The 71,685-nt window shown below is 41.7% G+C and overlaps 3 protein-coding genes across 3 annotated transcripts; 2 read left to right on the top strand and 1 right to left on the bottom strand.

Moving 5' to 3' along the window:
* The first annotated feature begins 11,543 nt into the window (after positions 1–11,543).
* UVH6 (RAD3-like DNA-binding helicase protein) lies at positions 11,544–19,210 on the top strand. The gene is made up of 12 exons (XM_068646334.2): positions 11,544–12,318; positions 13,093–13,373; positions 13,694–13,776; positions 13,867–14,270; positions 14,405–14,598; positions 14,740–14,920; positions 15,024–15,148; positions 17,518–17,607; positions 17,737–17,815; positions 17,926–18,002; positions 18,254–18,362; positions 18,816–19,210. The coding sequence occupies exons 1-12, from the start codon at positions 11,785–11,787 to the stop codon at positions 18,933–18,935; spliced, it is 2,277 nt and encodes a 758-aa protein (XP_068502435.2). The 5' UTR covers positions 11,544–11,784; the 3' UTR covers positions 18,936–19,210.
* Positions 19,211–20,987: 1,777 nt separating this feature from the next.
* On the top strand, positions 20,988–23,894 carry LOC137837354 (sm-like protein LSM3A). The gene is made up of 3 exons (XM_068646335.2): positions 20,988–21,194; positions 22,761–22,856; positions 23,541–23,894. Exons 1-3 carry the CDS (start codon positions 21,078–21,080, stop codon positions 23,619–23,621), a joined length of 294 nt encoding a protein of 97 aa, XP_068502436.1. The 5' UTR covers positions 20,988–21,077; the 3' UTR covers positions 23,622–23,894.
* Positions 23,895–26,549: 2,655 nt separating this feature from the next.
* LOC137837355 (fructose-1,6-bisphosphatase, cytosolic) lies at positions 26,550–32,834 on the bottom strand. Its single transcript, XM_068646336.1, has 12 exons — positions 32,482–32,834; positions 32,321–32,368; positions 32,032–32,106; positions 31,546–31,607; positions 31,250–31,316; positions 30,627–30,740; positions 30,255–30,341; positions 29,180–29,250; positions 29,025–29,090; positions 27,922–28,008; positions 27,771–27,846; positions 26,550–26,866 (listed from the first exon to the last, which is right to left on the bottom strand). Exons 1-12 carry the CDS (start codon positions 32,638–32,640, stop codon positions 26,753–26,755), a joined length of 1,026 nt encoding a protein of 341 aa, XP_068502437.1. The 5' UTR covers positions 32,641–32,834; the 3' UTR covers positions 26,550–26,752.
* Between the last annotated feature and the right edge of the window lie 38,851 nt (positions 32,835–71,685).

Genomic DNA, 71,685 nt, shown 5'->3' on the forward strand with positions numbered 1-71,685 from the left:
GCTGAGGACCACGTTCACGAATGGGACCGTGGCTCGCACTGAAAAGATCAAGTACTTAGTGGTTAATGCCCCATTCGCCTACAACATACTGTTGGGAAGGCCGACGCTCAACAGGTTGGGAGCTGTACCGTCGACGAGGCACATGAAGTTGAAGTTGTCGTCGATGGAGAGGGTAGTGATCACCATTAAGTCAGACCAGAAGGAGGCTAGGCGCTGCTATGAGAACAGCCTCAAGCAGCAAAGGAGTGTGTGCCATGTTACCCCGACGCCACCGCCGGGTGTAGACGAGAGGCGATCGGAGGCCACAGGGCTGGTAAGAGGTACACAAAGAGATGTGGAGATGGAGGAAGCAGTGCTGGGGGGGCTCAGGGGTGGCCCAAGTAGAAGCTGAGAAAGAGAGCATGATCACGCCCCGCGAGTCAGGGATCGCAAGGGCGGTCATCGCCGGGGTGATTGAGAGGCATCTGGACGCGTTTGCGTGGTCAGCCTCAGACATGCCAGGTATTGACCCAGACTTTCTCTGCCATCGTCTTGCAATGGACCCTCAGGTCCGACCGGTGCGCCAGAGAAGGAGAAAGTTTAATGAGGAGAGGAGGCAGGTGATCCACGAAGAGACCCGCAAACTCTTGGCCGCGGGGCACATCAGAGAAATCCAGTACCCAAAGTGGCTGGCAAATGTGGTACTGGTGAAGAAGTCGAACATCAAATGGAGGATGTGCGTGGATTTCACAGATTTGAACAAGGCATGCCCCAAGGACTCCTTTTCCCTACCCAACATAGATGCCTTGGTGGATAGCGCGTCGGGGTGCAAGCTTCTGAGTTTCTTGGATGCATTCTCAGGCTATAACCAGATCAGGATGCATCAGATGGACGAGTGCAAGACCGCGTTCATGACTGAGCGGTCTTGTTACTGTTATAAGGTAATGTCATTCGGGCTGAAGAATGCGGGAGCCACCTATCAGAGGCTGATGGATAGAGTGCTCTCGCCGATGCTGGAAAGGAATGTGCAACATGTCACTGATCTGGAGGAATTGTTTACGACTATCGCCAAATACAGGTTGAAGCTCAACCCAGAGAAGTGTATTTTCGGCGTAGAAGCTGGGAAGTTCTTAGGCTTCCTCTTGATAGAGCAGGGAATTGAGGCGAACCCCGAGAAGTGCGCGGCGATCATGGCAATGAGGAGCCCAGCGTCGGTGAAGGAGGTGCAGCAGCTCACCGGTCGGTTGGCGGCATTGTCGCGATTCATGTCCGCCGGGGGAGAGAAGGGTCACCCTTACTTCCAATGTCTCAAACGGAACAGCAGGTTCGTTTGGATTAAGGAATGCGAGGAGGCTTTCGTCAAGCTAAAGGAGTATCTGGCAAGCCCACCAGTTTTGTGCAAGCCACAGGTGGGCACCCCTCTCCGCTTGTATTTTGCTGTGACGGAGAGGGCGGCCAGTTCAGTATTGGTCCAAGAGCAAAACCAAGTTCAGAGACCTATTTATTTCGTGAGTAAGGTGCTGCAAGGTCCTGAAGTAAGGTATCAGGCCCTGGAGAAGGCGGCTCTGGCGGTGGTGTTTTCAGCGAGGAGGCTCCGCCACTACTTTCACAGTTTCACGGTGGTGGTGATGACCGATCTGCCTATCCAGAAGGTGCTGAAGAAGCTAGATGTAGCTGGGAGAATGGTGAAGTGGGTTGTGGAGCTGTCTGAGTTTGATATCCGGTACGAGCCCCGAGGACCGATCAAGGGGCAGGTGTTCGCGGACTTCGTCGTCGAGTTGTCATCAGGCGTGTGACACCTTCGGAGGGTCTAGACTTTCGTTGGGTCCTATCAGTGGATGGTTCTTCCAATCAGCAAGGGAGTGGTGATGGGGTAATCCTAGAAGGCCCAAACGGAGTGCTGATCGAGCAGTCTCTGCGTTTCGCCTTCAAGGCTAGCAACAACCAGGCGGAGTACGAAGCCTTGATTGTTGGAATGTTGTTGGCAAGAGAGATAGGAGCAAGGAGTTTGATGGCCAAAAGCGACTCTTTGTTGGTCACTGGGCAGGTAACAGAAGAGTTCCAGGCCAAAGACCCTCAGATGGCTGCATATCTCGAGTATGTGCGCACCCTGAAGACGTCCTTTGCAGAGTTCGAGTTGGTCCATGTGCCGAGAGAGCAGAATGCCAGAGCTGACTTGCTTGCCAAGCTAGCCAGCTCAGGCAAGGGGGGAAGGCAGAGGACCGTCATCCAAGAGACCTTGAAGGTGCCTCGCGCGTTCGTGACGGACAACCAGGTACTTCAAGTGTACAAGTCAAGGGAGCGTATAGCGATCGGTCATCGGTCTCTAACTCAAGAAACCTTGAGAGCACCTAAGGTGAGAGCGCGACCGGTGAGGACTGATGAGGTGATGGAAGTTTGCGCTGTTGGAAAGGCTGATACGTGGATAACGTCGTACCAGCGGTACTTGGCAGATGGGGTGCTTCCGTTGGACCCGACAGAGGGAAAGAGAGTAAAGAGAAGCTCAAGTAAGTTCACTCTTATTGATGGGGATCTCTTTAGGTTTGGATTCACCCATCCGGTGTTGGTGTGCGTGCACGGGGAGCAGTGCACAAGAATTATGTCAGAACTCCACGAGGGAGTGTGCGGGAGCCACGTTGGTGGTCGCGCCTTGGCAAGCAGAGTCCTCCATGCGGGGTACTACTGGTCAACGCTGAAGGAAGATTGTGTGGGGTATGCTCAGCGTTGCAAGCAGTGCCAGCAACACGCAGATTGGCACAAGGCGCCCCCTGAAGAGCTAAGGTCAATTCACAGCCCATGGTCGTTCCACACCTGGGGAATTGACATCTTGGGACCCTTCCCCTTGGCAGTAAGGCAGATGAAGTTTCTGATCGTCGCCATTGAGTATTTCACAAAGTGGGTAGAGGCAGAGCCGGTCGCATAGATCACCGCACACAAGGTTCAACAGTTCGTGTGGAAGAACATTGTGTGTCGTTTCGGAGTGCCCAAGCGTTTGGTTTCTGACAATGAAACTCAGTTTACGAGTCATCAACTGAAGAACCTATGTGAAGAGATGAAGATACAGCAGGTGTTTGCCTCGGTGGAGCACCCACAAACGAATGGGCAGGTAGAGTCGGCCAACCGAGTGCTGCTCAGAGGGCTGAAGAGAAGGTTAGAGAAGGCCAAGAGGACGTGGGCAGAGGAGGTTCCCAGGATCGTGTGGGCCTATCACACCACTCCACAATCTAGCACCCAAGAGACACCGTTCAGCTTGTTCTATGGGTCACATGCTATGATCCCTGTGGAGATACAAGAAAGCTCACCAAGGTTTCTGAACTTCGTTGCTGAGGAGTCCAATGAGGAGAGGAAGGTGAACCTAGACCTCTTGGATGAGGTGCGAGAAGAGGCTAGGGTCAGTGTCGAAGCTGTGAAAAGGAGGGTGGAGCGTAGGCACAACTCTAAGGTGAGGCCAAGGCAGTTTCAGGAAGGGAATCTGGTGATGAGAAAGGCACACCAGCACGAGATGGAGAATAAGCTGTCCCCCAAGTGGACTGGCCCGTTCAGAGTGGTGGAGACGTTGGAGAATGGTGCTTATCGGCTGGAGACTTTGGACGGGGGGGGGGCGATCCCCAGAACGTGGAACGCCACACACTTGAAGTTCTATTTTAGTTGAAATTGTAAAGTAGTCGCGCTTTCGCGCTAAACAGTTTGAACAGTTCAGGGGGCACTCTTTTCCCCAAAAGAGGGTTTTTAATGAGGCCACCCAATAAAAAAGAAGTTATCGGTATAAGAATTTGCAAAGTTTTAAAAGTTAAAATCCTCCCCGCCCCAAGCACGAGCGCAGGTAATCGGTTAGGCCTTCCTCGCCCCAGGCGCGAGCATGGCAACCGGTTTAAAGTCCTCCTCACCCCAGGTTTGAGTGCAGGCAACTAAGGTTCGAAAAGCCAGGGGTGCTAGTAAGCCCAAGAAGGGAAATGAAGGATTTCGAGAAACGCCTTTACCCAAGTGGCATAGCATCAATATTGGCGCAGTAGAACTCTTAGTCAAAACCCTTCTCACCCCAGGAGTGAGAAGGTGGAAAGTACGACCCAACGTGTTAAGGGTTGATGACCTTGGGGCAGGCAAGAGGGGTTATCGAGAAACACTCTTTTCCCCAAAACAAGGCATCATCCTTGGTCGATCGGCGTAGGAGTCCTCTATGCACTTAGCGCTGGAGTGACAAGCAATATAGAGAGATATAAGGTGGAAGCAGAGATATAAGGTGGAAGCAGAGATATAAGCGCGATGACTGATGAGTGGGTGGCTGTAGCATTCTGATCGGTTATCGGTGGTTAGAACATTGTTTAAGAGTTTTAGACAAGTTCTTACGCGATAGGCCTAAGCAAGCAAAGCATGCCAGATCAGTTATCAAGTGTTGTTAGTTGTGATCGAAGTCAGAAGTAGAGAATTCAAGTACAGTGAAGGTTCGTACCATGCTCGAGCAGGTTAGCAGTTAGTCGTGCATGACAAGAGATAAAGGATAAGAGATGCATAGCAAGAGAAACGGTAAGAGAAAAGTGGCATTTTATATATGCATAAAGAGTCTTTACAGTTTTATTGACAAAGGGATGTAAAAAAGATAGCAAGTGATCAAGGGCGAATGATCTTGTCGTCCACCACTTCGAAGTCGATAGCGAACTGAGAGTAGTCAGCCTCCGGGAAGACGCACTTAACTTGCTCGAGGGCCAAGTCGAATCCCTCAGCAAAGGTGTCAGCGGCCTCTTCCCAGAGCTTGGTCTTCTCAGCCTCGAGCTCGGCCTTGCCGGTCTCGAGCACGACCTTCTCAGTTGTAAGGGTGGCGATGGTTGATTCGGCTTCCTTAAGCTTGGACCCCTGATCATCGGCACGCCTCTCGTTTGCTGCGAGAGCCTCCGCCAGATTTGCGATCTGTAGGCGCAGGAAGGCATTCTCGGCGTCAAGCTGAATGGCCTTGCCCGCGGTCTCGACCAACTCAGCGTCAAGAGCGGTGACGGCGTCCCCCATCGTCATCTCTGTCTTGATGGTTTCTTGGACTTGCAAGGCGTGCCCCCTCTTAGCTTCCTCCACCATGTCCCTTAGCAGCCCGTTGGCGTTCTGCAGGGCCTCGTAGTCACTTTGTAGCGACTCTTTTTGGTCGTGCAGCTCGCCCATCTTTCTCTCCAGCTTCTCGATGCGGCGATGCTGGGTGGAGAACTCCTGAGAGAGCACCAGCTGGCGGGCCAGATGAAGGTCCACCTCGCTCCCGCTCCACTTGACTAGCTCGCGATTTTGGAGCAGTTGCCTGGTCAGCTGGATAACCCTTGTGAGCCCTTCAGTGCTAGAACCCGAGGCTCGGTGGGAACTCTCACCACCACCCTCGGTCGTGGCGGCGGAGACTTGAGGATGTGGTGAGGTTGAGGGGTGAGAGGTCCCCTCCGAGCGAGCAACCCCGCTCCCAGCAGTTTGAGATGGCAAGGTAAGGGGTTGGCTGGCTGGGGGCGGGGAAGGAAGAGGGGCTGGAGAAGGAGGGCGCGTGAGGGGTTGGAGAGGCATCCCCCTCAGCGCCCTCGGGCCATGGGGTGGAAGAGCCGCCCACCTCGGCTCCCCTTCTTTTTCTTTGGACTAGAGGAGACCCCGAGCTCTCCCCCTCGGTGGATGCGACGGTGGTGGGAGCCTTCACCAGCCGTTTCCTTTTCCTCTCACCTCTGGTCTCGGGGCCTTCAGCTGGCACGACCGAGAGAGGGGAGGCAGAGATGGGCTCGGAGGAGGCCTCGACGGTGACCTCGGTCCCCGAGGACGACCTAGCAGCTCGTCGGCTTTTGGCCAGCTCAATTAACTTTTGGCGTCGTTCTTTGCTGGAAGTCATATCTGCACCGGTTAGGCATGACAAAGGGTTAGTGCACAGAGAGCCAAGAAAGCAAACAAAGTGCAGAAAAGTCAAATCAAGTTCATCAGTTCAGTGGTAGCATGCAGAAAAGTGATTAACATGTGCAAGTGTGCAAGTATGGCAAACAAGCTGGGAGTGAAAACAACAGAGGCAGTTGCAGTTAAGCGCAAGGACACTATCATTCTCAGAGAAATAACAAGTTGAAGGGAAGAAGAGAATGCAAAACCAATGTATTTTTTAAGCGTCTCCGCGTCGAACTCGTGCTTGATGAGGGTGGAGAAGCCGAACTTAGCGCCCAAGCTCGAGAGTAGGCCACACAGCTCACGCTCGTAAGGCGCCATAGCCTCCAAGCCTCGGGGTTTTTTGAACTCTACCTTGGGAACCCAATAGAGTGGGAAGCCCTCAAGTAGAGTCGGGTTGTGCTCGTTGGAGGTGATCATGTAGAACCTACCCTTTCAGTCCTTGATGGATTGCTGGTATAGGCCCAAGATCACTCTCCCTGACACGCCGTTCAGGCTCACCCATGACCTATCGCCTGGGTTCTTGGCCCCGAAGAAGTGGAGGAAGACGTCGGTTGAAGGAGGGTGTCCGAAGTGGTTGCAGAGAATCTCGAACGCTCGGATGAAGGCCCAAGCGTTTGGATGGAGTTGACAGGGAGCCACGTTCAACTCGGTGAGGAGGTCCTTCTCAAAGAATGTGAAAGGGAGTCGGAGGCGCAACCTCTTGAAGATGGCGGAGTAAATGAAGGTGAAGGGCCCTCCGTTGGTGGCCCTATCATCCACGCATATTGGCATGTCTCGGGGGGGGGGGGGATGCACACGTCCAAGTGTGAGTCATCCTCCCTGTTAAGGGCGCACGAGGGTTCGTCTAAGTCGCTGCTCAGAAGGTTGGTGAGATGGTCGTCGAGGAGTTGCGTAGAGGTCTCAGCGAGCAAGTGGAAGGGAGCCCACTTGTACACCCGCGCGTAGCTATGTTGAGGAGGCGCCGCTTGGGGGTGGAGAACAAGAGGAGTGGAGAAGCGAAAACGACGAAGAAGAAGAAGCGAAAACACAGAAAAATGCAGAAGAAACCCTAGTACAGTGCAGGGAAAGGGAAAACAACCCACGACGAATGCACAGTACAGTTATTGGATGATGCAATCGGTAGAAAGCATTCAGTATGCCATAGATGAAGAAAAGGGGTACCTTTTGATGATTGCAAGTGGTTCCTGAAAGCTTGAGATTGAGGAAGATGAATCGCGCAGTGAAAGGCTTCGAAAGTTCAGAGAAGAGTGTTGGAGAAGGTAGGGGAACAGTGGAGGCGCGCAAGTTTTTGAATGTAGGAAGCGCAAATGAAATTTCATGCTAGTCGTTGATGCGTACACGTGTCGCAAGATTAAGGAAGGAATGCGTAACATCACTTAAAACACAACACGTGATGTGGCACGTGACGTGGCATCACTTGCCACGTGGCCGCTGATGACAACCACTTAGTCTCTTCGCTGAAAACAAATTTACAGCTCGAGACTGGGGGGCTTGTGATCCGGTCGGTCATCGATAGTCGGTGACATCAGCAACAGATAGCCACGTGGATCGTTCTTAGTGGAACACGTGGGACAGGGAAGCAGAGGAGTCATTGAGTAAGTCGCCCAGGGTGGTGATCGGTGATCAGGGGGCGGTGGTCAGAGAGGATGCGCGATCAGCGCCTAGATAAGCGCCTGGAAGCAGGAGGCATAGCGATATGGTGCACCGATCGGTTATCTGGTGTGGGCGATGATCATCGGGTTTTCGTGTTGCACGCAGTTAAGCTGGAAACGAAGGGTGATTCCCAGGGAGAGCGTTGCATACGAGCCTGGCGTGGCAGAGTATCAGAGAAAGGAGAAGTTATGTGCTTTGTAGTCTCGTGCACGAGAGTGGCCTAAGAGAGCTAGTAAGTCGATCGGTGATTGGTGTTCTCTTAACCCATAACGTGCATGGTGCAAAGCAGAGGTGATCGTTCACACAGTAGGTGATGCCTAGTGCGTGCGCTCAGCCAAGCCACACTTGGTATTCACACTAAGGTTGCACGAGCCACCTAGGGAAAGGAACGTGTTAAGTTACTCCATGCACGGATAACTTAGGCGTGCAACAAAGTATATAAAGAGCATTCCGCGCTCATGCAAAGGGGGGTAAGATTCATTCTTGCAAGTTACTAGTTTACACACACATAGAGTGCACACGAGTCTCGCAGAGATTCTTAGTTCTTTGGTGGTTTTGTAAGGCTGACTTGAGCGTCGGAGTGCAATCGGCCGCTAGAGGCGCCGTTTGGTGTGTTTCGCAGGTTTGCTTGGAGTTCTTGTGGAGTTCCTGGAGCGTTCTTGCACTTGTCGCGGTTGCGGAGGTGGAAGATAGAGTTTGACGTACCGAATCCTTCGACGTTCGAATCCCCTGCAAGATCAGTCACTATGGTGCATGCTTATTTGGTTGTAGCCGGAGTAGGCGTCCAAAAAACTTAGAACTTTATGACCGGCTGCTCCATCAACCAGCCCGTCGATGTTGGGTAAGGGGTATGAGTCTTTGGGGCACGCCTTGTTAAGGTCTTTGTAATCTACGCACATTCGCCATTTGCCGCTTGCCTTTTTGACCATCACTACATTGGCCAACCAGGTGGAGTATCGTGCTTCGACGATGAAGTTGGCCTTTAGGAGCTTTTCGACCTCAGTTCTAGCTGCCAGTCTCTTGTCCTCCCCATGGTTCCTCTTCTTCTGGGCCACTGGGCATGCTTCTTTGTATACAGAGAGGCGGTGGGTGATGATGTCCGGGTGAACGCCTGGTACATCGGTCGTCGTCCAGGCGAAGAGGTGTGCGTTCTTTTTGAGCGTTTGGTGGATGAACTCTGGGTCGGCGGCGGCCATTGCCGTGCCGATGTTCGTGTATCGCTCCCCCTCGCTAAGTGCTGCTCGACGCAGCTCATCCTTGGCCTCGAGTCTCGACTCGATTTCTCTTGGGTCCAGGTCTGCCATTGCGACGGCATTCCTAGGTTGTGGGGAATGTTTCCGAGGGCTTCTACCTCGGTCGACCATCTTCTGTTTGGGCGAGTGGCTGCGTGTGGGTTTTTGCCGTGTTGGCTCAACTCGCAGGCTTTCTGCATAGCACTCTCTGGCGACCTTTTGGTCTACGTGGATCGTCAAGATGTCGCCTGAGAGGGAGGGGAATTTTATCGACAAGTGAGGTGTTGAGACGATTGCCCCAAGCTTGTTGAGGGACGACCGCCCAAGGAGGATGTTGTAGGAAGTGTTTGCGTCTATGACCAAATACCTGATCCTGAGGGTTTTGCTTGCCCCTTCCAGGCCGAACGTTGTGTATAGTTCTATATAGCCTTTCGTGCCCACACGTTCTCCGGAGAAGCCGACCACGTGGTCGTTGTAGGGCATCATCTCTTCTACCGGAATCCTCATGGCTTTGAAGGTCTTCCAGTATAGGATATCGACCGAGCTTCCCTGGTCTACAAGGGCTTTCTTGATCGTAAAGTTGTCGATATCAACCGATATCACCATGGGGTCGTCCTGGGTAGGGTCTATCCCTTTAAAATCTTTATCCGTGAACGTGATCGGTGGCATCCTCGGTCGGACAGAGACGAGGTTTACCTGGTGGACGGCCCGTAGGTGCTTCTTACGTGCGCTATTGGAGCTGCCTCCCCCAGCGAACCCTCCGACGATGGTGTTGATGACCTCTCGGCCTCTACAGGTGTCGGTCTGTGGGGGGTTGTCTCTCCGTCCCCGTCGGTCTCCACGTCTGTCACCTTCTCGTGGTCCCGGGGGGATTCGGTCTCTCCTCCTGGGAGTTTCCTCTTTGCACGGGGAACGACGTGTTTCCCGGGTACTGCGCACAAAGCGTCTGAGATGTCCGGCTTGAATGAGCTCCTCTATCTTGTCTTTCAGAGCTTGGCATTCCTCGGTGGAGTGGCCGGTGTTCTTATGGTACCGACACCTTTTATTGCGGTCAACATTCTCTGGGCTGAGGGCCCTTCGTGGTGGTGGTATCAGCTCGGCGCTCAGGGCCTCTTGTAGTATTTTGCTCCTTTCGGTGTTCAGAGGTGTGTAGCGGGAAAAACGGGGTCCTCGGTTGTCTCTTCTTTGGTCTCGGCCAGTCCTGGATTTTCCTGGCCGCTCGGCGCCTGAGGTCGTCGAGACTGGTTGCAGGTTGCATACACAAGCTATCCGCGAACGGACCGGGGTGCAGGGCGGTCAACATGTGATGCATCACCACTTCAGAGCTGAGGTTACGAATGCTTATGACGGTTTTGCTGAATCGATCGATGAACGTTCTCAAGGATTCACCTTTCTCTTGACGAATGCCGACCAATGCTATAGATGTTAGGTGGTGGGGGCGGCTTGTTGCGAACTGGACGTCAAACTTCGCCATCAGGGTCTTGAAACAATCTATTGAGTTTGGGGGGAGCTTGGTGAACCAACTCAGAGCTCCTCCCTTTAGGGAAGTGGGGAAGACTCGGCACAAAACCGCATCGTCCATCGTGTACAAGCTCATATGAGTCGTATATGCATCTACATGTTCATCAGGGTCGGTCGTCCCATCATACCGATCCCTGTTGAAACCCTTCCACTTATCCGGCAAGGGAGTATCCACAACGTGGTCGGTGAAAGGATGGCGCCGCTCGGGGCCCATCATGCCGGTAGTGTTAGTCGTTTTGTTGGGGTGAGATTCCCCTTCCATCTCTAGAGTGAAGTCATTTTTCATTTCTTTCTCGGCCTGGAGGCCGACACCCGTGGCATAAGACTTGCCGGCCTAGTTGGTCACGGCGAGGGACGACACTCCTTCGACCAACTTCTTCATCCGTCTATTCTCTTCTTGGAGGTTTTTGATTTCCTCCTCGTTCCTCTTAGCGGCCTCTTCATGGGCCCTTTTCATCTTTGCCAACTCCTTCTGAAGGGCAATTATCATTGCCGTCTGATCTGCCTCGGACGTGCTTGCCATGCTACGGGTCGATACCATCTACTGTTGTGGTTTCTTCTGGCTCTCCTCGGTCCCACGGTGGGCGCCAATTGTTCTCGAACTGGTTTGGGGACTGGGAGAACTATTGACTTCGGGTGCTACTCAATCGGTCTTCATGTATCCAACGCTGCTTCTTCTAGCTCTCTCGCCGAATGGCTCCTCAGACAGGTGGGGTACCTGCAAATGGCACTCCAGCGCTCAAGTCAGTGGGGTATCGTATTCGGCTATCAGAATACTGTAGATAATGACGTACCTTTTTCCTTGGAATACGTGATATTTATATTACTTTGATGGATCCTTGTTGTTGGGCCGGATTAGGGAGTTTTTTAGTGATTAAGATTGGATTAGGTCATTCCTTAACCATGGGTTAGCCTTTGCTAATCGAGTCAACCTTTGACTTGAGCATCTTATGTCGGTTGGCCACATATGCCACGTGGTCGACCTCGTAGTTTAAGGTGGGGTCTGGTCGTGTGGGTTGACCGGGTCAATGGGACCGGTCGGTCATCCCAGTACAAAAACGTAAAATATTTTTTTTATTAACAAATATTGTTATGTTATTGAAATTCCAATATAATACTATAATTTAACTTTAATTTTTATAGGTTTTTTATAGTTTAAAAGCTTAAAAATTGATGTTTTAATTTAGTTTTTAATATCATAAAATTATGATAATAATTTTATATATTATAAGAATTTTATTAATATGAGTTGGAGATTTTAATTTTAAAATTAGTGGTCAGATTTAAAAAGCATAGCTCACTGCTATCACAGAGTTTCTTGTTCCACCTTCCATTTCTCTGAATTACAGAATCAGTTTAAGTACAAGACCAGAGAGAAAACAAAACCCTAAAACCTTCTTCTTTTTCATCTTCTTCATGTCCAATCCTTAGAAAACCCTAATCACCCTCTCTCTCCCTCCCACAAACACTCATTCCCTAAACGCACACGAATCGCCACAATTCAGAATCGATCATGAAGTTCGAGATAGATGACGTGACCGTGTACTTCCCCTATGACAACATCTACCCAGAGCAGTACTCCTACATGGTGGAGCTCAAGCGCGCCCTCGACGCCAAGGGTCACTGCCTCCTGGAAATGCCCACCGGCACCGGCAAAACCATCGCGCTTCTGTCACTCATCACAAGCTACGTCCTCTCCAAGCCCAATTCCCCGCTCAAGCTCCTATACTGCACGCGCACCGTCCACGAGATGGAGAAGACGCTTGCCGAGCTCCGCCTCCTCCACGAGTACCAGCTCCGCCACCTAGGTCCTGCCGCACGGATCCTCGCTCTCGGTTTGTCCTCCCGGAAGAATCTCTGCATCAATTCAAGAGTTCTCACGGCGGAGAATCGCGACTCCGTGGATGCTGGCTGCCGGAAGCTGACCGCCTCTTGGGTCCGGGCGCTTGCCGCCGAGAACCCCTCTGTGCCGTCGTGTGAGTTCTTCGAGCAGTATGAGAGAGCGGGGTCGTCTGCAGTTCTGCCTCCCGGGGTTTACACTCTGCAGGTTCGGGTTTTGGTTTGGGTGTTAGTTGCCTAATTGGGAAATGTTTTAAATTTATAGTGGTTTGGGTGGGGGAAAAGGGATTTGGGTCAAGGTTTTGAATTGTGACTACGGTTGTGATTTCACTGTGATACTTGGTATTGTGGAGAAATGTCGTCAATGCAGCTGCAATTGCTGTTGTGATGCGGTTGGGTGAGCCAAAAATCTTGATGTTATGGTAAAAATCGCTGTTGTGGACAGGATTATTGTTTTGAATTTTTCTTAAAAGGTTTGAGTTGATTAAAAATAATTTGGTTTTGGTTAGTTTTTGGTGTACGCTGGTTTGAAATGTTTGTTGTTTAAGTGTGTTTAACTGGAGAATTTCGATTTTGATTGGTTTTGGATGCTCTTTGATTTCGGATTGTTTGGATTTTTACTGTGATTGATTGCGAAGTTCGATTTTAATCAGTTTTAGATGATTCCTATTTTTGAAATATTTGATTTTCTTATTTTTAACTGGTTGATTATAAGAAATAAGTCAAATTTGGGAACTTTCTGATGTTCTTTTATTGATTTTGTGGTTGACTATAAATTTAATTCTATAGTTTTGAATGTTCAAATTCTTAGTGTCTGAATGGATAATATTTGATTTTGATCAATTTTGGGTATTTACTGATTTTGAAATGTTTCAATTTTACTGGGGATTGACTGGAAATTTTCCATTTTGATTGATTATGCTCTAGGAGTTTTACTAGAATTTCTGAAATGTTCAAAACTAAATATGTCTATTGATTGTAGGATCTGAGAGTGTTTGGGAAGGAGAAGGGGTGGTGTCCATACTATTTGGCACGCCATATGGTGCAGTTTGCTAATGTGGTGGTGTATAGCTATCAGTATTTGCTTGATCCGAAGGTGGCTGGCATAATATCTAAGGAAATGCAGAAAGAGTCTGTTGTTGTGTTTGATGAAGCTCATAATATCGATAATGTCTGTATTGAAGCACTTAGTGTGAGTGTGAGGAGGCAAACTATTGAAGGTGCCAGAAGAAACCTTACTAGGATGCGTCAGGAAATTGACAAGTATGTGCTGTTTCTAGCTTTCTCCTTCTGTGCCAAATTTTCACTATGACAACTTAAGTAGGGAAGAACAGGAGAAAGAATTAAAAGAACTTAAGGACTCTGGTGAATTTGGCAACTTGTATGCAATGCAAATTATTTTTCTACTCCTACACTGGGTATTCATAAAGGAAGGATTTTGAAGGGTCAAACTTTACCTCTTAGCACTGGAATTCCTGCCATTTTCTCTTTGCAACAGTGTCATTGCTTTATTTTCCATTTGTTCCCATTGCTGAAATTTGATTCAGATTCTCTTAACTATTGGAATTTGAACTGGTAGGAAGGTTCAAGGCCACTGATGCAGGTAGACTCCGTGCTGAGTACAACAGGCTTGTTGAAGGTTTGGCACTAAGAGGAGACTTGCCTGGTATGTAGGATGTCAGTTTTGTTGTTAATGTCTTAAATGTTACCTCTTGGCTGTGGTCACAACTAACTAAAATTTCTTTTCTTTGCATAGCTACTGATGCCTGGCTTGCAAATCCAGCCTTGCCTGACGATATATTAAAAGAGGCTGTTCCTGGAAATATTCGCCGGGCTGAGCATTTTATTCATGTTTTACGTAGATTAGTTCAATATCTTGAAGGACGCCTAGACACTGAGAATGTGGAGAAGGAGAGCCCTGTCAGTTTTGTTGTCTCTGTCCTTAACCATGCTGGAATTGACCAAAAATCACTAAAGTTCTGTTATGACCGTCTTCATTCATTGATGATGACATTGGAAATTACAGACACGGATGAGTTCCTTCATATCCAAACCATATGTGATTTTGCCACCCTTATTGGAACGTATGCTCGTGGTTTTTCTGTTATAATTGAACCTTTCGATGAGCGAATGCCACACATTCCTGATCCTGTATTACAGGTTAGCAACGTTATGATTTTTATTTACTCTATTGCTGTTGTAATCAATAATTAATTCTGTTATGCAACCTTTATTTATTTCCTGTGTGTATGTTGTACACATTTTCTTATTCTTTTTTATCAATAACATTTCAGCTTTGTTGCCATGATGCTTCTCTTGCCATCAAACCAGTTTTCGAGCGATTTCAGTCTGTTGTGATTACATCTGGCACACTAAGCCCAATAGATCTGTACCCTCGTCTTCTGAATTTCAATCCTGTTGTCAGTCGAAGTTTTACCATGTCCTTAACAAGAGATTGCATATGTCCTATGGTGCTTACCCGGGGCAGGTATTCCCATTATTTGCCTCTGCGTTTCAAAACAGGCCTTGTTAATACTCTATATTTTAAATCTGTGATTTGCTTGAAAGAGAACTTCTTTTTCTTCTCTCTTTGTTTTCTTCTTAACAATTAATAGGTTTCTTGTTTCAGTGATCAGCTCCCAGTCAGTACAAAATTTGATATGAGAAGTGATCTGGGTGTAGTAAGGAATTATGGAAGGCTCTTATTGGAAATGTCTTCGGTGGTTCCTGATGGGATTGTATGCTTTTTTGTTAGTTACTCATATATGGACGGAATAGTGAATACCTGGAATGAAAATGGAATTTTAAAGGTGAGGAGTCTAGTTAAATTCTTTGATATCCAGCCCATTTACTTGTAGAGCAGTAATGTCTGTTATGTAGTTTGGTGGTATGCTAAAAACATCATTTTTGCAGGAAATAATGCAACATAAACTTGTCTTTATTGAGACTCAGGATGTGGTAGAGACTACATTAGCTCTTGATAACTACCGAAAGGCTTGTGATTGTGGAAGAGGTGCTATCTTTTTTTCTGTTGCCAGGTGAGATAACAGAACCATATCCTCCTGGGTTTTTACATGATAAGATATTAAGCTCAATGCACTTATTTAACCAGAAGGGATATCTGTACTGCTTTTGGTAACATATTAAATACCTCTATGTTGCAGTATATTAAATACGCTCTGGTAATATATATACATACCTTTATGTAGCAAAATAGCACAAAGCAGTGTTGTCAAAATCGTGCCCAAAAGCGTTGGATCATATGATCCAATGCTGTTTTGCCTACCCTGTAAATCCACACCAATCAGAAAGTGCTCCGTGATTGAATACCGGATTGTTTCTCTGAAGTGTTGAATCATGGGATTTTCGCTCCATAAACACATTAACAGGTGCAAATTAATAAACTGGGTTGGGTTGCACTACTTCTTTTGAAAAAGGAAATCTGCCTTTTTATGCTGGATGTCCTAACTGCTGTTGCGTGACACTAAATCTAATTCTCCCCAACCTTTCTGCCTTAACATCCAGCCCTCTCTTTAGGTGGTCTCCATTTCTCTTCATTTGATCTTTGACCCTCTCTGGTTCTCTTCTCTGTTTGTGGTTGAGGGTTGAAGCTAAGTTTTACTCTTTCATTCATTGCTGAATTTTTTAAGTCTGCTGCAAGCTCTGTTGTTGGACTGCTGTGTGCTATATTTTCTTTCATGCTTTAGTTATGAGTTGTATAATACCTTATGAGTTTTCAATTTAAGTTTGCTTAAATAATTTGTGATTTAGTAGTTACTTTTCTTATTTAAATAATTTTCTCTCTCAGTATATAGTGTTGTATTTTAGTTGAAACATACAAGTTGTTTTATAATGTTCCATGACAAATATTTGGAAAATATTTCTAACACAATTTCTATTTCCTACTGGGCTACTTTATTGTCTGACAAGAGGGAAGAGGATATTTACCTTTGTGCTGAAACAATATTTATGCTCTAGTTGTCAAACTCAAGAGTGTACATAACCTTGTGGGAGCTTCATAAACTCCCAAGAGTTTACCTCAAATAAAAAATATATTTAAATACCTACAAATAAGAAAAAATTCAATATTATATGATGTTATAAATAAGATTTTATTTTTTTTACTATAATAATATTATTATTATTAGTTGTTCATATTATATATATTTTTTATATTTTTCTAATATTATTGTCCTTTTATCATTACTGTACTTGATTATATTATGTATTATGCTTTATATAAAAAATAAGTTGTTGGACTTAATTTGAGGCCCAACAGTCCAAAAATAGCAGGAGAGGAGTAAATAACTAAAACCTTGATATGAATCAATGCCCTATCTATGAAACTAACAAGAGAAAAGTTGGGAGAGTGGAGTGGAGCAGAGCTGAGAAAGACATATCTGTTTGTGATAGGAGAACTCAACATCAACACCCAAAACAAGCATAAACTTGCAAGAGAGAACTGGTGAACCATGAAATTGTTATGTAGGTATGTGCTTTGCATAAATCGTGACCTAGAGACAACTAATCAAGTGTCATTTCATTTTTGGCTTTTTTTGAATGTCCAACTAATGGAATCCACTCTAAACTTGTGATTTTACACGAGCCTACTCAAAAACAATTCTACATGCGAATTAACTAGGTTGGAGGGTGTGGAATTTACTCGTGATTTTGATAACCATGTTTATGCTGCTGCAACAAGGTCTTGTATATTGAAATCTGACATTCACAGAATTTCCTACAGAAGTTTTAGTTCTGAACCTCTTACATCTATTCCTGTGATTTTTTGATTAATTCCTCATGTCTCTTTGGTGCTTCATTTTGTTGAATTGTACTCTAAAATAAGATCTCGAGATTTGAATTCTCCATTGTCAGTAGTATTTTGTCTGTGTCTTAATGCTTGTGTACCTACCTGTTCCCTTGCTTGAACCTTAACAAACTAGATTGTTAGATTTATAGATTAAAATAGCATGTGCAATTCCTTGGTGAAGGCAATTTAGAAGTTGATTGTTTATACAACAGAATCATTAGGTGGGATTAGCTACATGGATCATATGCTGCCATTCCGTTTTGCTAAAACCAATTTGTGAAAGAGGCCATTTAGATCGAAGTCCTCTCTAGTGGTAGTTTTTCTGAATTTCCTGCCACTAACTGTTGGCTTATCCCTCATTTCATATCATAGGCATGATTGGCTCTACTTTTATTTTTTTTAAATTTCTTAATACATTCGTTAATGATCTTATCTCTCTAATATGTTGTTGTATGATCTGATCCATTACTTTCCTTGTTTATATAAGGAAAATTCTTTCTCGTTTTCTAATTAAGCTACTAATTACTATAATTGTGTGTTGCTTTACCTATTTATTAAGTTAATCTGAGGACTAAGAAAGTGTCTACTTGTTTGTAGGGGAAAGGTTGCTGAAGGTATCGATTTTGATCGACACTATGGTCGACTAGTAATCATGTTTGGTGTTCCTTTTCAATACACATTAAGCAAGTGAGTTTCATTTGACTAAATTTCTAAATAAGTTTAATTTGAAACTATTATATTTCTTTATCTTTTTCTCGTAAAAATTATGGAGGTTAATTGTAAGTTGCAGAACTCACTAGAGTTATAAATTTTCAGGATTTTGCTTGCACGCCTGGAATATCTACGAGATACTTTTCAAATTAAGGAAGGAGATTTTCTGACTTTTGATGCACTGGTTTGACTCTCTCCCTCTCTCTCCCCCACACACATGCATGCACACAATTAGTGCTGAAAATTTGATCGTTAGATTACTATACTCAATGAAAAGTTTTTCTGCTTAAGCAGAGACAAGCTGCTCAGTGTGTGGGTCGTGTAATCCGTTCAAAGGCTGATTATGGAATGATGATTTTTGCAGATAAAAGGTTAGTACCTTGCATCCTTTTGCTTTCCAGAACACAGTAGCACATTTTTGATAAATGTGAGGGTTGCATCTGTTATTCTTTGCTGAAGTTAAGTTTCTTTAATTTGTTTCGAGTCTTTGAAACTTTTCTAGTTTCAAATTTTGATTCCAAAAGCACAATGCACTCTCTTAGTAACTTAGTTGAATTTCTCCTGAAATGGATTATAAGTTATTGCCTGTCTCCAATAATGTTATGACTTCTACACTCTGCAGGTATAGCCGACATGACAAGCGATCTAAATTGCCTAGTTGGATTCTCTCTCATTTACATGATGCCCACCTGAACTTGAGCACAGACATGGCTTTGCATATAGCACGTGAGGTATGTCCTTGTATCTCAGGGCTGAAGCTTGTGTAATCACTTGCACATACATTACATTGTCCAGATTCCAGAAATCTCATGGAGGCTTGGGCATCTTGTTTTTCCTTTATGTTCATTCTTTTCTTTTTGTCCTCTTTTTCTGTTGGTTATTTCCCTTCAGATAAATTATTGTGCTGCTATTTTATCTGAAGGAGTATGATTGTGCCAAATTGCCTAGAGTTGGAGTTTGGGAGTAGTAATTAAGACCTTAGGCCTTCTCGTGCACTAGATTTAATGATCTTATATAAACTTTTACTTCACATATGCATGCTTGCATATGTTGGAACAAGGTTACGCAAATTATTGTGACCTTGTCGGAGTTGTTGCATTTTAGTAATACAATATCTGATAGTATGGTTGTATAATCTGATAGTATGGTTGTATAATGACATTTTTCTCACCTGTTGAATGCAGTTCCTCAGGAAAATGGCTCAGCCATATGATAAAACTGGTGGCACCGGCAAGAAAACCTTGTTGTCCCAGGAAGACTTGCAGAAGATGGTTATCAGTGGCATGGATGATATGATGTTTTGAGGCATCCCTCTGCATTTCTACCAATTTTTGGAACTGGGGTGGCTTTCACGTGGTTATTAATTCCACACGTAGTTCTCATGTTCACAGATATAAAAGAAGTGCAATTTTGATGTGAATGGTTTCATGGAGCAATCCATAATGGTGTTTTTTGTAGTACTTAATCATGTTTAGGCTTGCAGTGGAGTTTACGGAGTTTTGCTGGGGACTTTTGCATACTTATCCTGGGTTTCATTATTTAACTTATTTATATTCTAGTTTGTTTATACTTTTGATAATGATTCTTGATCGTCATCTTGTATTACGGGAGTGTTCAGACGCCAGACGCCCCTCATTTGAGGCTTCATGAACTAGCTTTTGTATCCTTTTTGGACAATTGTCAGAAAGTACAGATAAACTTGCGACAAAAGTGAACAAAACAGAATTTATGAACAAACTTAAAATCATTATATATTTTTGGTAAGTGAAAGTCATTATTATATCTGTTAGAATTAAATCTAAAGATTGTTGTATCATACAGGAATTAAAAGTATGAATGCTGATATTTGTTAGGGCGTAAAATGGTAGTTTTAATAATAAACATGTAATGAGCTATTGTAAGAATTAAAAATTTGTTTTAAAATCAATCACGATTGAATAAATAAATAAATAAAAAGTAAATAGTATAAATCATTATTAAATAAATATAATATTATAAATTTATATTCTAAAAGTGAAAGTATTATTATTATATTTGATTCTTAGTATTCAAAGTAAATATAAACTTTAAATAAAATCTATAGTAGTAGTTATTTAAAATTAATAAATTAAAAATGTCCAATCACAAATAAATAAAATACAAAATTACAAATTAATATAATATAAAATTATAAGAGATACAAATATGATTGATATAAACTTTTAAATTGTATATTTTATGACAGAAATGATAATAGTTTGATAGGAAGGTGACGACTCGGTGGTTTGCAATCTACAGTGATATTAACTGGATCTTAATAATTTCATGTTTTTGAACAAGTTATTGATATTAAAATACTGTATTTTATTATTCAAACTCATTAATTTTATATATGATTCATTTTAAGAATTTCATTATATCACATAAATTTGCTTCAATAATCTTTTTATAAAATTATATTCTTAAATTTAAGAATTTTCTCAAGACTTTTGTACTAGAGATTAGAAGTCGTTTTCATGTTAAGTAAAATTGCCACAGTGACAATATTCTCTGTGTAAGTATAATATTACTCTCATTAACTATTTAAAGTAATGTAAAGATTAAATTCTCGATAGTACTTTAATGAAATGATGCAAGCTTACATTCTAGAAAATACTTTATGAAATATTTAAAAAATTAAGAAAGTAGAATTTGAAAGTTTTTAAAAGAAAATTATCTTTAGGAAAATACTTTGAAATGTTTTAAGTTGGAAGATCTCAAAAAATACTTTTACTTCATGACTATCAAGTTTTTCCTTCACAATTCATGCACGAAAAACACTATTGTAAATTAAAACTAAACATGTTCTGAAAATTTTAAAATTTTGAAAAGGAATGTTTTTGAAAAAAATATAAAAATGGAAGGTATAAATTTATGGGCAAATTCTTCCTACACCTTATAAATTCTAGTATGCACCTGATGCTCTTTAAAATTTTAAAATTTTTCCTCCATTCTATAATTGAAAATCAAAATTAAAAAATATATTTCAGAAAAGTAAATTTGGAATAAATTGTTGTGTTCTGGTAATAAAAGTTTAGAATTGAATGGAAAATTAAAATTTCATTTTATAAAAAGGCTATTCTGAGATGAAAAATACGTTTCAATATTTTTTAAAAAATAAATCTAAAATTGTATTATAAAAAAGTATTTTGGAAAAAATATTTCAAAATTAAAAAAAAATCTGAAAATTTAAATCAAAAACGTATTCCAGTGCATATTCAAATTTCATCGTACAGGTAGTAATTGCCAAATTTATGACATGGGCCCTAAAGATTAGGCCTACGAAAAGCCCAAGCAAGATCCATAAAAATACAAATACTTTGAGACTAAAGTAAAGAGAAAGAAGAATAAGAAAAAATTGACTTAAAAGGGTTACAAATAAAAAACTTACCTCCAAAACCGAACCACTGAAACTAGTGAAGTGATTGATGGCTACAGAGGAAGAGAGTGCGGTGAAGGAGCCTTTGGATCTCATTAGGCTCAGCCTTGATGAACGTATCTACGTCAAGCTCCGTTCTGACAGAGAGCTTCGTGGCAAACTTCACGTAATTTTCAGTCTTTTTTCTCCCTTTCATGATTTTTGTTTGCTTTCAACTTTTACACCGTTTTGTGATTACCCATTAATGTACAGGGTGTATTAGGTTTTCTGAGGTGAGAAATTTATGATTTTTAAGTTGTTTTCAAGGTAATAGAAATCTGGGTTGCTCGCAATTAATGGCAAGTTTTTGCCTTTCTGACTGCCCTAACGTTTGTAAGAGTAATGGGTGTTTAGTACTTTCCTGTGGGGATTGAGTTGAATCTTTGATGTCCAAATTTGGGTTTTGGAAGGAATTTTTGTTTATTGCTGAATGGAAATTTTAGTGTTTTGAACTAGAATTTAAAATAAACTGGTTTGGGATGAGGGATGATAAGTGTGGTGGATTGTTAGTTTTTAATATTTGTTTACTTCTTTGTTAGCTAGGGACTTTATGCAACCGGTTGAAGATTAGGTTAGAATAATATGAACACTTTGGGATTTCTAAGCCCTTTATGCGGAAAGGATTTAAATGGTTGGATGAGAGTAACATATTGAAATGATTGTGTTTCTTAAGGTTCTTTTACAGCTATAACTAAGGTCTTTTTTTTGGAGGAGGGGGGGTCTGGTGTTCTTTGAATTCCTATAAGATTACAATGAGTTTGTTAATTGATTTATCGAATGGTTCCTATTTGTAAGTTGAAACCAACCGGAGTTTACAATGAATTTATGAATTACCCGTGGTTGTAGTTGGTCTTTCTTGTTCATTTGGTAGAAGTATAAATATGAGAAATATCTTAACTACATAGGTTTCAGATTTCAGTTTGTTATGAAATGGGTGATGACTGGTGAAGTAAACTTTCAGCATGAAACCTCAAAATCAGCTATCCATAAACTTATGACGTGCTTAATTGTTTGAGTCAAATTATACGATACTACTTGTCAAATTGCTGAATTGGAACTCTGGAAGCAACCTCCTGTATCTCCCCAATGGCAGTCACTTGTCTGACTTGTAAATGGATTCAACTACTATGTCTAATCTAATTAATGTTACTTTACAACTATTGAACTTTCAGATCCGATCTCTAATAGGTTTTTTGCTTCTCCTCTGTGCAAAGTCACTCTTTGATGGAAGTAGTGAGTTACCTGATAGATAAAGTATGTTTAAATGACAAACAGAAGTTCAAATGAGACATTATGAGTTTGGAGTCTCTATGTTGTTTTTTTAAAGGGTCTTAAAATGGATTAAATTTGGGTCTGATTAGTGCTTAAGATACGCTTCCCTTAAATTTGTGTAAGGATGCATATTTAGTACACAGCAAAGACTTGTCTTTTTTCTCCTTATTTATTTATTTATCTGCCACGCAGTCAAATAATCTGTTCTCATGACATAACTGGGGGTAATGCCATCTATTTGATATATATATCTAGTTTAAAATTTATTTTCAATTAAAAAAGGTAATATACAGAAAATGTGAATTGCTTTATATTTAGGTTGCCTAAGCAAAATTTTGTGACGGGAGAATCGTTTTAGATCTATTGTATGTGCCTCCTTCCATTTCTCAATTTGTACTGGGTTTTCAATTTGAAATTGCAGGCTTATGATCAGCATCTTAATATGATTCTTGGTGATGTTGAAGAGGTTGTTACTACTGTGGAAATTGATGATGAGACATATGAAGAAATTGTGAGGGTAAGTTATAATCAGCAAAAAAAAGAAAAATACATACATTATACATATACACACAACACACAAACACACACACACACACACATATATATATATATATATATTACTTTTTGGCAAAGCTAAGTGGTAGAAGTATGATTAATTGATGGAAAATTTGAGTACTTGTTGATTATTGATGTGTCATTACTCGGTGTTTAGGGGTAACATTCGGCATCAGTGAATACCTGCCTGTTTAGTTAGAGATGATGTAGTTTATAAGTAAGGGGTTAACAAGAAACATTGTTTGAATGGACTAAGATATGGCCAAAGAAAGTGCTGATCAGTCAGTAATGTATAGTAAAGCTAGACACTTCTGGTTCTGGTTGTTCTTCAAATGAGACTATAGGCATTATGCTTTCCCATTATTGGCCTTATTATTTCACAAGTTGAATGCTAACAAATGTGTAGAGCTCTTTACCTGACGGACTTTGTGCTGAGAAAAGAAAGAAAAATGTCTTTTATAAACAGTAATGCACTATGGACAACCAAAGAGGGAACACCTTTGAGATTTTGCCAAATGCATATATTAACAAACTTCAATCTGCATCAACCTTCAAATTGCTTCTATCTAACTAAAGGCAAATGCATGCTATATTATATCTAAGATAAATTTTCTTTGATGATCTTTTGTTTTCTTTCTGATTGCAGACTACTAAGCGGACGGTTCCTTTCTTGTTTGTTAGGGGAGATGGGGTGATATTGGTTTCCCCGCCCTTGAGGACCGCATAACATGGATCGATGAACTATGTGATCATTTGCATAACAAGTGTCACTGTTTATGAAATTGTACAACTTAAGTAGTGATCTCATTTCTCATGATTAGATTAGCTACTTAATTGGCTTGTGTGCTAGAGATTTATGTTAGACAGTCAATTTTCAATCATCTTTATAGCTTAAAAGAATCATGGCATGCACATAAACGAGGATTTTTGCTGTTGTTTGGAGCTTCCATTATATCAGTGATTCCATAAAAAGGGTAGGCCATGATTCATGATTTGATATTACTTCTTCATGTCCTTGTTTACTTTTAGTTACAATGCAAGATATGAGAAGTGGGATGATATTCCAGTTTGGTGCATCTAATTATAAAGTTTTCTAGACTTTTTTTAATAAAAAAGAAACTGTTTTCCGAAGAAAAAATTGAGATAATTTGCCTTTCACGATTTGAACGATACTAGTAGCTTATTATAGTACAAAGTACGGTGAAATCATTAATGATTTGTTTGATAGAGGTAAGAATCGGTTGGCTGGAAAAGAGTTGGTATAGAGAAAATAGATGAGTTAAAATAGATATTAACCTTGTGTTGTTGATAAAAATAAAGATGAAAATGAGTAGAGAGATAGGTAAATAAGTACAAATAAATGATAAATAGTAACAGTGTGTTCTATTATTAGTTTTTTCTCTTTTTCACCAAAATCACCGTATTAGTTCTAAGTTCTATCCCTCTCTATCTTCGACCATTCCCTTTACCAACAAAATGTAAGTTCATGTTTGTATGAAAGTTTACAACCCAGTATGCAAAAATAACTTAGTCTTCTATAAAATTGAGTTTTTGGACAATTTAAATACTGTAAATATATTTTCAGGAGTGATCAAATGTGTCACAACTGAATTTTAGTGAGCTTAGAACAGTAAAAAAGAAATCCAGGCAGAGTTTTAGATGTCTAGAAATAGTGAGAAATTAGGGAATCTATGTTGTTGAGGATTATTTGGCAAGACAAGGAAGGTAGTTGAAGCCTTTATGACAACTAGGTTCAGAAGCTTGAGCATTTTTAGTTGGCAAGTTCTCCTCTAAATTCATATAATTTTAAAATGTATTATATACACTGGTTTATACAATCTCATAGTGAAAACCAAATTCAGAGTTATATACCGGATTGTACAAATCGATTTGTTTTTATCATTTACAAACCGTAACCAGTATATAAGTTCAGATCTAGTTAAGACTATCGGATTGTACAAACCGATATTCAAATAAAAAAATTGAAATCCGGGATGGCCTATACAACTTTTGTTCTGTGACTGTTGTTTCCTAGGCCCAACAACAACTGATAGTTTAATGCTTTTCTTCTCTTGGAACCAAGGTATACTTATGTTGTTGCATCTGCTCTGCATGGTGTGAGACACATTCTGCAGTTCATGCTACAGGTTTGGAATAACACCATGTTTTGGATGTGGTGTTTAATCTGTGTTATCAGGTCAACTGGGTATCAAATATGACAAGCATGCCCAACTTTAATTTTACTTTTCCTGTCATTAACTTCTCATCCTCCAATCTTGAAACTAACAAGAAATACATACTTCATTATACTCATGAGTGTTACTACTATGAAGGTAAATCATTTTTTCCCTAATTGCATAGTTGTGATCTTCAAACATTTATCATAAATTTGTATTCGGTGAACTAATATTTAAACTTGTCAAATCTGCTTTATTTCTTGCTATGCTGTGGAACTTTGGTTTTGTAGATATTCTTTTATTTGAACTTGACTTTTATATTGGACTAACAATTCTAGAATTATTATTTTTTAGTTGAATACCAACTTGTGCAATTTGGTAGTTGAAACTGAACCGAAACTTATATATCGGATTGTACAATACGGTATACAATTTTGGATCTGATTTCAACTACTAGATTATACAAGCCGATACTAAAAAAAAAAGAGGTGTCCAAATTGGCCAATCCAGTATACTCTCAAGGGTGGTATATTTGAATTTTCAAAATTATATGAAGGTGCAAGAAGGAGCAATGAAGGTGCATGAAGAATTTGCCTTTTTAGTCTTTTCCAGGATGTTATTTGTTTTAGTACGAATAGACTTAATTTGTTATACATTAGGCTGTGTTTGTTTCTAGGTATCAGGAAGGGAGGGGTGATTCTTCTATTTGTTTAGGGGGTTTTGAGAGTGGATGGAGTGGAGGGTGAGAATGTTTTTTTCAATCTCTGAAGAGATTTGTGTTGATTCCATGTAGAATTATTGCATTTTATCAAAATACCATTTTTAACAATATAAAAAATATTTAATTATACTATTAATAACAACAAATAATTATAAATAATGAAAATAATAAAATAAAATTATAATAACAACAACACATACTAATTATAAAAATAACAAATATATAATAATAAATATTATATTTATAATTTTTAATATATTTAATAAATTTATTTCAATTTGACACAAAAATATTTTCTATTATATTTTTAATATTTCATTAAAAAATAAAAGTAAATATGCATATTGTATATTAGAAAATTTAATTAATTCAAATCTACACAAAACATATATATCATAATTCATTGTTCAAATATTTTGTAATAATAAGGATAAATTTGTAAACTTACATTTTACATCTTTAAAAAAATTTCAATAAATCATCTTCACAAATCCACTCTATCATCCCTCAATCCAAACCACCTCACATATCGTCACACATCTTCTCTAATCCTCACACACCTTCACAAATTCACTCTCTTTCCTTCCCACAAATTCCCTCTTTAATCCAAAGACAACATAAATGAGGAAACCGAGCTGACAAGTATTTTGAAATGTGTACTTTCATTATACTAATTTGAAATAAAGGTAATGAAAATGTGTTAATGACGTTGTAGAGGTATTTGCGGATTTAACTTTGAAATGCTTTTGGAGGCAAATTAAACAGGACCATGCTAAATTGCTACTTTATTCTAAATAATTTTTATATACATAAATTTTATAACCATGAAAGGTACGCTAACCACTTTTATTAGCATAAATACATAGCAGCTAAGAAGTTTTCAATAAGAACCTGCTAATAAAAATGGGAAAACAAGTGCATGTGAGTAGCCAAAAATACAAGGATGCATGTTTTTCAGGATCATTCTTCTTCACCCTCAGCAGCATAAAGCGCTTTGATTTCCTCAACTTCATCATAGCTACCAAGGAAAATGGGAGATCGCTCGTGCAACTTCGTTGGAACTAAATCAAGTGCCTGATCACATATAACATTCATCAGTTCATTGCCAAATGGTGCCTTTGAAACTATACAGCCATATTTCCTTTGGTTGCATTTGGTAGGGAGAAGAACAAGAATCGATAAAAGAATTAATAGAAATAAGTGAATCTCATCCAATTTCAACTTCATTTTCATTCCACCAAAGGACTACAAAATACTAATGGATCTCATTTTTTATTTTCATTTCACATCACTTTCACTCTCTCTATTACACCCTCCACCTATTTTCGTACTACCAAACAAAACATTTGCAAGAGTGTGTAGAGTGTGTAGAGGTGATTCAAATTACTGAAAAAAATGTTTAATTAATAATTTAGTCCTTATTTGTTTTAGTTTATACCATATGAAAGACGTATCAAACCGGGCATGATACAAACACTGACATAAAATAAGACTTGGAGACACCACATACAGGCAGAAAGAGAAAGCATAATGAAAAGAGTAATAAAACAAAATGTTCAAGTTGATGAAGTAGGCCTAATGAATATTAACTTGTGTCCATATATACGGAAGTTTTTCAGTTTTGTGAAGGTGCTAGCTTGTGTAAAAAATATGTCGAACAAACGTCAGAAAGTGTTGGTGTGGGAAACTTGTTCGACACAAGAATACTTCAAATAAGAGAGATGCTTGTGCTTTATAGGTTGTGTCTAAAAACTCAATACTTTAATTCTTATATGGACAATTTTTTTTGTTACAGTTTATTTTTTGGCAGTGTAAAAACCGCTATAAAATGAAAATATAAGGATTAAAATATAAAAAAAAATTGATTGTATAAAAAATTAAATATAGATTTTTGAGTAGAAAAAGTTATAGAGACCTAAATATATTAATTAAACTAAGGAAATATTGGCAGAATCAGTTAAAAAAGGATGTAAATTACCCGTTCCTTGCCCGTGAAAGACTGTCCTCCTGCCTGTTCCATCAAAAATGACATTGGGAAGACTTCATACAGAACACTACACAGAACAGTTCAATTCATAAGCCATCAATTTCAAATGAATGACTAAATACGAAGGTTAAACATGACATACCGAAGTTTTCCGTTAGGATTTTTCTTATCACCAGGGTACAAAAAGATGCCTCCGTAAAGCAATGTACGATGAACATCAGCTACCATGCTGTTAATGTATAGAAATGTCGTAAATTGAAAAAAGAAGTTGAACTTATATAGGGTAGACATTCTGCGGTGTCATTCAAGAGCATTACTTCATGAGGATTTCTTTTGGTTTATAGTTCATGAGGATAATGCAAAGCAAAGTTGAGTTGAACTCATAATAGCTATTAATAAACTCCTGTTAGCAGATTACTTTCAGAGCAATTGAACATAATATGTATTTCTAAGCATAAATGACTATTGAACCATCACATTCTTCAGAACACCCGAATTATCATTTTTCTTATTGCTTTTTCTGTTAACAAACGAACTAAGATATTAATTTAACAATTACATCTATGGATTACATTACAGGTCTTTTTACCTTCTATTCTATGACTCATCATCCTTTATGTATGCTTTGGTAAATTTCATCCAGAAAAAAAGTTCACAGTTCAGAGTGAATTGATGTGTCTGATTTAGACTGAAGGTAAAAAAGTGTTAGACCAGAAAATATAAATCAACTGCTAGAAAATTAATGATTCTCGACAAACTATGGCAATGACTGCTAATTATAATCGGAAACGACAACACAATAACAATACATAGAACACTCTAACAATTAATACAGTGGAAAGATCTTAACACAAATGAACAGTAATAGCAAATCACCAAAATTTGAATCAATTTGGGTATTTTTCTCCACAAAGGAAGGGGGTCCAATACCCAACAAATTATAGATAGCATTAATACATAAAAACTCAACTTGACTAAAATTTGCAAGCTTCATTATAGAGCTAACCATTCCCAAGGAGAGTCTTAGGTGACTACATTTAATTCATTTATTATTAAATGTTACTCTTCGTACCGTACCTGTTTATAAATCTAACTTTTGTCTGATTATTATTTCTAATAGTTGTTTGTATTAGCTGTTAGAAAATAAGAAGTTGCAGGGTGGCAATTAACTAATTCAACTATGAGGACTAAAACAAGGGCACTGAGTAAATTGAACTACTTCAAGGATTGAGAATCTAATGATACCTTCCAATATATCTTAGAGACTTTGGCGATGAACCATCTTCTGGAAACTTGCATTTTTCAACGTAACTGAACAGAAGCAAAATACGAATTACAAGATGGCAAAATTAGCTCTTTAGTGCTTGAGAACACTATGACATTACTAAATTCGAACATACGCTGCAGTAGGACCATCCCAGTTTTTGGCATTTCCTTCATTTACTGAATAAATCTTTCCTTTGTTAGGGATCTGCACAAAGAACAATACATCAAATGATCAACATATGGCATGGTTATACGTGTGTTTATACTCTATATGAATTGGTGCAGTAACTTTATCTGCCTTAAAATCTGGTAAAGATCAAGAAATACTGGTGCGATGATAAAAAATCATGGTTATCAAAGGACACTGGACAGGAACATAATGCCTACTTCCGAAGGTTTAAATAGGGACTCCTTCAGATTAAAAAAATAACAGAAAGAAAAACATATGCCCTCGTACATTGCTATTATTCAAGGAGAACAGATCATGTCAATAATTCTTTTATGTCAATCATCTAAATAGTTAATAAATATTGTTGGGCACAATAGGGTTCTAGAAAATATTTTGAAATTGGACTTAAGTCCTTGTAAAAATTATACATGTTTTTAGTTCCTATATTGCAATACAAAATACATGTTTTTAATCCCCGAAAAGGGTTAAAATAAAACTACATTACTTTTAGTAGAAGAAGATATTAAAAAAGCATTCAGTTTTTATATAGATACAAACTGGATTTTAAGATATTTTGAGGGATTAAGACACATTTTACCTAATATCGTCCAACATTTTATTCTAAAGAAGGAAAATGATTAACTGTCATCCTAACTTTAAAATAAGTTGAGCAAGTTTGTATGGGAAGTAAAGCCTCTGGCATTCAATTTGAAATTGCTCAGTCTTTGACCAGTGAATTGATGTGGGCATAGTTTAAGGCCAAGAGAAATATTTTTCGTTAGATTCAGTTTGAACAAATAGAAAAATCAACCAGGTGCTGACTTTCATACAAGCCGAGCAGTCTGGCAAGCATTTCCTGAGAGAAGATAATTTATAATAGTCACGCATAAGTGATAAGAGAAATATTTTTCGTTAGATTCAGTTTGAACAAATAGAAAAATCAATCAGGTCCTGACTTTCATACAAGCCGAGCAGCCCGGCAAGCATTTCCTGAGAGAAGATAATTTATAATAGTCACGCATAAGTGATAAGAGTAATACCTTAATGTCAGGGTGAGTTAGGATGAATTCACCAAGAGATGGGTCAAGGGTGAAACCGTTAACACCAGCTCCAGTACTTAACACAAGCTGCAAAACCAATAGGTTTCAAATTGAAATTGAGTTATTAAGCATTGCAAGTTTATAATGAAAGCAAAGGAAAGTCTCAGTCCTCAGCCATTCCAGAAAAAAAGAAGATTGGATATTGTTTTCTACTTCCCCCCAAAAATGTGAAACAAAAATTCATACTATCGTAATAAATTTTGTCCCAAAGGATAAAATATGTAACAGAATGAAGAAAAAGCAGAAAACAGGCGCACCCAACAAAGACTGTTATCTAAATTCTAAATAAAAAATTATATAGGTTTATCATACCGTGCAAGAGCTTCCATACATACAATAACCAGCTGCCACCATTTTCTTCCCAGGAAGCAGGACATCCTCTACAGTTGGTTCATGGACATCTGCTAACGTATAAATTCCAAAAATCTACAACATATTCAATTGGCAGACGCAATATCCAGTTAGTCAGGAATTTTAATCCTTCCTTATATAACTCAAGCAACAGAGGATTTCCATTGAAAGCACAATTATAATATTATTATTATTGGTGGTGGTGATGGACAAAAGTTATATATACTTGTGTAGTTTCTTAGATCATTTTGGTACTGCTTTTCTTAATTACAATTGAAGCTTACTTCAGTAAAATTTGCATTAAACACATAAATTTCGCAGTCAAGGAATGCTAGTAACACATTCTTTCTATCACACTTTATAATTGACTAAAATTTATTGAAAACTACAAAATCAGTAGGTAGAATTAAACCTATACAAAATTTGTAACTTTCTATACAAAAAATAATGTGTTAGAGATTGTTAGCCTTTTCTATTGAGTTAAGACTCTAATTTTAACTAAGAACAACACGAAAACATGTAAGAAATTGCGTTTAAATTTTTGTCATAATAGTAATAATTGCAAGATGGACGAGGGGTCGTACTGTGCCAATGGAAACCCCACAATCAATGTTTGACGAGCCATCCAAGGGGTCAAAAACAACACAGTACCTGCCCAACAATTAAAAACCAAAACATCGAACAAACTAGTCAGAACAGAAAAATCAAGCAAGACATTTTCTTTAAGGTTTTTTAATTGCAGAAACGGTCCCATGATGCAGCTGTAACTTGCACAAGTCACAATTGCCAAACATGTGACAGTAGTTGTTGCAACTGTAATTTAAAACCTCATACACAGAACAAAAACTAACAGAACTAGAAAACAGAGAGAATGAACAACTTTCCACGCTTAGAAGGCTCCACAATTATCGCGTCTTCGTTTTCTTCAGAAACCAAGATACACTGTTCAAAGATAGACAACACTATCATCAGAAGCCTCATTCATAGCATCACAGCCAAAATAAATGATAAATAAACATACAAATCGAAGTTTTAAACTATGATCAGGGTTTTGTTGTTTTAGACCTTAAAATAACGAAGGTTTAAAATTCATATGGTTTCGTTGTAATTTCGAAATTGTGTAAAATTGTAAACAAATGCAATCATAGAGAATCCAGAACCCTTCAAGTCTAAATCGTAGTCTGGACCATTTTTAAAACCTCAAAATAAATCAAAATTTTAAATTGAAGTCGTGTTTTTGCTGTATAAAATTGTGAGCAAATAGAATCATAACAAAATAAAAAATCCCAAAACCTTGATGTTGCAAAGCAGATCCTTCTTCAGAACCTCAAAATAAATAAAGAAAGAAAATCACATAATCACTTACGGTTCGGCCACTGCTTACGAGAGCCTTAATGAAAACCTCATTGGAAAGAACATCCAGTTTCTTCTGTTCTTCACCCTTCATTCCAAACACAAATGCAACGAAAACAAAAAAATAAATAATTAAATAAATATAATCCACTCACACAGGGTCTTAATTATTACAGACAGATAGCCACAATCGCAGTGGCATTGCAAACAGTGTCTTAAAATCTCACCACACCACACCAAAAGTAAAAATTAAAAAATAATAATTCATGGATTTATTTATGAAGAAGCAAGCACACAAATACCTGAATATTGGTCTCTCCAGCGAGTCCAATAAGTTTCGCAAGTCCAGCCTGCAGAGGTCACTATGTATTAATTCAAGCATAAACACAAAACTATAATAGAAGTTTCATTAGTCTTCATCTTAATTTTGGAGTAAAATTAATCGAGAAATCGAAGGAAGAACCTTGTTAACGGCGGTGCAAACGAACTTGCAACCAAGCACAATGTGACTGAGAAGGATGGTGAAATCACCGCGTGACTCAGGGTGTTTGGATTGCTCGTTCAACACGAAGCGCGTTATGGTCATCAAGTCCGTGCGATGTGCATCGGCACTGTGGTCCATCTTCAATTCCAACAATCTTCAATAAACTGAACAACTTAATCCCACATCGGAAACATCAAGTTAGTTAGTGAATATATTTATCTATTTAATAGGAAGAAGACGAGAGATGTTGAGTATTATTAAAAAGAAGACTACTGAGGTGGCAACCGTGGACTAAATCTACCAGCGAGATTTGGTCAGTGCATGACATCCCTCTTTTTTATGATAAGAGTAAAACTTATAGAAATTATTAATGAATTTAAATGTATTTTATATGTATTTATATTTTTATCATTTTATTGTTTATAAATAACTTTATAAACAAATTCATTAAAGTTTCATAATATTATTTGTTTTTTAATATTATCTGTTCAGAAAGGTGTTGGAGCTACTAAGACACGTGGCATATAAAGATGAAATGTCTCAGTCTTGTTGCGTAGGATTTCTTTTTCTCTAGTAATAAATATTCCTTCTCTTCCCTTTTTATTATGTCCCGAAATTATATAATAATATATATTCATTCTATTATCTTTATGTATTCATTCTCTTTCCTTTTATTATGTCCCAATTTTTGAATTTCTTCATTCTCTTTCCTGTACTATGTTTCAAATTTTGAAAAAAATTAGTTATCTTTTTTTTTTTGTACAATGCAAAGTTGTTTTTCTAAAATTTTATATTTAAATTATAATATAAAATAAGTAAAAAAATATTCTTTATATATTAATATAATATTTTAAAATATAATTAATATATTAAATTTGACATTTTGAAATGTAATGAGTTTCATCATAATTTACAAATCAAAATTATATAAATTATAATTTACAATATATAAATCGACATTTTACACACAAAAAAAGTAATAACAATAAATAAGATCACAAAACAAAGTAATAACAATAAATAAGATCGACAACAATAAATAAGATCGACATTTTACACAAAACATAGTATGAATTTAACAAAAATAAAATCTAAGAAAGAATGGTTGAAAAGTGACTCCTTTAAATAGTTTTGAAACTTATATGATATTAAAAAGTAAATTTAACATTTTAAAATATAATGAGTTCTATTATAACTTATAAATCAGAATTAAATAAATTATCAATTACATAATCTAACAATAGATAAAATCGATATTTTACACAAAATAAAATAATATAAATTTAATAAAAACAAAAATTTAAGCGAGTTGAAAAATGTTTTCTTTAAATATATAGGTTTTGAAAACTTCTGTATTATTAAAAAATAATTAAATAATATATATTAAATAAGAAAATAAAAAAATACTTCCAGTAAATATATTTTTTATTTTTTCATTTTTAGTATCTAAATAAGTTATTTGAATAAAAAAATTAAAATTTAAGAATAATATATTGGCCTAACTATCTTGTTAGTTGTTAATCACATATTTAATAAAACACATCTCTTTTAAGATAAAATATTGGAATTTAAAATATATAATCTTACATATATTAATTTTAAAAACATAGTATAATATAACTTTCTATTATTAAATAAATATATTTGATATATTATTAAATAAACACATTTAACATACCGTAACAGATAGTAAATTAAAGTAAGTATTGTAAAAGAAATAATGTAGTAATTTAATAAATATTTAATAATTTTATTTAACAGTGAAAAGAATTTGACGGAAGAAGTAAAATAATTTTCACAAATAACAATTTTGAAATATGATGTATTCATAAATATATTATATTTATTAAAACTTTGTGAAAGAAAATCTACTTAATCACACAACAAAATAGATTAAAAAGTAATACAAAATGAAATACATTGTTGTTTTTATTTAAATGTCATAATATGAAAACTTTGTGAAAGAAAATCTACTCAATCACACAACAAAATAAATTATAAAATAATACAAACTGAAATATATAATTGTTTTTATTTAAATGTCATAATATGAATGTTGAATAATATGATATTTAATGTTAACACTTTTGAATTAGCTTAACACATTAATTATATTACTAAAAAAACAAAATTTTGAATGTAATCCTATAGAAAAAGTATCATAGTCTCATATAGTTTAAACCAAATATAAAATTGAGGTTAATAAAGTTAAAAAAATAAAAAATAAAAATAAAAATAAAGTGATATAATAAATTTTATTAACAAAAATGTGTATTGATTTTTGTTTACTTCATACTAAGGAAGTAGGTGTGGTATTATGACATTTAGTTTTTTAAATTTAATTAATCTTTTAATACCTAATTTTGTATTTGAATGCTTTAAATGATAACAAATGTTGATAAAAAAATATTCAGATACAATGTAGTGTTAAAAAAATTAAAATAATACAAAAATAAACATATTTCATGCATGATCAGTTTCATTATGGAGCATGTAACAAAAATTGTGTAAATTATAATAATTTAATAATTTAGAACCTTATAAAGATGATAACTGGATTATGGTATGTAGTGAATAAGTACAATTGAGTTACAAAAACACATTGAAATTCCTGAAGACCATTCAGAATAAATAGAAATAAAAAAAATTATAAATTTAGAGATTTAAAATTATTGAAATTATTAAATAAGTATAGACTTATACCTTTTTCATATTTTATTATCGTCTTGATGAAAGAGTCGATATTAACTAAAACATGTTATTACAAAAAGATAATAAATAAAATATTTTAAATTTATATTCATATATTAGAATAAAGGAATATAAAATAAAAATAATTTTGAATTAAAGAATGTTGATATCTGATATCTATAGTTTGAATAATATGTTTTCAAAAAATTTAAATATTTTTTTTAGATCACATTAGTAGTTGAATTACTTATATTTTCATTTTTATTCAAAATTAAGATTTTTAATTCTTTCTTAAATTTAACTCTAGAAACAGTAACATATAACGTCCATGTGTAAATACTAGACGTGGTAGATATAGGCCAACTTTAGAAAGTGTATAAATTTGTATGTGGTAATTTTTTCGAAATGACTCCATCAATGTTCCTTGAACTTTCTAATTTTTCACTCTATCCGATCACAATAATATATGCACAGTAAACAATTTTCTTTTTTGAAATTCACAATGTACATACCTGTAATAGTAATAAAACAAAGTTGTTTGAATAATTAATAAAGACAATAACCAATAATAGTTATAAATACAAAATAAAGTCATTACCTGCATTAACTTTGTTTGAAAACGTGACTTCCTTAGCCCAAAAGGATTAACTGTTACTGATAAACCTGACATAGTTTGTAGAGTATTAAAAATGAAGATAGATTGAATGATGATTGATTTAAAAAAAAATAATATTTTGGCAAAGTTAATGTAGGTGATGACTTTATTCTGTATTTATAACTATTATTGGTTATTGTCTATATTAATTATTCAAAATAACTCTTTTTATTACTATTATAGGTATGTAAACTATGAAATTTCAAAAAAAGGGATGGTCTCGTGCTCATATATTATTTTGGTTGGATGAAATGAAAAAGTTAAAAAAAATAAAAAAGTTAGAAAGTTCAAGGGACATTAATGGAGTCATTTCGGCATAATAACTGCATGCAGGTTTATATATTAAATAGTCAAAGGTAGTTGGTAGCTACATGATACATGGTCAATGTGGAGCATCTCGATTTAGCTCACCTTGCATGAATAATGGTAGATGTTTGAAATTTTACCTAATAAAATTAAATTGTCAACTAATATTAATGATGATGGATATCCCTGTTACAAAAGTAGAGATATGGAATATTCATTGAAAAAAATGAAATTAAGTTAGACAATAAAAATGTTGTGTCGTATAATCCATTGCTACTACTGAGGTATCAGACCCATGTTAACACTGAAATTACAGCAAATTCAATTCAATAAACTATTTGTTTGAATATGTCAACAAAGGTCCAAATATAATAAGTTTGAAAATTAAATAATATTATGCTTGTAAATATATATGTCCATGTGAAATTAATATTCGTTTTTGATATTCATCATAGACGACCTTCAGCTCAAAGGTTGACATTTAATCTATTATATGATCAACCTATTCTATTTAAAGAACATGATGAAATTGATTAAATTTTGAACAGAAAAATAACAATGTTTTTAGTTTGGTTTGAGGCTAATAAAATTATCTAGAAGGCCAACATTTGATCTATTATGAATATCCTAGCTAATTTGTTTGGATGGCACAACAAAGGTAATAGAAGTTGAGGAAGATGAGTTTTAGCATTTGAAGGCTTACATATGTTCCTCTTGGGTCAGGAGCCTAAACCCTAAATCCTAAGGATATTGTTGACTTATGAAAAAAGTTGTTGTAATTATGATAACATCAAGACTGTTAATGGGGTAATTTACAAAACATATAAAGAGGCTTGTTATGCAACGGGACTATTGGCAGATGATAAAGAATTTATTGATGTCATTATTGTTCCGTCCGGTTGACCTGGGAAGTCTTCGTGCGCGACCTCAACCGTCAGCTAGGGACTCTGAAGGTGGCTAAGTGAACTGTGACTAGTGTATACTTTCTCGTTCTGGCAAAGATCTTTCCCTAGTCCCTTGTGCGTAACCTCAAGGCTCGAGCAAGCAACTATAGAGTTTCTGGAAAATTTGCCAAAAGTTCCAATCCCGTTTCCAACATTCAAAGCGCTATTTAAGCTACTCCCGCATTCAAAGCGCCTTAAAGCGCATTTAATTATAAAACGTAGCGCATTTATGATGTTTAAAACGCTTGGGAGCATTTATAGTACCTTAAATGCTCGAAACGGAAACTGTATTAAATAACTTTAATTACCTTGTACCTGACAAAATGACGTTTCTATTCTGACCTGGCTGCTGTACACGTGGAGGGCCTCACAACGCCGTGACCCCATCTGAGGGTATCTCCTCGTGTGAGTCCTCCTACCTGGGAGTGCATCTGCGCTAGAGGTGACTTTTTGGGTGCCAACTCATGCCCCCAAACATCTAGTCACTCATTTTGAGAGCGTATCTGCCTTCCTCTCGTGCCCTGCACCTGGCTACCCTGGGCGTGACCCTCCTCTTGAGTCGTATCTATCCCAAGGGCGTCTCTGGGGCGGCAGGGGCACTTCGCGAGTCAGGCTGCCCTACACTGGCGCTATTACTATGGCCTTGAAGCCACCTTTCTCTTCTCTTTATTACTACCCCGGATTATCGGGACTTGAGGCCTTCCCACGACGTCGCTCCCTCCACGGTCTTTCCTACCCATGGGTATCGGGGAGCCACACTGTGATTGCCTTGCCTTTGTGAGATTTGACCCTGGCGACGCCCTGGTTGGGCGACGCCTTAACTGGGCGATGCCTTAACTAGGCGACGCCTTGACCTTGGCGGCGCTGGCACTTGGCGTCTCTTCACCTAGACGACGCCTTATGTTGACTTTGACCCCCGACGTTGACTTTGACCTTGACTTAGTCAACGCCCGGATACAGGACGGTACACAAGCCCCCCAGTCTCAAGCTGAAGACTTGTCTTCAGCGCAAAGACTAAGGCCTCGCCCACGCCGTCCACGTATCACCCTAGTGGCGTGTCATTCCTTGCTGTCTTAACACTTCTCGAATTATTGACGTGACACTCTCTGAACCATGGGGGTGCCCTTAATGGCTGATTGGACATCCTCTGAAGCGGGGAAAGTAACACCTTTTGGGGCCACGCTTAATCGCGTGCCACGTGGCTCATCACACGGCCAACCTCTAGAGTCCCTTGCGCTCCCCTTGAGCGCTTAATCCTTCGACACGTGGCACGATCACCCGGCCCCCAATTAGCGCCTCTTGGGTTGCAAATGTAACGTTCAAGTTACCCAAAACCCCGCGCTCACACCACTGTTTCATCCATTCTCTCTGCCTTTCTGCATTGTTCATCGTCTTCGAGCCCTTTCCCTGCAATCACTGCTCCTTCCTTCGCACTTCTCTTCCTTCCACACCTCGACATCAAAGGTATGATTTTTCCACCTCCCTTGCTCTTCTTCTTTGTTGCATTGCATCGCTGCGTATTGAACTGCCTGGGACTGTTTATGTTTCTGCATTTCTGTGTTCTTCCTCTCCTCCGTTCTTCTCCGTTCCCTTCTCCTCCTTTCTGGGTTTCCCCGCGTGGGTGGCATTTTTCTAGGGTTTGGTTCCCTTTCTGCCTTGGCATCGCTTGTTAAAACCCTTTTCCTTTCTTCTTTCTCCAGCTATTTATCTGCATTATGGTGCGCCCGAAATCAAAGTCCGGTTCTCCCCCAAGAACCAACTATAAAGCCTTCTACACATGGGCTCCTGAAGAGCTTTTAAACGAATGCACCACTCTGACGACCATGCAGGACTTGGAGAACCATCGCGGTGATCCCCACCTGTACAATTTTAACGCCTTCTGCCGCACCCATGATGCACATATCTCCGTTCGTCCCGGCAGGCCTGGGGAACCTATTTGCGTGGATGACAGACCCAGGAAGGGGAACCCTTTCTTTTTCATGTATCAAACGGTATTTAAACGCATCGGGGTGCGCCTTCCGTTCACGCCCTTCGAAAGGGAACTTCTTACAGAGATCAACACAGCCTCGGCTCAGCTACACCCCAACAGCTGGGCATTCGTTCGGGCCTTCCAAATTCTTTGCAGGTACCTAGGCATCCTCCCCTCCGTGGACGTCTTCTTACACTTCTTCGAGGTGAAGAAGCAAGGGAAAAGTTTCTGGGTAAGCTTTTCAGGGATCGTCGGCAGGATCCTTCTCTCCCTTTTCCAGAACTCGTACAAGGGCTGGAAGGGAAAATTCTTCAGGGTATGCTGCGCCAAGCATGACCCTACAGCCTTGGATGGCTTCCCTCTGTACTGGACAGAGCACCCCAAGCTGCTCAAGGCCAAGGCCCTGGATGAGCTATCCCCTGCTGATAGGGAGGTATGCAAGGCCTTGGCTGGCCTGGGGATTGTCTTCGACACGCTGAAGCTCATCGCAAGCGAGTACAATGCCCACTCCCTGACCACCTACTTTGGTAGGGAGACTCCTCTCTTACTGTCTTCTGTTATCTGTATTTTACTGCTTCATGCTTGCTCTACTGGCCTCTTCCACCTGTTTCCTTTGTGCTAAGTGCCTTATGTCTCATTCATCTATGCGTTTTGTGGGTTTGTATAACTGCTTTGGCCTTAACTTCTGCTATTTGGTTTATCTGAATGTAGGATCGGTGATGGATGCCTCTAAGAGGATGGTTTTGGCGAAAGCGATGAAGGCCGCTCGTGCTGCCAAGGCTGGCGCCTCCTTCGCCCCTGCTGCTGTCCCAAACCCCTCATTAACCCTGCCTTTACCACCACCAACCACTACCGAAGCCCCCCTAGGCTCATCTTCACCACCTCCATGTAGCCCCCAACCACTTCAAACATCCGGCTCTCCCCCGCCCATCGCTGCCGTCCCATTGGCTGTGGCTTCATCACCGGCTCCAACCCCCCTTGACAAAGGAAAACGGGTTCTGGAGATCATATCCGATGATGAGGACTCTGATGGCGTGGCACCCTTCAGGAGGAGGAAGGCTGCGAGGATTCCCACCCTACCAGTGGCATCGCCCCAGGGAAGGGATTCCTTTAGGGATAACCCTCCAAGTGCTACTTCTCTTCCTCCCACAATGGTCCAAGAGGAAACAGGCGAAGGGGCCGAATCCGCTCCACCCCCACCACCGGCAGAGGTCTCTGTTGCTCCCGCCTCCGTCGCCGCCGCCCCAGATCTTATTGCCATCCCTCCTCCAATTATGCATCTGATGAGGGGCTTCAACGGGGGATCAATGCCAGAAGGCTCCGACAGGAAGGAGGGAATGCCCTTCTACTTGGGAGCCTCCTTGGCCGTGGCCCTTGAGTGGCGTGCCCAAGCTAGAAACGCTGTTTTGCAGACTCAAACCCTCCAGGCCTTGGAAACAAGGGTAACTGCCCTGGAGGAGGAAAAGAAAACTTTGGGATGCCAAAACGAGGCCTACCAAACCACTCTGAAGCTGGCGCAAGAGGCCAAGGAGGAGGCTGAAAAACAACTGGCGGAGGCGGTGGAGCTTCAGGCTGACTTCTACACTCGGGAAGTCGCTCTTCAAGTCCAAATAACAGGCCTTCAGGGCACGGTCGAAGCTTACGAAGAAGTTCAAAAGGACTTGAAGGGCCGATGCTGTGAGCAAGCTGACAAACTGGAGCGGATGGAGGGGGAGACGGCTACTCAGGCCAAGGCTTTGGGCCTTCTCCAGGTTGACCACGACAAACTGCAGATCGAGGTCAGCCGGCTCCGTGTGGAGAAGGAGGCTTTGGAGAAACAGGTAGCTTCTAGGGACGCCATCATCGAGGAGTTAGAGAGGTACAAGAAGACCCTTATCAACGAACGACATGGCGGGTACCTTCGAGGAGGGGTTCAAAGAGGCTCTGGCCCAGGCCGTCTGTGAGAACCCGGGAATCGACGTTTCCAACTGTGATTCCACTCATCACATCGTCGACGGGAAGGTCGTGCCCTTGGAGCTGGATGACTGAACTGCCGCCCTCAACCGCCACCTTTCTCTTTTACACTTTATACTTGCTTTTGTTCCCCTTTGCTGAACTTGTAACTTCTTTGAACTATCGGCCCTTTCATTACAACTATGGATAACAATTTTTGTACCTTTGAGTTCTCGAATTCTGTCTGTATGATTTTACCTTCATTTTCCGACTTCGCGTGCTTCAATCGTTTTGCCTGTAGTCGACCCGTTTTTTTCGCTGCGTTGGGCGACCCCATATACCGAGTGCCTTGCTCCTACCGTGCTTCTCGGAAACCGTTCCGCCCTCGTATCTATGAGGCCTCTGCCTCTGCCTCGCGAAGGCGTCAGTGGCTTTACCATTGCCACAACGGAAAGGTTGAGAACCTCCTCTGGGCCTTAAACACTTGGGACAAGGCGTCGATGCCCACACCCATGGAGAGGCTTGCCTAACGGAGCCGTATCGTCCTTGGGGTGTCTCAAACACCAAAGCGACCTGTCCCTTGATCTTTGGTACCCGGCGCCCACGCCTAAGGAGAGGCCTGCTACAGCAGCGCCGTATCGTCCTCAGGGTGTCTAGAAACGCCCAGCACTGGGAAAGCTCAGAGCCCTCCGGGGGGTCGTTCCCTCCATGGCCTTTCCTTCCCATGGGTGTCGGGGAACAACCCAGCCAGCGGCTCACTCAGCATTTGGCGATCTCGTCTCCCTCCACAGTCTTTCCTACCTGTGGGTATCGGGGAAGCGACGCCGCTAGTGACTAGTTTGCTCCTATGATCACCGCGCCTTCGCGTAGAGGCACGACGACGATATTGCTGTGCTCCCTTGCGCTTTAGGGGAGTCAGTGTGCGGAGACGAACGGGCCAACGACGGGGTCCCCTTCTTTTATTTCTATCAGGTGGTTTTCAAGACCATCGGCGTGCGCCTGCCCTTCTCCAGGTTCGAGAGGGAACTGTTGACGGAGATTAATGCTGCTCCGGCCCAGTTATATCCTAATAGCTGGGCTTTCGTCAAGGCCTTTGACGTACTTTTTGGTTTTCTGGAGTGTGCACCCTCGGTTGATATTTTCCTTCACTTCTTTGAGGTGAAGAGGCAAAGGAACAACCTCTGGGTGACCCTTAGTAACGTTCCCGGCAGGGTTCTCCTGACTCCCTTCCAAAACTCCTTCACTGGGTGGAAGGGCAGATTTTTCAAATTCTGCTGCTCTGATCTCGTACCCTCCGCCCTGGATGGTTTTCCGTTGTATTGTGTGAGGGAGACGAGGGCCCTCAAGTCCAAACCCTTCAAGAAACTAGCCCCGAATGACCAGGTTGTTTGTCGGATCCTAGCTGAGGCGGGAGGTTTTGACCGCCACCTTGATCAGTTTGGAGTTCAACGCCAGAACCCTAGAGAAGTATATATGTATGTATGGCTGCCTTAGAAACTCCTGCCCTTGATACCTTCTAAATCTGTGTGTCTTGCTCCATGGTGTCTCTAACACGTTCATCTCCTTTGGTGCAGGTTCGAAGATAAACCAACAGCGGAGGTCACAACTTACCCGGGCTCTGCGGGCTGAGAGCGGGGCTTCGTCTTCCTCCCGCGCCGACTCCGGAGGCCACTGACGAGTGGTCCATTTGTATTTTTTGTATGAGCACAGGGCCTGTAATGTTTGCCCTATTCGCCTTACTCCCATTCATCTCGAACACTACTCGTAAACTTAACTCTACTGTACCATGCTTGGTTTCTGTAACGTCACTATACTTCTGCACACACTTCATATACTGTGCGTTTTTCCCTTCGTTACGTTTCTTGGCGACGCCTGCGCTTGGGCGATGCTTTCCTCTTGGCGACGCCTCGACTGGGCGATGCTTTCTCTTGGCGGCGCCTTCTTCGTGGCGATGCCTGTCGCCGCTTCGAACAGGAAAAAGATAAAGACTAAAAACCAAGGCAAGGTTTTTCTCGAACTTGTTTTTTCCTTTTATTTGGGTGACCTCATTAAAAAAACCCCAGAAAGGGAAAAAGAGCGTCCCCTTTTACAAGACTATTACATTGCTGCTTACATAAATCAACTAAAATAAAACTTCAAGTTGGCTGCATTCCAACTGCGCGGGATAGGACCTCCCTCCAAGGTCTCTAGGTTGTACGAACCGTTTCCCTTAGCCTCAATAATTCTGAAGGGTTCGGTCCACTTGGGAGACAGCTTATTCTCCAGCTCGTATGGATGAGCCTTCCTCATAACTAGGTCGCCAATCTGAAACTGCCGTGGCTTCACTTTAGAGCTATATTGTCGCTCTACTCTTCTCTTTACTGCTTGGGCCTTTATTCTGGCTTCCTCCCTGGCTTCGTCTAGTAGGTCCAGGTTCACCCGCCTTTCTTCGTTGGATTCCTCAGCCACGAAATTTTGAAAACGCGGCGAGCTTTCGTGTATCTCGACTGGGATCATCGCATCCGACCCATACACTAAGCTAAAAGGCGTCTCCATGGTGGAAGATTGGGGCGTGGTGTGGTATGCCCATACGACCCTTGGTACTTCCTCCGCCCACGCCCCTTTGGCCTTCTCTAGCCTTCTCTTTAGCCCCCTCAGCAAAACTCTGTTTGCTGACTCTACTTGCCCGTTAGTTTGGGGGTGTTCAACTGATGCGAACACTTGCTTGATGCCTACCTCGGCACACTGGCTTCTCAACTGCTGACTGGCGAACTGGGTTCCATTATTGGATATCAGCCGCCTAGGTACGCCAAAGCGACACACAATGTTCTTCCACACAAAGTGTTGCACCTTGTGCGCGGTAATCTGGGCCACGGGCTCCGCCTCTATCCACTTGGTGAAGTACTCGATGGCAACGATCAAGTACTTCATCTGTCTTATCGCCAGTGGGAATGGTCCTAGGATGTCAATCCCCCAGGTATGGAAAGGCCACGGGCTGTATATGGATCGCAGCTCTTCTGGCGGCGCTTTGTGCCAGTCGGCGTGTTTTTGACATTGCTTACAACGCTGGGCGTGCCGCACGCAATCTTCCTTTACTGTTGGCCAATAAAAACTTGCGCGTACCACCTTAGAGGCTAATGACCTTCCCCCTACGTGGCTCCCACAAATGCCTTCGTGGAGCTCCGCCATTATTCTGGTACACTCGTCGCCACTTACGCACGTTAAGATGGGGTGAGTGAACTCGTGTCTAAACAACACTCCGTCCACCAGAGTGTACCTTGCGGCATTTCTCTTAACTTTCTTACCCTCTTCAGGCTCTACTGGGCTTTTGACCTTGGTCCTGCTCCTGGACCAGCACAGAACTGATAGCTCGCTCTGTCACCGTGAAGTACAGCCGGAGGGGCACACACGCGGGTTCAGCCCGTCAGGGTCAACGAGACCACGACGGGAAGGAAGAAGTCAGAGGGGAGACGCCCCTATGAAACAAGAAAACCCCAGCCCCGGGGTCTAGCAGGGGGCGATTGCCCGGCTAGGGAAAGAGCAAGGCTGGCGAGATACAACTTTGTAGTGGAATTGAAGGACCTGATCGCCGTGCCTAATATAGCTGAGAGGTTGAGGCGACCAGCGAAAACTGACAAGGTGTTAGGGCCACGGAAAGACTCTTGGTGCGAGTTCCACGATGCCTTTAGTCATCACATTGACAACTGCCTCTCGTTGGGCTACCAGCTTGATGAGCTGGTAAGAAGCGGGTTTCTGAAGGATTACGTCGCAGAATCCGCCGCGACCGCCGCCCTGCCGACGCCAACAGAAGAGCAAGCGCACGAGATGCCCGTTCTCGGCGAGGTTCACACCATTGCTGGGGGCTTTTCCGGCGGAGGACCCACCGCCTCCCAGCGAAAGAAATACGCGAGGGGGGTCAACTCTATTGAAGAAAGGATCTCGAGCGAGCCGTGGGAATCGGACCTCGTGTTCACGAGAGGGGATCTCCGAGACGTGGTGCCGCATGACAATGACCTCGTGGTCATTTCGGTTGTCACGGATGGAAGAAAGGTTCACAGGGTTCTTGTCGACCAGGGAAGTTCAGCAGACGTCATGTTCTGGTCGACATTCAATAAGTTACGTTTGTCTCCCGACCTTTTGAGGCCCTACACAGGGTGCCTATATGGGTTTGCGGATAACCAGGTGGAAGTCCGAGGCTACCTAGAGTTGAGGACTACGTTCACGGATGAAGAGGCCTCGCGTACCGAAAGCATCCGGTACTTGGTCGTAAACGCCAACTCTGCCTACAACATTTTGTTGGGCAGACCGGCGTTGAATAGGCTGAACGCAGTAGCCTCCACGCATCACATGAAGATGAAGCTGCCGGACCTCAGCGGCAAGGTGAGAGTCATCAAGTCGGATCAGGAGGAGGCGCGAAAGTGTTACGAAAACAGCCTGAAAACGAAGAAAAGCGTGTTCATGGTGTTTGAGGGTCCACCCAGTGTGGACACATCAATGATTGAGGCGACGCCCCCCGGGTCAACGCCTGACGAGGTCACACCCGTAAGGGCGACGCCCGAGGTAGATACCCTCATGGAGGAGGGACCTGATGATACGGCGCCCGTGGAAGAGGCGGCGCCCATTCAGGATAATAGCAGGGATGAGCAGGCGGCTAACGCCGTGGAGAGGGAGATTGGCGGCAAAACGTTTAAGCTAGGGCGTTTGCTGAGCCAAGAAGAGCAGGAGGGGGTGGCAGAGGTGATTTCACGCCACTTGGATGCTTTCGCATGGTCTGCCTCGGATATGCCCGGCATCGACCCAGATTTCCTATGTCATCACCTCAGCATGGACGCCACGGTCCGCCCCGTGCGCCAAAGGAGGAGAAAGTTTAACGAAGATAGGCAGCTGGTGGTAAGGGAAGAAACGCAGAAGCTGCTGAGTGCTGGCCACATCAGGGAGATCCAATACCCTGAGTGGCTAGCCAACGTTGTCCTGGTGAAGAAGGCGAATGGGAAGTGGAGGATGTGCGTGGACTTCACGGATTTAAATAAGGCGTGTCCGAAGGACTCGTACCCATTACCTAGCATCGACGCGTTGGTGGATAGTGCATCCGGTTGCAAGGTGCTAAGCTTCTTGGATGCATTCTCGGGATACAACCAGATCAAAATGCACCTGAGAGATGAGAGCAAAACTGCATTCATGACGGAGGCCAGCAGTTACTGCTACTGGGTGATGCCTTTTGGGCTGAAAAACGCGGGCGCCACCTACCAAAGGCTGATGGACAAGGTCCTAGCGCCCATGTTAGGAAGGAATGTCTATGCCTACGTGGATGATATGGTAGTGGCGTCGCATGATAGGGCACATCATTTGGCGGACGTCGAGGAGTTGTTCGACACTATATCCAAGTATCGCCTCAAACTAAACCCTGAGAAGTGTGTCTTCGGGGTAGAGGCCGGTAAGTTCCTAGGTTTCATGCTCACAGAGAGGGGAATAGAGGCGAACCCCGACAAATGCGCAGCAATTATCGCCATGCGAAGCCCTACGCCGGTAAAGGAAGTGCAGCAGCTGACAGGGCGGATGGCGGTGCTCTCAAGGTTTGTTTCTGCAGGAGGAGAGAAAGGGCATCCGTATTTCCAGTGCCTCAGGAGAAACAGTCGCTTTGCATGGACAGACGAATGCGAAGCGGCTTTCATCAAATTGAAAGAATACCTGGCGACGCCACCGGTCCTCTGCAAATCGGTAACGGGCGTGCCCCTCCGACTGTACTTCACGGTGACAGAGCGGGCTATCAGTTCTGTGCTGGTCCAGGAGCAGGACCAAGGTCAAAAGCCCATATATTTCGTAAGCAAGGCAAACAACCTGGTCATTTGGGGCTAGTTTCTTGAAGGGTTTGGACTTTAGGGCCCTCGTCTCCCTCACCCAGTACAACGGAAAACCATCCAGGGCGGAGGGTACGAGATCAGAGCAGCAGATTTTGAAAAATCTGCCCTTCCACCCAGTGAAGGAGTTTTCGAAGGGAGTCAGGAGAACCCTGCCGGGAACGTTACTAAGGGTCACCCAGAGGTTGTTCCTTTGCCTCTTCACCTCAAAGAAGTGAAGGAAAATATTAACCGAGGGTGCACACCCCAGAAAACCAAAAAGTACGTCAAAGGCCTTGACGAAAGCCCAGCTATTAGGATATAACTGGGCCGGAGCAGCATTAATCTTCGTCAACAGTTCCCTCTCGAACCTGGAGAAGGGCAGGTGCACGCCGATGGTCTTGAAAACCACGTGATAGAAATAAAAGAAGGGGACCCCGTTGTTGGCCCGTTCGTCTCCGCACACTGGCTCCCCTAAAGCGCAAGGGAGCACAGCAATATCGTCGTCGTGCCTCTTTGCGAAGGCGCGGTGATCATAGGAGCACGAATCCCCCTTCTGTTCCCTTATGGCCCGGGTAGAAAGCAAGCACGACCACTCGTCAAGGAGCTCGCTCGAGGCCCAAGTATACAGGTCCTTGGGGTTAACCTTGGGGGAGGAACCCGAGAAGACATGCCTGAACAATATCTGGGAGGTTTGGAGGAGAGTGACCTGCTGGAAACGCAGGGTTTAAACGTTGGTTAGAGAAGACACCAGAGGGATTCTTTGCGTGAAGAAAGATGGTGTAAGTAGGTTACGAAGGCACAGAAACGATGAGGTTAGGTTCAAGATTTTGAAGAACTAAATATTGCGGTTAGTGCGCCAAACGACGCAAATGGAAATATTGCAGTTAGAGCGCCAAACGACACAAATGGGTACACCGTGCGATCAAACCACGTGGCAGGAGATGGGAGGATGACCCTGGCACCACTGGTTAACACTCAGGAAACGTCGTATCGACAGAATGCCCGAGGGTACGATACGCCGTCGAGAATGGGCCAGAGGCTCAGAAAATGTCAGGACCAAGTCAAGTAGGGGAACGTCCCATCAGCCATACGAGAAACGCCACGTGGATGGCACGGGCGAGACCTGGAGCTTTTCACTACCCCTGGGCGTCGACCTGAGACAAAGTCAAAGTCAATGCCAAGGTAGAGTCAACGGCTTAACCGCACCGGGCGTCGCCAGCATGAGACGCCCAAGGCGTCGCCAGTGGAGGGCGCAGGAGGCGTCGCCAGCATGAGATGTTGCGGGCGTCGCCAATACAAGTATCAGTGGTGTCGCCTTCCCGATACCCACAGGTAGGAAGGACTGTGGAGGGAGATGGATCAAAAGGGCCAAACTAGTATCAGCGGGGTCGCCTCCCCGATACCCACAGGTAGGAAAGACTGTGGAGGAAGATCATCGGCGTGCGCCTGCCCTTCTCCCGGTTCGAGAAGGAACTGCTGACGGAGATCAATGCCGCTCCGGCCCAGTTATACCCCAACAGCTGGGCAGTTACCCTTGTTTCCAAGGCCTGGAGGGTTTGAGCTTGCAGGACCGCATTTCTGGCCTGGGCGCGCCATTCAAGGGCCACCGCCAAGAAGGCCCCCAAGTAGAAAGGCATGCCCTCCTTCCTGTCGGTGCCCTCTGGCATAGTTCCGCCACTGAAGCCCCTCATCCGATGCATGATTGGAGGAGGGATGACGATGAGATCGGGGGCGGCAGCGACGGGAGCAGGGGAAGCAGAGACTTCTGCCGGCGGCGGAGGCGGGGCAGATTCGGCGCCTTCGCCCCCTTCCTCTTGGACTATTGTGGGGGGAAGTGAGGTCGTACTTGGAGGGTTGTCCATGAAGGAGTTCCCTCCCTGGGGCGACGCCTCTGGCAGAAGGGGAACCCGCGCAGATTTCCTCCTCTTGAAGGGTGCCACACCTTCCGAGTCCTCATCATCCGATAAAATCTCCAAGACCCGTTTCCCTTTGTCAAGGGGGGTTGGAGCCGGCGACGAGGCCACGGCTAGAGGAACGGCGGCAATGGGCAGAGGAGAGCCAGGAGTCTGAAGCGCCTCAGGGCTATGTGGGGACGGTGAAGATGAGCCTAGTGGGGCTTCGGTAGTAGTCGGTGGTGGCAGAGGCAGGGCTGATGGGGGGTTCAGGTCAGCAGCAGGGGCGGAAGAGGCGCCCGCTTTGGCAGCACGAGCGTCCTTTATCGACTTCGCCAACATCATCCTTTTGGAAGCGCCCATCACTGATCCTTCATTCAGATAAGCCAAGCAGCAGAAGTCAAAACCAAAGCAATTATACAAAATCACAAAACGCGTAGAAACGAGAGACGCGAATCGCATGGTATAATGGAAGACAGGTGAAAGAGGCCAGAGGAACAAACATCTGGTAGTAAGGTACAGATAATGAAAGATGGTAAGGGGAGGGTCTCCATACCAAAGTATGTAGTCAGGGCGTGAGCGTTGTATTCGCTCGCGATGAGCTTCAATGTATCAAAGACGATCCCTAGGCCAGCCAAGGCCTTGCACACCTCCCTGTCAGCAGGGGATAGCTCATCTAGGGTTTTGGCCCTGAGCAGTTTAGGGTGCTCCGTCCAGTATAAGGGAAAGCCGTCTAAGGCCGTGGGGTCGTGCTTGGCGCTACACACCCTAAAGAATTTCCCTTTCCAGTTCTTATAGGAGTTCTGGAAGAGGGAGAGGATGATCCTGCCCGCGATGCCGGAGAAGCTCACCCAAAAGCTTTTCCCCTGTTTCTTCACTTCGAAGAAATGCAAGAAAACATCCACGGAAGGAAGGATGCCCAGGTGCCCGCAGAGAATTTGGAAGCCCCTTACGAATGCCCAGCTGTTGGGATGGAGCTGGGCGGGGGCTGTGTTAATTTCAGTAAGGAGTTCCCTCTCAAAGGGTGTGAAGGGGAGGCGCACCCCAACGCGTTTAAACACCGTCTGGTACATAAAGAAGAAGGGACTCCCCTTTCTCGGTCTGTCATCCACACACACAGGTTCCCCGGGTCGGCCAGAACGAACGGAGATGTGCGCGTCGTGAGTGCGGCAGAAGGCATTAAAGTTATACAAGTGGGGGTCCCCACGGTGATTCTCCAGGTCCTGAAAGGATGTCAGGCTGGTGCACTCGTTCAAAAGCTCGTCGGGGGCCCAGGTATAGAAAGCTTTGTAATTGGACTTGGGGGTCTTGGGAGGAGAACCAGACTTTGCGTTCGGGCGCGTCATGGTGTGAATAAATAGCTGGAGAAAGAAGAGAGGAAAAAAGGTTTTAACAAAGCGATGCCAAGACAGAAAAGGGGATAAAACCCCAGGAAATACTACCCACGCGAGAAAACCCAGAGAGAAGGAGAAGGGAACAGAGAAGAACGGAGAAGCGGAAGAACACAGCGTAAACGTAAACAGTCCCAGGCAGTTCGATAAAATATGCAATACGACGAAGGAGAGGAGTCGGGATGTGCAAAAATTATACCTTTGTTTTCGAGGTAAGGGAGGAAGGAGAGCGCGAAAGAATGAGCAGAAGTTGCAGAGAAAGGCTTGAAGGTGATGAACAGTGCGGAGATGCAGAGAGAATGGATGAAACAGTGGGTGTGAGCGCGGGGTTTGGGTTAACTTAAACGTTACACTTGCAACCCAAGAGGCGCTAATCAGGAGCCGTTTGATCGTGCCGCGTGTCAAAGGATTAAGCGCCCAAGGGAAGCGCAAGGGACCCCAGAGGCTGGCCGTGCGATGAGCCACGTGGCGCGCGATTAAGCGTGGCCCAAAAGGTGTTTCTCCCCGCTTCAGAGGATGTCCAATCAACCATTAAGAGTGCCCCTAGGGTTCAGAGAGTGTCATGTCAACGATTCGAGAATTGTCGAGTCAGCAGGGAATGACACGTCATCAGGGCGACACGTGGACGGCGTGGGCGAGGCCTTAGTCTTTGCGCTGAAGACAAGTCTTCGGCTTAAGACTAAGGGGGCTTATGTACCGTCCCGTATCCGGGCGTTGACAAAGTCAAGGTCAAAGTCAACGCCTGGAGTCAAAGTCAACACAAAGCGTCGCCTAGGTGAAAGGACGCCAAGTTCCAGCGTCGCCAAGAGGAAGTGTCGCCAAGGCAAGGCGTCGCCTAGGTGAAGGCGTCGCCCAACCAGGGCGTCGCCAAGATCAAATATCGCTAAGGCAAGGCAATCACAGTGTGGTTCCCCGATACCCATGGGTAGGAAAGACCATGGAGGGAGCGACGCCGTGGGAAGGCCTCAGGTCCCGATGATCCGGGGCAGTGATAAAGAAAAGGGAAAGGTGGCTTCAAGGCCATAGTGATAGCACCAGTGAAGGGCAGCCTGACTCGTGGAGTACCCCTGCCGCCTCAGAGACGCCTTTGGGGCAGATACGACTCAAGGGGAGGGTCACGCCCAGGGCAGCTAGGTGCAGGGTACGAGGGGAAGGCAGATACGCTCTCAAAGTGAGTGACTAGATGATTGGGGGCATGAGTTGGCACCCAAAAAGTCACCCCTTGCGCAGTAGCACTCCTAAGCAGGAGGACTCACACGTAGAAAGTCCCCAGATGGGCAGAAACGTCCCCAGATGGGGTCACGGCGCTGTGAGGCCCTCCACGTGTACGACAGCCAGGTCAGAATAGAAACACCATTCAGTCAGGTACCAGGTAATTAAAGTCATTCAATATAGTTTCTGTTTCGAGCGTTTAAGGTACTATAAAGGCTCCCAAGCGTTTCAACGTCTTAAATGCGCTACGTTTTCTAATTAGACGCGTTAATTAAGTGCGTTACGTTTATGATTAAAAGCGCTTTAAGGCGCTTTAAATGCTTGGGCAGTTTAAATAGCGCCGGGAATGTTGGAAACAGGGTTGGAACTTTTGGCAAATTTCCCAGAAACTCTCTAGTTGCTTGCTCGAGCCTTGAGGTTATGCACAAGGGACTAGGGAAAGATTTTTGCTAGAAGGAGAAAGATACACTAGACACAGTTCTTTTTTACCACCTTCAGAGTGCCATACGCGGTGCTCCGATACGGAGGTACACAGTTTTTGGTGTTTCTTACTGGCTGACTTGAGCGTCGGAGTGCAAACGGCCGCTAGGGCGCCCTTTTGTCCTTCTTTGCAGGATTACATAGGTAACCAGTGGGAAGGAGTCCCTAGCTGACGGTTGAGGTCGCGCACGAAGACGTCCTAGGTCAACCGGACGGAACATTTGGCGTTATCAGGCGTGTCTCCCTCAGTTAGGACACACACCTGCATTTGCCTTTCTTCTTCAGGCGTGTCCGCGTATGTGCTGATGCGGGGGGTCTTCAGCGTATCTTGGGTTAGAGAGCGATGATTCCTGGGACTTTCTCTTGATATACAGATCTGGAGGACATTCACCCTGTTATCTTCCACGAACTTACGCGGAGCTTTGAGCGTCTCCTGGATCACTGTCCTCTGCCTACCCCCCTTGCCTGAGCTGGCCAGCTTGGCAAGCAGGTCGCTTGGGACATGTATCAGCTCAAGAGCGTTAAATGCTCCCTTCAATAGTTGGACGTATCTTAAGTACGTCGCCATCTGTGGGTCCTTCGCCTAGAACTCACCCGACACCTGCCCCGTAATAAGCTGGGAATCGCTTTTCACCAGGAGGTTCTGCGCGCCCATCTCCTTGGCCAGGAGCATTCCTGCTATCAGGGCTTCATATTCTGCCTGATTGTTACTTGCCTTGAAGGCGAAGCGCAGGGCCTGCTCAATCAGCACGCCGTTGGGTCCCTCCAAGACTATTCCCGCACCACTCCCTTGCTGGTTGGAAGAGCCATCAACCGAGAGCAACCACTGCGAGCCCACCTCCACCTCCTGTTCCCCTCCGGGCGAGAGTTCTGCTACAAAATCTGCATACACTTGCCCTTTGATGGATCCTCGAGGCTCGTATTGGATGTCGAATTCTGACAGCTCCACCGCCCAGCGTACCATTCTCCCAGCCACGTCAGGCTTCTGCAGCACCTTCTGTATAGGGAGGTTTGTCATCACTACCACCGTAAAGCTGTGAAAGTAATGAAGGAGCCTCCTGGCTGAAAATACCACCGCCAGCGCTGCCTTCTCCAACGCCTGGTATCTGGTTTTTGCGCCTTGTAAGGCCTTGCTTACAAAATAGATGGGTTTTTGAATCTGGTCTTGCTCCTGGACCAGCACTGAGCTGATAGCTCGTTCCGTTACTGCGAAGTACAGCCGGAGGGGCACGCCTGTTACCGGTTTGTAGAGGACCGGTGGCGTCGCCAGGTATTCTTTCAACTTAATGAAAGCCGCTTCGCATTCGTCAGTCCATGCGAAACGACTATTTCTCTTGAGGCACTGGAAATATGGGTGCCCCTTCTCTCCCCTAGCAGAGACAAACCTCGAGAGTGCGGCCATCTGCCCTGTCAGCTGCTGCACTTCCTTCACCGACGTCGGGCTTCGCATGGCGATAATCGCTGCGCATTTGTCGCGGTTTGCTTCTATCCCCCTCTCTGTGAGCATAAAACCCAAGAACTTACCGGCCTCTACCCCGAAGACACACTTCTCAGGGTTTAACTTGAGGCGGTACTTGGATATTGTGACGAACAACTCCTCCAGGTCCGCCACGTGTTGTGCCCTATCCTGCGACGCCACCACCATGTCGTCTACATAGGCGTACACATTCCTCCCGAGCATGGGCGCCAGGACCTTGTCCATTAACCTTTGGTATGTGGCGCCCGCGTTTTTCAGCCCAAAAGGCATCACCTTATAGCAGTAACTGCAAGTCTCAGTCATGAATGCAGTTTTATTCTCATCCCTCGGGTGCATCTTGATCTGGTTGTACCCTGAGAAGGCGTCCAGGAAACTCAGCACCTTGCTGCCGGACGCACTATCCACCAAGGCGTCGATGCTGGGCAGCGGGTACGAGTCCTTTGGGCACGCCTTATTCAAGTCCGTGAAGTCCACGCACATCCTCCACTTTCCATTCGCCTTTTTTACTAAGACGACATTGGCCAGCCACTCAGGGTATTGAATCTCCCTGATGTGGCCATCACTCAACAGCTTCTGCGTTTCGTCCTTCACCACCTGCTGTCGCTCCTCATTAAACTTTCTCCTTCTTTGGCGCACGGGGCGGACCGTGGCGTCCATGCTGAGGTGGTGACACAGGAAATCAGGGTCGATACCGCGCATATCCGAGGCGGACCATGCGAAGGCATCCAGGTGGCGCGAAATCACTTCTGCCACCCCTTCCTGTTCTTCTGGGCTCAGCAAACTTCCCAACTTGAATGTCTTGCCGCCAATCTCCCTCTCTACGGCGTTGGCCGCCGATTGTTCCCTGCTATCATCCTCGACGGGCGCCGCCTCTTCCACGGGCGCCGCGTCGTCAGGGCCTTCCTCCATGTGTGCATCTGTTTCTGGCGTCGCCCTCGCGGGTGCGGCCTCGCTAGGCGTCGGCGCAACGGGCGTCGCCTCCATCATCGTCGTGTCTGCACACGACGGACGTTCGTACACCATGAACACGCCTCTCTTCGTTTTCAGGCTGTTCTCATAACATTTTCTTGCTTCCTCCTGATCTGACTTGATGACTATCACCTTGCCACTGAGGTCTGGAAGCTTCATCTTCATATGGCGTGTGGAGGCCACTGCGTTCAACCGGTTCAACGTCGGCCTGCCCAACAAGATGTTGTAAGCAGAGCTGGCGTTCACGACCAAGTACCGGATACTTTCGGTACGCGAGGCCTCTCCGTCCGTGAACGTAGTCCTCAACTCCAGGTAGCCTCGGACTTCCACCTGGTTGTCCGCAAACCCATACAGGCACCCTGTGTAGGGCCTCAGTAGGTCGGGGGATAGTCGCAACTTATTGAATGTCGACCAGAACATAACGTCTGCTGAACTCCCCTGGTCGACAAGTACTCGGTGCACCTTTCTTCCCGCCGTGACAACTGAGATGACCACGGGGTCATTGTCGTGAGGCACCACGTCTCTGAGATCCCCTCTCGTGAATACGATGTCCGTCTCCCACGGCGCACCCGAGAGTCTTTCTTCGACCAAGTTAACCCCCCTCGCGTATTTCTTCCGCTGGGAGGCAGTGGGACCTCCGCCGGAAAATCCTCCGGCTATGGTATGGACCTCGCCGAGAACCGGCGTCTCGTGTGCTGGTTCTTCTTCCGGCGGCGGCAAGGTGGCGATCGTTGTGGGCTCCGCCACGTAGTCCTTCAAAAACCCGGTTCTCACCAGCTCATCCAGCTGGTAACCCAACGAAAGGCAGTTATCAATGTGGTGACCGAAAGCCTCGTGGAACTCGCACCAAGAGTCTTTCCGAGGCCCCAACACCTTATCGGACTTCGCTGGTCGCCTCAGTCTCTCGGCTATATTAGGCACGGCGATCAGGTCCTTCAACTCCACCACAAAATTGTATCTCGCCGGCCTTGCTCTTTCTCTGGCCGGGCGATCGCCTCCAGCTGGACCCCGGGGCTGGGGCTTTCTGGCCTCGTAGGGGCGTCTCCCCTCGGGCTTCTTCCTTCCCGTCGTGGTCTCATTGACCCTGGCGGGTTGAGTTCGCATCGGTCCCCTCGGGCGTGAGGGTACGACGCTGGTGCGCTTCACGCACACCTCTCCCTCAGAAGCGATATGCTCTACCGCCCGACGCCGTAGTTCTGCAAAAGTCCTAGGGCGGTTGCGAATGATGGATTCTCCGAAAGGACCGGGGCATACGCCTTTCACGAACGCGTACACAATCATAGGTTCCTCTGTCGTACCAACCTTGACCACCTGGGCCCCGAAGCGGTTGATGTATTCCTTGAAGGTCTCCCCTTGATACTGTTTCACATCAAACAAATCGTAGGAGACCGGCGGCGGGGCTTTGTTTGCTAGGTATTGCTCCCTGAACAATCGCGACAGTTGTCGGAAAGACGTGATATGACCATCCGGGAGGCTGATGAACCAGTCCATAGCCATCCCAGTCAAGGTGCTCATAAAGAGCTTGCACTTGGCAGCGTCAGAACCGCCTACCAAGACCATCTGTGTGTGAAATGCAGCGAGGTGCGTCTCAGGGTCCTCCATCCCGGTGAAGATCACCTTGGGCCCCGCGAACGTGTTCGGGATCACTGCATCCAGAATCTCCTGCGAGAAGGGAGTGGAAAACTCTCTGGGCGGGGAGTGGTTCCCCATCTCGTCATGTTCACGTTGCCCCCGATTATTTCTCAGACCCCGGCGCAACTCCTCGTTTACGCGGCGGAGCTCTTCATTCCTCTCATGCGAGGCTTCGAGATCTGCCTGCATGCGTTCCTGTTCCAGCTTCGACTCCGCCATATCCTCCTGCAGCCCCCGGATTATCTCCAGGACCTGTTGCATGGATAGTTCTGCTGGGGCTGCGCGTGCTGTACTTCGTCTGGTGGGGGCCATTGTCACGGTCTCTTCCAACTTCCTCAAACGTTACTGTAACTTGGTAGATCTTTTCGAACTTGTGATGGGACTGATGTTTTGTATCGGCCCCACGGTGGGGGCCAAATGTTCCATCCGGTTGACCTGGGACGTCTTCATGCGCGACCTCAACCGTCAGCTAGGGACTCCTTCCCACTGGTTACCTGTGTAATCCTGCAAAGAAGGACAAAAGGGCGCCCTAGCGTCCGTTTGCACTCCGACGCTCAAGTCAGCCAGTAAGAAACACCAAAAACTGTGTACCTCCGTATCGGAGCACCGCGTATGGCACTCTGAAGGTGGTAAAAAGTGTCTAGTGTATCTTTCTCCTGCTAGCAAAAATCTTTCCCTAGTCCCTTGTGCATAACCTCAAGGCTCGAGCAAGCAACTAGAGAGTTTCTGGGAAATTTGCCAAAAGTTCCAACCCTGTTTCCAACATTCCCGGCGCTATTTAAACTGCCCAAGCATTTAAAGCGCCTTAAAACGCTTTTAATCATAAACGTAACGCACTTAATTAACGCGTCTAATTAGAAAACGTAGCGCATTTAAGACGTTGAAACGCTTGGGAGCCTTTATAGTACCTTAAACGCTCGAAACAGAAACTATATTGAATGACTTTAATTACCTGGTACCTGACTGAATGGTGTTTCTATTCTGACCTGGCTGTCGTACACGTGGAGGGCCTCACAGCGCCGTGACCCCATCTGGGGACGTTTCTGCCCATCTGGGGACGTTTCTACGTGTGAGTCCTCCTGCTTGGGAGTGCTACTGCGCAAGGGGTGACTTTTTGGGTGCCAACTCATGCCCCCAATCATCTAGTCACTCACTTTGAGAGCGTATCTGCCTTCCCCTCGTACCCTGCACCTAGCTACCCTGGGCGTGACCCTCCCCTTGAGTCGTATCTGCCCCAAAGGCGTCTCAGAGGCGGCAGGGGTACTTCACGAGTCAGGCTGCCCTTCACTGGTGCTATCACTATGGCCTTGAAGCCACCTTTCCCTTCTCTTTATCACTGCCCCGGATCATCGGGACCTGAGGCCTTCCCACGGCGTCGCTCCCTCCATGGTCTTTCCTACCCATGGGTATCGGGGAACCACACTGTGATTGCCTTGCCTTAGCGATATTTGATCTTGGCGACGCCCTGGTTGGGCGACGCCTTCACCTAGGCGACGCCTTGCCTTGGCGACGCTTCCTCTTGGCGACGCTGGAACTTGGCGTCCCTTCACCTAGGCGACGCTTTGTGTTGACTTTGACTCCAGGCGTTGACTTTGACCTTGAATTTGTCAACGCCCGGATACGGGACGGTACACTTCTAAAGAATATTGATCAAGCAAATGAACTTTGCAATTAAAAATATTATAAGTCACTGACTTGGGGAAGAATGTTATTGGTACCATAGTTATCATTGGAAAACATATTGGTGATAAAATATTTATTTCTAAAATGAACTTGATTTTCAGGTCAGCCTTTTAAGTTTCAAAGAAGATAATTCCCAATATCTTTGTGCTTGGTTATGACAATAACTAAAATCCAAGGTCAAACGTTTTCTAAAGTTGGCTTATATTTACCACGTCCAATATTTACACATGGGTAGTTATATGTTTCTATTTTGAGAGTTAAATCTAAGAAAATGTTGAAAGTATTGATTTTCGATAAAGATGGAAATACAAGTAATTCAACTACTAACGTGGTTTACAAAGAAATATTTGAAACATATTGTTACAACCATACATATCAGGTATCAACCTTCTTTAATCCAAAACTATTTCTTATTTCTGGTCTCTTTGTTCTAATATATGAATTTAACAATTTTTATCCGTTATTTTTTGTTATAACAAGTTTCTTTTTTTTATAGTAACTCTTTCAACAAAACGACAATGGAATACGAGAAAGGTATAAATCTATACTTATTTAATAACTTCAATAATTTTAATTCTCTAAATTTACAGTTTTGTTAAATCTGTTTATTCTGAATGGTCTTACTTTAAGAATTTCAATGTGCTTTGTAACCTAGCTCTGCTTATTCACTACAAACCATAATCCAGTTATTATAGTTAACACAGGTTTTGTTACATACTGCTCCATAATGAAAGTGATCATGCGTGAAATTTGTTTACACTACAAGAAAAAAGGTTTTAACGGAGGTTAATATAACCTAAGGAATGGATTTAATTAATAGAGGTTTTCTTAACCTTCGTTAAATTCCAAATGTTTATTTTAAAACCTTAGCAAAATAACGAAAGTTTTTCTAAAACCTCAGCAAAATAATAGAGTTTTTTTGACCTTCGTGAAATTCTAAAGATTTATTTTAAAACCCCAACAAAATAACGAAGTTTTTTTCTAAAACTTCAACAAAATAATAAAGTTTTTTTCTAAAACTTCAACAAAATAACGGAGATTTTTTTAATCTTCATAAGTTCCAAAGGTCCACAACTATTGATATTGGACTCACAATCACAAGGCCCATTAGAAGGGTATCTAGGCCCATTTGGTTAAATGACTATATTTGGAAGGATCTCTTTTGTCCTTTGTAGGGATTGGATCCCCTTTTTTGTTAGGATTTTCTTTTATAACTTTTCAGTATTTTCAGCACAGTTGTCTATGAGGACAAATAGTTTTTCAAAGGGTATTATATATCCCACTACACTAGGAGAGTATGCATGTTCTTGGTTATGTTACTTTTATCCTAAAAAGTTGTTTTTATTCTGTTATATCTCTATCCCAACACTTATTTTTCTAGTTTTCTCTCTGTTCTTCCCCTTTCCCGCTCCATCACTGAATCTGGAACAACCAGCAACTGAAGAGATGTAAGGTTGGGGAATGACTTCTGAGACATTGAGGTTTGAATGATCTCTTAAGTTCTTCGGCTTCCTTGATTAAAGTTTGAATTGGATGCAATGGGTGAGTTTGTATGAGACATTTCATTATGAGGATAATCACGTTTACAGAAATTTCTGCTGATGTTCTCTGTTTACTTGGCCTGGAAGACAATTTCGTCATATCGGTGGAGGGAAAGAATCATTTTGGTGAAAATTTAATAGGATTTCTGCGATGTCTACTGGAAACAGTATATTTTTATTCATGTTCTTGGGAAAAATATTCATTTATGCTCTTGATCTTCTGCAACAGTTTATATGTAATAAGAAATAGCCATAAATACTAACAACTTGGCATAAATGATGTTTATACTGTACTGCAAATTTAAGTTGTTGTATAATTAATATCCCGGTGCAGTTGGCATGGATGAATTGAAGAGTTAATTCATTATTATTTTCCTTTATTTTTTAAGTAATGGCTACCATGTTCCCGTCAATTTTTCAAGTTTGATGCTAGTTGATTTTGAACTAGGTGTAACAAGTTTGTGTTGGATACTACTCGTTGCATTTAAAGTGAAGGACTATATATCACCTAATAACTTATATTTTATAGGATGAAGGCACATGAAGGCCTACTGAAGTGCAAGGAACTTGGTCTATCGGAGAATAAGTTAAAGAAACTTTTGCCTATTGTGGATGCAAATTCATCTGATTCAGGTTATCTGAATTTATTTTTGTTTCCCTTAGATATGTTCATAACTTTATATACTAATATTGTTTTTCTTCTGCGGGAGCTTTTGACTGCGTCCTTAAGATTTTATTCAGTCTGAGAAATTCTCACTGATATATTTTACTTATGAGAAAATAAACTATTTTGATTAGATCATTCTTACATTTTCTTATTGTTTTCTAAAAAAATATCCTATAATAGTCATGAATATTACATTATTAATTCTTAAAATAATCAATTATTATGCATAAACACAACTGTCAAGAATGAAGATAAAATGGAGTTCATTAGAATACTAAAAGTTATTAAGGTGATCTAGTTTTAAATTTTATTTGTTTGTAGTTAAGTACTCTTTTAATTTCAATGAAGGTTGTTCAATATTTTCAATTAATTTTTTTTTTCTGGTATTTCAATAGTTGTTTCACCAACTTCATTTAAATTTATATCTTCAAATGATTCAATCAACAAACTCTTTGATTTCTGTTGTAATTTCGAGTGATTTTTCAGTACTTAATGTCATATTCTCTGTAAGTTTCAAAACTTTGCAATGTTTTCATAATTTGGAGTAGTTTATTGTTGTCTTGACAATGTCATATCTTGATCCATTCTTGAAAACATGCAAAATTTGTCTAAAATCTCCTCCCAATATAATGACTTTACCACCAAAAGGTTTATGAACATTTTCTTCACTTTCAGCCCTCATAACATTACTTAGAGTTTTGTCAAGAGCTTCAAAACATAACCTATTCATCATTGGATTTTGGTTCAACATAATTAGTTTAGTTTCAACAATCTCGCACATAAACCTTGAGATATATTGCAGGTTGATTCTTCATTTATTAAATGAAATGCAAAATGTAGAATGAGTTGTTTTGCCTCTTTAAAATAAGAAAGAAGCGATACCGCTAGAAGCTACATTCAACATAATCAACCCTTTTAATCTACTCGAAGTGGACAAAGTTCTTCACATCAAATTTTTTCCTGTGCCACCATATCTATATAAGAAAAAAAACTCTCCAACTTCAGAGAGTATAGTTATCATGATATCTTTATACACATTCACTTGCTCAATAGTTAAACATTAAAAAAGAGATTAATGCATTTCAAACATGCTTATTTTTTTTATAATTTAATTAATCAATAATAAATCTATTTATAAATAAAAAAATATAAATGAATAGGTTGTGGTAGACAACTGTCTTTTAAAGACTTACCATTTGAAATTAATAATTTTTTTATTCGTAGAAGACAAATATTTGTAATTCAGCTTCCTCATTTTGAAGACCTACAAAAAATAGAGATATGTCATATAAAGTATTATAAACCTTGAAACACCCAAAAAAGTTTATACGTGGTAGCTTTAACTCTTTTTTTTTGTATACAATGTCATTTGATAGGAACTTTCAAGTGTTGTTCCACACTTTATCAGGCTTAGACATAGTATTTATGAGTAATAGAGTAACAAAGAATTTTCTCAACTGAATTCTTAAAGCAAGGTTGATGACTTCTATAATGACATCAATAAGTTTTTTATGATTTGTCAATATTGGCCCATTGCATAGCAAATATCTTTATATGTTTTTGTAAATTATCTCATTAATAGTCTTGATGTTATCATAATTACAACACCTTTTTATAAGTCAACAATATTCTTAAATAATATATTTCTCATTATTCTTGAGGATCATATGTAAGTCTTTCTATACTAAAACCCATCTTGCTCGGCTTTCATTCCCTTTCTTGTGTCATCTAAACAATTAGTTAGGATATTCAAAATAGGTTAAATGTTGGTCCTTTGGATAAATTTTATTAGTCTCAAACCAAGTTAAAAACATTGTTCTTTTATGTTAATTTCTATTCAAAATTTCATCATAGTCTTTAAACATAATAGGTTGGTCGTATAACAAATGAAATGTCAACCTTTGAGAAAAGACTACTTCTGATGAATATCAAAGACGAATATTCTCCAAACAACTTCACATGAAGATATACATCTACAATCATAATATTGTTTAATTTCATCTATAGCACTGACTTGAGTGTCAAAGTACAATCGCAGATACTCCCGACCGGCGGAGCATCTACGAAGAAAGGAGGAAACTTGAAGACAACCGACACATCAGCAAATTGTGTACCCAGCGGACAAGCATTGCCTGGGCCCCCTTACTCCGTACAAGTACAATTATATATTAATTAATACATGTTAGTTACATATTAATTAATAGTTGTTGAGAGTAAAAGAGAGGAACACCGAGAATAATTGTGCACATGTTAAACATAAAGTTTTATTGTTGTTAGCACCTGAAGATAAGTGGTGCTCGTTAGCAGGTGATTTTTTCTGTTATGATTAAATGTTTTTCTGTTGAGATTACAAATTGTTGACGGGATTTCTATAAAAGGGACTTGAGACCCCGGTAAAGGGAGACAGTTTCTGAATACTAAGACTAAAACTGATTTGATCTCTCTAATGCTCTTATTGACTTGATCGTCAGAGTGTAATCAATAGGTAGAGTCTCTCTTCCAATGGAGCCGAGTTCTAGACTTGCAAGAGAATACATATCAGAAGCGGAGCTCTCCATCCAGTACACCTGAGGTCAACCGACAAGAACAATATATAATATCTGAAACACATTGAAAACATTAATAAGTAATGAGAATATAAAAAAAAATAGTTTTTGTTATTAATTGTATTCACTTACTTTTTTCTTTTCTTTTTTTTTTAAATATTTTTGTTAAATATTATGCAATATTTATTCAAATGGACTTAAACTAATTAGCGTTGTTTAATTTTTATATTAAAGTTGAAAAAAAAATTGAATCAACAATAGTGTTTAGAGTACTTTAAAGGAGTGATTATTTTCTTGTAAAAAATATTTGTATACTTTTTTTCTATATAATTTTCCAATTTTTTTCTCAGAATAAGTGAAAGAAAAAATTAAAAAATATGAAATTAGAATTTATACTTTATTAAGTATTACTTGTTTTTTCCATAATAAATATACAAAATTAGTATGAAATATTAATTCGACCTTTAAAATTTTTATTTCTTTGAAATTTTTTCTTTTTAAAGCTTCTAATTCTTCTTGTAACTTCCTCAACATGGTCATTTTATGAATTATTGTCCACTCCTTCCATTTCAATTTCCCCTCTCATTGTCATCTTCTCTGCTTGTTTAAATTATCCCGAGTCTCATGGTGGATGCCAAAATGTTCTTACAAGACTTTCACCAAAATAAATTCAACTACTCTTCAAAGCCTCCCTTCCTTCCCCTCACTTTCAGTTTGTTACTTGTGATCTCTTTGTTAAAGATAGAAGCTTTGATGTATCAAATCCAAGATGAAGCTTGAAGCCTTACTGCTTTTGGTTTGGGTATAGTTTAGAGTGTTTAGAATTTATGTAAGATCAGTCTTGATTCTCAAGCAAAGCCTGTTTTAAATTTGTTTTAAAGATTAAAGTGTTTTTTCATGTAAAGGGAAAAACAACCAATTAAAGTTTCGAGACAATTGGTTGTTTGTCACTTAGTTGGCAAAGGAGTTTTTGAAACTATCTTTTGAATTAGTTGTATAACTGTCAAAACCATTCAACCAGTTAAATCGCAGTTTTAACCGATTAAATGTGAGTTTTCGTAACAGTATTTTGAAAACTTGTTTTAACTGATTCAGTTGTTCAAATCTGTCTTTAACGATAGCTTTTCAAAGGTTATAAATATAGCCTTCCTTCAAATGTTTGAATGATGAAAAAGAGAGAAGTTTTATAATCTGATTTGAGATTGATTTGAGAGATTACCAACTGTTTGTGAAAAGAAGTTTTCCAAGTTTAGCAAGATTGTCTTTGAGCTTTGTTGTGTTTCAAGAACTGATCATAGGGTTTCTAGTCTTTTGTAATCCAGGTTTTTTCTACCCTTTTCTTAGTTTCTTGTAATTGTTCAAATTACATTCTGTAAACGTTGTTGTAAAATCCTGTAAAGTCAGTGTGATTCTAACTTGAGGTGTGTGTTGTGTGCAAAGGGGGTGAGTAGGCTTTGTGGGATTCAAAGTCACCTCTTTGTGTGTGGTGTTTGTGTAATCTATGATTGGTTGCATAGTCAATACTCAATGGTTTGACTGAGGATTGGATGTAGCTCTGGGATTGAGTGAACCAATATAAACCTTGTGTGTAAATCTCTCTATCTCTTCTCTTCATAACTGTTTGATATGCTGTCATAAACAACAAGTTATTTCGTATTTTCAACCGGTTGATATTCCTGCCTTACAAACTGCTTTTGTATCTATAACATAAACAACCGGTTATATCGTGTTTTTAATCGATTAAAATACTGAAACTGTTTTCTGAATCTTTGGTTAATTGACTCTCTGAATTGCTTATCTGAATTATTTGTTAAAGTTTCATTCTTAATCATATATCATATATTTACGAAAAGGTTTTAGAAACAATTCACCCCCCCCCTCTTGTTTTAGCCATCTATTCTAACACTCCTTCCTTCCTTCATGGTCTCTCGATATGTCAGACAGGTGGGGTGTACCTACAAGGTCCTCTAATGATAAACTCATAACAAGTTTAATTAAGTAATCTCTCTAGAAAATACTTTTTATACCAATTGATCGCTACCTATTTATACTACAAAATATTGTGCTTCATCGACCTTATTGGACTTTTACTATTTATACTTTTATTTACTAAGTTCACACCTTATTATGATACATATAACTCAAAATTGATCTTGAACTTTATTTTGGGCCTTAATGTAATTCGTATCGAGCCTTACCAAATTAATTTTATCTTTGTGTATGAGGTTTTAGATTTACATTCCTCTTATTAGACTTACCTGTAATCTTGTAGCCATTATGTCGAAAGGACTAATGGTTCGGTAAATCTCAAAGTTCTTGACGGTCTTTCGACATCTTGACCATTTAGTGACTTTAAATCGGCTGATGGACAGTTCAATACTTATGTACTACAGTTTTCAAATATGCATTTGTCTTCCTATGTAATGAACAAAACCACACAATACTATTGTCCATTGAGAAAATAAGCATCAATTGCAGTGAGACATAAAGTAAGACATTTAATCCTTCATATTTAGAATTATGTACATTCTAAATGTAATAAGTTTTGTTTACCCATTAATAAAATGAGCATATAAATCCTCCTCCTTGATGCTTGAATCAATCTTTGAATGTACGTCTGACATTCAATTTATTTTATTCTCAAACTTTTGTATAGATTGCAATTCAAGAAAAATATAAATTTAACATATCTTAGGTTGATAATTGTCAACACCCAATTTCATCCAAATAAATAAAGTTTGCACTAAATAAAATTTGAAAAAAAAATTAAAGAAATTATTTCATCATTGTTCGTGCTTTTTGCACCTTGAACTTCCGTTTTTCTCATCCCTTTTCTTTTCATTTCTCTTTTTACCCCTTGCCCACCTGATGAACACCAAGCCAACAAGGAGATGACCATGGATGCACACTATGAGAAGTCATCTCAACAATCAAGTGAAGTCCTCACCAAGGATTTAGCAGACCTCACCAGAGGAAGAAATGGACACAAACCAGAGCATCTAATGTTCTTCCGGTTGGTCTTCTTAAATAATAAAACAAATTGTAAATAAATTTGGCTCACTTTAGGGGTCCAAATAGCAAAGATAGGCTAAAATAAGATGCCTTTAGCATAATAAGGGTGTAGGTATCATTTTAGCTTGTTCCTAGCCCTTTATGAAGGCAATTTGACCTAGTTTCTAGAAGGACAAGCCTAGGGTGCAGTCAAACCCTAAGGCTGCTCATTTTTCCCCTTTTTCCATCCTACCGCTCTTGCTTGTTTTCCAAGGCTCCTTCACCTATAAATAGGAGGCCTACCCATTGTATTTTGCAAGTTGAATTTGAATGAAGTAAAGAAACTTTGGACAAATTGTTTGAGCTCTTAGTGAGGCTTATGTCCTCTTAGGTTTGAGGTCTTATCTTGAGTGATTTGGGAAGTTCTCAAGAGACGGCCAACACACTCATCTTGGAGCACATCACCCCCCAAGTGGCGTGACATTTCTCACCCACCATCATAAGTTTTCTCATTCCATTTCTCCATTCCATTTTATGTGTTTGTCTCTTAGTTGCTCTTCTTTGTTGCTTTTGGGTTTCACTCATAATCATGAGTATGATGCATTATTTGGGAGACCATGACCACCAATGATATTACCTTGTGCCCATTTTCAATTCCGCAATTGCATCTCCTTCTCACCATATCTTGTTTTTCATTTTTGCCTCTGTGAAGTGCACCTTCACACTTAACCAATTGGTTAAGTTCGTGTCCAATGGGAATCTTCCTTAGGTCCTCACCATTAATTGTTAAAAGTCTCAATCTTAAGTAAAAGTGTCACCATAAATACAAACATCTAAAATCAACTCACATCACCACCTTTACTGTGTTTTGCTGCAAACACCCCATGTTTCACTTAGCATATACAACAGGACATCTCACTCTCATTACTCTCCACACCCCTGTTTCTCCTCACGCACCTCCCAGCCCATCTTAACCTTTTCCACTCACACCCCATTCTTTTTCTTTGCTCGATCACTGCACACCATGTTCTCTCACGTACACACCAAACCACCTTTTATCCCCGACCCATTCACGCCCCCATTGCTTTTCTTTTTGGAAAAAGTTTTGTTAATACTACACACAGTAAATAACACTATTCAACAACCCTTTATAATACTTTAAATTAAAAATAAAAATAGTTCAAAATATTAATTTATTTATTTGTTAAGAGTGTGTTCTTATTATCAGGGTTCTTGAAGTTTGCATGCACTGAGAAAGAAGTTACGTAGGTCTGGAAGAAGACAAGACCCAATGGGACCACGGGTTTGTTTATTTTTACCATTCATGTGCTAAGTTTTGGAGCCTTCTTTCTACCAAATGCTGTTTGTAATTCATGTGGAGTTTTTGCAGCATGCGGATTCATAGCATTGGGGAACCCTCTCTCGGTCTTACTATTTGTTACGCTTACCACCATTTCAATCATAATTTTATATTTTTCTCCTTCTGTACCACATTTTAATTTATATAGGCACCGTCTCTGCCAAATAAACCTGGGTCCATTATGCAGGCATAGTACTTTCACTTTTTGCCACCCACACCTTTTTTATCCGCATCACCTTAACCAAATAAGCTTGGGTCCATTTAACTAGCCGAAGACTTTTTTCTATTTGCAGCTCTTTTATTTTATACACCCACCAACTTTTAATTTTTTTCTTAAATAATTATTTGAGTAATTGTATCATCATACGTATTACTTTTTACTCAATACTTTTCCAAAAAATATAAAAAAATAATAAAAACAAAATTCAAAAAATATGAACAACCACAAGAATCTTTTCCAAAAAAGTTCAATTCTTACTAGCAGAACTAGAACTACGTAATCTCTGTTTTTTTTTTCTTAATAGAAATAAGTAGGAGCGAGGTCAATCACTATCATAATTACTTTTCTCAAAACTCTATTTCCCTTTTTCAAAAGACCAATTCACACTAGTACAAACCTTTTCCAAATAGATTAAATCCTTTAGAATTATGTAAATTTTGATTTTTCATTATGAACGGAAATACCAAAGGTCATCCTTGTCGAGCACCAAATATAAAAAATTCAAAAATATTTTCTTTATTTTAAAACATGATTTTTATTTCTATTTTTGGGAAAAAAGAAACATCTAGAAAACCACACTCCTTTCACACATTTAATTAAAGGTATTGTCTACAAATGAATGTTGTAGGGTGCTAATACCTTCCCTACATGTAATTGACTCATGAACCCCAAATATGGTTTCGCAAACCATTTTCTGGTTTTTCTATATTTTTCCACAATAAACTGTGTATGTTTATTCCAAATCTCTTGGTTCATCGTCTGTTATTCGCATTCCTCATTGCAACAATAATTATTTGATTTATATAGCTACATTGTTAATATAAATATCAATGACATGATTCATGAAACATCATTCGATTAAATAACATATAATTACTAAAGTATACTTCCATCATATCCATAGTTGAATAATTACAATGTTCGATAACTGATTATCCTGGATGACTCAAAGACATTTTTGCATAGTTATGCACAATGGAATACCACCATTGTCAACACCAAAAATTGTGGCATCCCAAGGAATGACACAAGATTCCTGAAACAATTCATATGAAACTCTCTAACCAACTCCTAAATTGGATTCTCACGTGGTTGGACTTGTGGTTTCGACTGAGGACTTATATCACTACCATAGCATTTTGTCCCCGCATAGGATCTTATCAAACATAAAGTATCAACATAAGTTAACTTAATCATAGGTCATGTAATAAATGTTTTAAGTGCCTCTCCACTAGATTAATCTTTGTTGTGGACAGTGAAACTACTTTTTCAACCACCACTCTAGTGAAATCACCTTGCATGGGCACATTGTGCATTGTTGAATCTCCTAGATACACTTTCCTAATGGCCACTACACGAGGAGGATTTTCTTGAACAGACAACCTACACTTAGAAGAAAAATCATTGTGTGTTTCATCCTCTTCAAATCATTGTCATCACAAGTACCTTTTGAGCTAACATGACCATAAACAATATATATGACCATGAACAAGAAGTACATATGAATTGACTTATTATACCATTGCTCAAATTCAACTCTTTAACTCATTAGTAACTTGTTCTTTTATCTATTGAGTTGTGGTATTAGTCTCTAAGTCAATTGTGCCACTAGAAGGGTTGGGTTATGGTCCTTGCTACTACAAATTTTTGTTAAGAACAAAAAAAATCAAGGAATACATAATTATGTCAGTAAGAATTGGACTTTTTTGGATTTTAGAAAAGTTTTGTATGGTTGTTTGTATTTTTAATTTCAAATTTTTAGTTTTTATTATTTTTTAAACTTTTTTAGTAAAAGGTGATGCATACAATCGTATAATTACTTAAATAATTATTTTAGAAAAAAATTAAAAATTGATGAGTGTATAAAATAAATAAAAAAGGTTGCAAATAGCAAAAGTTCGGCTAGCTGAGTGGGCCTAGACTTATTTGGTTAAGGTGGTGAAAAGTGAAAGTACTAGGCCAGCAGAATGGGCCAGGTTTATTTTTATAGGTGCAGATATAAAAGACTGTTTCTTCCTACACCTCCATATCTTCTTCTGCCACTTCCATACACAATATGAAAATACATTTTTATCATTTTTTGTCACCCCCATAAACTAGTTTCCGAATTATATAATCCAGAACACATTTGAAAAAAGACTTCCGGATTACATAATCCAAAAGCTAAACAAGACTTCCGAATTATATAATCCAGAAAGTAATAATGCATATGAAAAAAGGCTTCCAGATTATATAATCCGAAAATTAATTATAAATTTGAAAAATGACTTCCGGATTACGTAATCCAGAATATTATAGAAGGGTATTTTTGGAAATTTAAAAATTTATGGAGGTGAGAGAAGAAGATATGGAGGTGCAGGAAGAAACAGTCGATATTAAAATAGTAAGACCAAGAGTGAGTGGGCCCTCTTGTATACACAACCCCAATGCTTGGAATCCGCAGCAAAAACTTCACATGAATTACAAACAACATTTGGTAAAAAGAAGTGTCCCAAAACTTAGCACATGAATGGTAAAAATAAACAAACCCATTTGTCCTTGTCTTCTTCCACTTTTACGTAACTTCTTTCTCAATGAAATTCTAAATTATTTAATCCAGAATAAAATTGGTAATTTTTTAAGCTTAATAAGGATTACACAATTCGTAGATGTATCAGATTACCACAACATAATTAAACCACGCAACCACTGACAATGTCTCATATCTTTAACTTTTACTAAAAAGCAGTTATGAAATTTTAAAATTTATGGGAGTGCTTGAAGAATACATAGGGGAGAAGGAAGAAAAAGTCCATGCAAAATTGAATTACACAAAGGTTGTGGGCCCACTCGTATACAAATTTTCTTCGTAAGCGGTGGTGAGTGAAGGAGAGGGGTGCCGTGGTGAGTGTTCGAGAGGGCCGAGTGGGGGGCGTGGCTCTGCGTTTTTTGTTTCGGATTTTCTGTTTTGGTTTTCTTGGTTGGGTGTGTAGTGCGTGCTTTGTGGTCCCATGTGAGAGAGTGGGAGAGGAAGGAAAAAGTAGTTTGGTATGTACGTGAGAGAACATGGTGTGAAGTGAAGGAGCAAAGAAAAAGAATGGGGTGTGAGAGGAAAAGGTTAAGATGGGCTGGGAGCTGCATGAGGAGAAACAGGAGGTGTGAAGAGTAATGAGAGTGATATGGGCTGGTATATGTGCTAAGTGAAACATGGGGTGTGAGCAGAAAAAACAGTGAAGGTAGGCTCAGGGGTAAAAAGAGAAATGAAAAGAAAAACGGGTGAGAAAAAAGGAAGTCCGAGGTGAAAAAGCAATAACAATCATGAAAGAAAAGTAAGCTACATGATGATCACCCATGGAGTTAAGTGGGAAAAGAATACTTGGTGCGACGGTGACGTGCGGTGGCGTGAGGGTGAAAGAAGAAGTTTGAAGGAGGTTTGAAAGTAGAAAAGGTATGGGAGTAGAAGAAGTTTGAAGAAATGTAGATTGGAGAGCCTCTTTGCCTTGTTAAGCTCGACTTGAGTCTGGGGCCTTGTGTACTGGACGAACGTGCTCGGGTCCTTGCCCCAAGCACTTAGTGTAGTAAGCTCGATTAGATAAGTTATGCTCAACTTGGCCTGGGGCAGGTATGGGCCCAACGACACGTTACGAGGTCGGCCCAAATGTTTGGTAATTGTTCCTGCCGGTTGACCAGAATGTGCTTCGTGCGTAGTTGTGACTCGCGTATCAAGGACACATTCGTTTTGGTTCCAGATCTTCACCTTACACCGCCGTGAGTACCTGAAATAGAGAGAACAAAGGGCGCCCTCGCGGCCATTTGCACTCCGACGATCAAGTCAGTAGGCAGAAAACACTATGCACCTCCGTATCGGAACATCGTAACTGCGATGTTCTGAAGGCGCGTAACTGTATTCTAACGAACTTCTCTCTGGTGCTCAAATCACTCGTGCATACAGTGTGTAAGCGTGCAAATGATTAGAACGTACCTTACTAAGCTTCCAGAAAAGCTTATATACCTTGGGTTTCAGTGCTTACTGTCACGTGGCTTCTCTGACTTAAGCGCAACTCCACGTGGAAGGCCTTACGACGCTGTAACCCAACTTAGGGAAATCCCAGCGCGTAAGTCTTCCTTCCTCGAAGTGCATCCAGTGCAAGGGGTGACTACCTGGGTGCCAACTCATGCGCCCCAGCCTATAGTCACTCGCCCTGGGAGTGTATCAACCTTCCTCCCGTACCATACACGTGGATTACCCCTGGGGCGTGACCCTCTCCCGGGTCGTATCTGTCCCAGGGATTCTCCAAAGGTGGCGCGGGTAGCCACGTCCTACACCTCATGCATGAGTACTTCACGAGTCAGGTTACTCCCTACTGGCTCTGGGAATATGGCCTTAAAGTCACCTTTCTTTTCTCTTTATTACTGTTCTGAGGTACCGGGGCCCGAGGCCTCCTCGCCCGTACCGTAGCCTCTTATCGTGCAGCCCCCTCCACGGTCTTCCCTACCCGTGGGTATCGGGGGGTGGCACCATCGGGACCGAAGCGCGCTCTTAGGACAACAAGTCACGCCTTTAAGGTGGGAGATGCTTAAACCTGTCGACGTCTACACCTGGCGACGCCCACACCTGGCGAAGCCCAAAGCGGTCAATACCCTAACTTTCCTCCTTGGAGCCCCTTGGTGGGTCCCACCGTATGTTTGACTTTGGTCAACGCCCAAGGACGGGTCGGTACAGTAATCTATACGAGGAAGATACTTAGAGTAAAAATAACAGAAGGAATAGCGAAATTAGTTAAAACATATATATCTTTTAAATACAAATAAAAGTTGTTGGGAATA

The sequence above is a fragment of the Phaseolus vulgaris genome, chromosome 4, assembly GCF_051622355.1.
Source record: "Phaseolus vulgaris cultivar YP4 chromosome 4, ASM5162235v1, whole genome shotgun sequence".
NCBI lineage: Eukaryota > Viridiplantae > Streptophyta > Magnoliopsida > Fabales > Fabaceae > Phaseolus > Phaseolus vulgaris.

Coding starts and splice junctions, on each gene's coding strand:
- UVH6 (XM_068646334.2), top strand. CDS start 11,785: ATGAAGTTCGAGATAGATGACGTGACCGTGTACTTCCCCTATGACAAC. Junction 12,319..13,092: donor CCGGGGTTTACACTCTGCAG/GTTCGGGTTTTG, acceptor TATTGATTGTAG/GATCTGAGAGTGTTTGGGAA. Junction 15,149..17,517: donor ATCTTTTTTTCTGTTGCCAG/GTGAGATAACAG, acceptor ACTTGTTTGTAG/GGGAAAGGTTGCTGAAGGTA.
- LOC137837354 (XM_068646335.2), top strand. CDS start 21,078: ATGGCTACAGAGGAAGAGAGTGCGGTGAAGGAGCCTTTGGATCTCATT. Junction 21,195..22,760: donor AGCTTCGTGGCAAACTTCAC/GTAATTTTCAGT, acceptor TTGAAATTGCAG/GCTTATGATCAGCATCTTAA. Junction 22,857..23,540: donor CATATGAAGAAATTGTGAGG/GTAAGTTATAAT, acceptor TTCTGATTGCAG/ACTACTAAGCGGACGGTTCC.
- LOC137837355 (XM_068646336.1), bottom strand. CDS start 32,640: ATGGACCACAGTGCCGATGCACATCGCACGGACTTGATGACCATAACG. Junction 29,091..29,179: donor TGGGATGGTCCTACTGCAGC/GTATGTTCGAAT, acceptor GCTTCTGTTCAG/TTACGTTGAAAAATGCAAGT. Junction 26,867..27,770: donor CTTTCACGGGCAAGGAACGG/GTAATTTACATC, acceptor ATATGTGATCAG/GCACTTGATTTAGTTCCAAC.